The sequence below is a fragment of the Amblyraja radiata genome, chromosome 9 (assembly GCF_010909765.2).
Source record: "Amblyraja radiata isolate CabotCenter1 chromosome 9, sAmbRad1.1.pri, whole genome shotgun sequence".
In the NCBI taxonomy this organism is placed as follows: domain Eukaryota; kingdom Metazoa; phylum Chordata; class Chondrichthyes; order Rajiformes; family Rajidae; genus Amblyraja; species Amblyraja radiata.
This window is the reverse complement of record NC_045964.1, coordinates 27,718,315-27,790,403: the sequence shown is the minus strand read 5'-3', so window position 1 is coordinate 27,790,403 and position 72,089 is coordinate 27,718,315. Positions and strand designations below refer to the sequence as shown.

The 72,089-nt window shown below is 41.3% G+C and overlaps 1 long non-coding RNA gene across 1 annotated transcript; it reads right to left on the bottom strand.

The window, feature by feature from the left end:
- Positions 1-39,321: 39,321 nt before the first annotated feature.
- LOC116976904 lies at positions 39,322-51,585 on the bottom strand. Its single transcript, XR_004413070.1, has 3 exons — positions 51,453-51,585; positions 50,163-50,167; positions 39,322-39,333 (listed from the first exon to the last, which is right to left on the bottom strand). It is a non-coding gene; the product is annotated as an uncharacterized LOC116976904 (long non-coding RNA).
- Positions 51,586-72,089: the final 20,504 nt, after the last annotated feature.

Sequence of the window (72,089 nt, the reverse complement as noted above, 5' to 3'; positions counted from 1 at the left end):
ATTCAGAGAGTAAGGCAGTAAATTCATAACAAAGTAAAATTAACAAGGGAACTATTAGATATGGAAACATATGCTTCTATGGGAATAATTAAATAATTGAACTGTATTCTCATCCTATTGCCTGTTCCTGACTCCAACTCATCACTCCTGATTCAATTATTTCATTTGTGACCCACTGCTTGAACTGAAAGTTCCCACTGAGAACTCCGACTTAGAGTTCCTTCCTTGGCTTCTTGCACAGCTCTAAAATATGCATGTGCTTATAATGTGTAACCACAATGAAACTTCAGGAATCGTTTTCCTTGTGTACACATCTCCTTCCTTGATGTATGTGTTAGAAAATTGCTCACCTCCCCCAGCGCACAAGAAACAGATGCAGATCCAATGCACATTTCAAAGGACATTTGTTTAAGCTGTGCAATTTTTTTTCCCATTCTTTTTCCACAAATATGTTTCATAAAGGTGCGCTACCCTTGAATTCCATCTTGATCTAATCTCTGTGCGATAAGGTGTGTTATTTTCAATAAACATGTTCAAATAAAGTACTTCATTTGTTGGCATAACACACAAAATTTGAACTGGCACATTGCCAAAAACATTTCACTGGCCTTATTGTTATTTCCAGTGGAAGAAAGTATTACTTTGTAACAAAGTGCCTAGCCATATTTCTAACATTATATTCCGGAGTTCTCTTATGGATGGCAACCTTCAAGATGTTTAGAGGATGAAAGAAGAAACTGAAAATGAGGTGAGAAAAAACTTCTTAGAATAAAGGGGAGGTCATTTAAGACTGAGGTGAGAAAAAACTTTTTCACCCAGAGAGTTGTGAATTTATGGAATTCCCTGCCACAGAGGGCAGTGGAGGCCAAGTCACTGGATGGATTTAAGAGAGAGTTAGATAGAGCTCTAGGGGCTAGTGGAGTCAAGGGATATGGGGAGAAGGCAGGCACGGGTTATTGATAGGGGACGATCAGCCATGATCACAATGAATGGCGGTGCTGGCTCGAAGGGCCGAATGACCTCCTCCTGCACCTATTTTCTATGTTTCTATGTTTCTATGAATAATGAGCAAGAAAGAAATGTTGAGTGGATGCAAAGCATTATTATGTACATTTAGGAAACTCCGAATAGCAAAGAGGCTCATTCCCAAGTGGAGAATTATAAATTAAAAAAATAAATGCATGGTAAATGATAACTAAGATTTCTGGGAGAGACTTATATTTGGCACAGGTACAAACTAGACTTTGCACTGGCAAAATGTAGATTTTATAAGCGGGCAATATGGGATCTGGGGAACATTAAGGTTGGTGGTTGTGGAGGGCAGATTGCCAAAGGTGATGAGATCAGCAACAGTCTGGGAGATGATGGCCTGGTGTTCGTCTGTGGACTCATGGTCGTGGAGTAGGTATGAGGAGGTGTCCGAGAGCTGGTGCCTGGCCTTAGCATGGTAGAAGTCAGTCCTTTATACTGGTTTACTCCAATTGATGAATAAAAGGTATTGACTGCAATAAATGTCCCTGCACTTGGTACTCATCCCTAGATCTGAAACTCCTAAAGCATTATTCAACACAAGTAACCAGGCCAATAGGCATTCCTGCAATTACATCTGTAGGAACCATTCATGCTTAGGCTAGTTACTGTTAGCATCTTATATTATTTTGTCTAGATATTTCTAGTAGTATTATTTTGAACGCTTGGGGGTGGGCTTTTGATATGTAGATGAACGTTACATATATCGTACCAGGGGAGGGAGTGGCATATATCATATATCATCAGACCAGCCATGGGATTTGGAGAGAATACAGTTCTTACCAGATAGTAAGAATGGAAAGCTACAATTTGTATAAGAATAAAGAGGATCTGGTACCTTCACCTTTTTGTCTGTGCAACTACTTCAATAAATAACTAATGACTGGAAATAATGACTGGGAGATCCGTTTTTGCTTGTCTGCGTACGATCACTCCTACCTACCCGTGGAGTAATGGCAACGGAAAGTTGGACATTGGAAAAGTTTGAAATTGCCATTACAACATCTTTCAGGCTTGCTCAAGTTAATCGGATTTTAATAAAATATTTTGTGAACATACTGCTGCTGCCTCAAGCTGGAATGCATTATTTGGTGCTGATAATCCAGCCAGAAACTTGAAGCAGGTGTCCAACATCACTGCCGGCATCATGGTTATTATTATGGAATTGTGGATACTCTGAAGGCACAAATAGTAAAAATGTTAAAATTGCTCCACCACAGTATTTGGAGTAGCCTCCTGCATGACCCCTGACAGTTCCAGTCAAAGCTTCCATTGAACAAAACATCAGTAGCACTTTTACTCTCAGAAGCAGATTGATCTGTCATGCATTTTCAGCACATTCTATTTTTATTTTAGATTTTTATCACTGTGGATGCTCTGATTCCTGCATTGATGCTTGGATTTCCAGAAATCAATCAAGTGGGAGGCTCTGTTTTATCCAAAGACATTGTGTTGAAAAATGCTCTGCCTCCATTACTGGAAGAAATGGCTATTGTGGCTGTGTGAGCCTGAGTGATCAACATTCTCCACTGTCAGGTCTCTACCCAGTCGTCCAAGGAAAGATTGCAAACTTCTGGTTTGTGATCACATTTTAAATGAAGTAGTTGGATAATTCATTTATTTCCAAATCTTTCCTCTTTTTCTTACGGAGTCATGAAAACACACATTACAGGAAAAGTGAACACACAGCACCTGCTTTGCAGTGCTATTTGAAAAAAATAACACCTATTTCTGGAGTACTCAATTGTAGCATATTTTCTGGTCCAATTCCACATCTCCAGTAAATTGGGTAGACGCTTCCAATTGCAATGTGTATCTTTACTGATGACAGATTTTTTTGCATGAAAGGGCATTCAGTGATATCAATTCTTACTACAGCATTTCTGGCAGCTGTTATGTGGCAATGGTACATTACATGACTGCCATCAGAAACTTCCACTGAGTTTCATTGCCTTTTCAGCAATCTACACTACTTTGTTACATCTTGCACATTGGAGGGCTCGGTCCTTGCTTGAGCGATTACACCTGGGAGCAGTGGGAAAGCAGATGGTTGTAAAGCAGGGGAAGAAAACAAGCCTCGGGGATGAGATTCATGTGGTGTGCCAGGTCAGTAAGGCTCTCCCTGGATAGGCAATCAGAGACACCTTAAATGCTTGGAAATGCTCCTCTTTCTAAGATTCAACCACAAGCCAAGATGCATACACCAGTCTGAAACTAATTGGATACCATGACATTGCAGCTATTTCCTCGAAATGGACAAGAAACCCTGGTAAAATGTCAACATTCTATTTAATTCCTGAGGACTGCACATGCTGAGAAAAAAAGTATCCCTTTAGCATTAATGCTGATAATGCTGATGTCCATCCATTAGACTAACGCCACTCATGAGCTTGGCATGAACATAGGACAACATAGCATAGGAACAGGCCCTTAGGCCCACACTGATTTGCCGAACATGATGCCAAGTTAACCTGATCGCCACTGTCTGCATGTAATCTATATCCCTCCATTCCCTGCATATGCCTCTATTGAAACTGTTAACAAGTAAATATGCCTCAGAAGCACTCGATGCTGCAGGTGCATTGGCTGAAGGACTGAGGGCATGGCTTGAAAATAATGATCATATTATCATTGACATGCACCTACTAGGAAAGAATTGAGCATTTTCATGCAGGGATAAGTTGTTGCCCATCAAGACAATTTGAATATTCCAAACACAATCAACTCTGGAGGCCATCATTCTTGATTGATGTTTGTGCATTAGTAGTGGCCATAGAGCTTCTTGCTAATATGGAGAATCATGATATTTGCTTTGAGTAATGGTTTAGGTTTAGGTTTATTATTTTCACATGTACTGAGGTACAGAGAAATGCTTTGTTTTACAGGCTATACAAACAGATCAGATATACCAAACGTAAATACAATCAGTTAAGCTCAAGTACAGTAGATAGAGCAAAGGGGAAGATACAAAATGCTGAATATATTTTCAGTATTGTAGCACATCAGTTCCATGGGCAAAGTCCAAATGTCCACAATGGGGTAGTGGTGAATCGGCAATACCCTAGCTTATGGAAGGACCGCTCAGAAGCCTGGTAACCGAGCATGGTGGTGCGAGCATTCAAACTTCTGTACATTCAGTATGGAATGTATGGATTCAATATGGAGATATGGAAAGAGCCTTGGTAAGTGGATGTCCAATGAACTTTGCCTTTCTCATTACTGGCACATTTTCTGAACAGCATTGAAACACATTAATCATCATTGCAATCAAACCAAGGACATGAAAGACCTTAGTATCCATCAAGCCTCTGTGATAATTTAAATTGTCCCTTCTTACTGCCCATTCCCTGTTGGATTGCAACCTTGTCGTGGTCGGGGAGCTTGTGTGTCTCAGTGACCCCTAGAGCTGTGCCAGCGGGAGATTTGTCTCCTGTTAGGGTCTCCCATGCTGGACAGGTCAAAGGGTAGAGGTGAGATGAAGAGCGATCCACTGGTCCTCCAGGTTGGAGGTTGAGCACGGGGCTAACAACCCTGTCTCGTAAGACAAATATGTTACCGAAACAGCAACTGAAGGAATCAACACTACTGGACATGACCTGGGGTAGTGTCCAGAAGCTGGCCTAGAATAGACAGGAGTGGATGACCTTCATTGTTGCCCTACATGCCAGGAGGCATAATAGGCAGAAGGGAAGGGGAAGGGACTTCTTATCGCCCAGTATGGAGATTGCTGATTATTTAGCTATCTCAGCGTTATTGCATTAGTAGCATGGTCATTGAGTTTGTGTTGGAGGAAACTTTCAGTGATCTCACTTTCAATTTCAGCTATCTGAATGTAACAAGTGGACAGAGAGAGAATCCATGTAACAAATGGAGTCCTGACATGCTTCTGGCACTTGGTCCCAGCAACTGTGCAGATGTTAAGCTGAAAAGTTTAGTAAAGTTTTTGTTTTAGAGATACAGCATGGAAATAGGCCCTTCAGCCAACAAAGCCCTCTCCAATCATCGATCACCCGTTCACACTAGTTCTATGTCATCATAGGACCCAAGTATTGGATCCTGTACGGTTTGTTTTACATGGAATCATTGCCATAAAACATGCACTTGCACTGTTGCTGAAGGATCATGTTCTACACCAGTGATCCTGGATGAATTGTCGTGAGTACATCAAGCAACATGCTTTAGTGCACCTAAAACAAAACTAATGCATTTCTAAGCAATTTTCAGATTCTAAAATGATATTACATGCACCAAACATACACTATATTTGCAAAGTCTGTTACATATTGTTTTCGTTTTGTATATGAATCATACTTTGTACTTTGATTTACATTAATTCTCACCAGACCTAATGGTATTTTCTTGTTGTTTGTATTAACAACTTAAAATGGTTCAATATGGCTTCCCTGCTACAAATGTAAAGAAACTCAATCATTGTTTCTAACATCAGTCAGGCAATTCCAAAAGTAATTTTGACGAAGAAGCCCTTAGGTAAAAATTGAGAGTAATTTTCAAATTTGATGTGATAATGATGATGAGACATTACATATTTACACATAGTATAACACAGTCAAACCTGAACACTTTTAACAAACACAAAATTAGAGATACGTCAAATTAGAATGTTAATTTGCTTGTGGGATGTTTTTGTAGAAATCCTTGTTTGTAATACTATGATTAAAGCAGTATCATTTAAGTGGACCTGGGATCTGAGAATATTCCACCTCTGGGTTTTCCTTTATCTAATATCTGGGGGGTTTGTCCACTAATTGATGGAGATACATTGCTATGATTAGCAGCAAATCCATTAATCTTGTAGCAAGCTTTCCACAAGATAGTATAAAGTTAACCAGTTGAACCTTGCTCTTTTTTTTCCAATCTACCAATTCATATATAAGTGAAAATGTCTTAGAGCATGATAATGTATTACAAATTACAACTTATAATTAATGAAATTTAAATCAGATTTAATGGAACTTTGTTTGAGCCACGATTCTTCCCCAGAGGAGGAAATAATTGAAATGTTACTTCAGGAAAGAGTAATTGAAAAAGCAGAGGGAGTAATTGAGGAAAAGCTCTTCTCTTGAGGGGAGAATGATTTAGGAAACGACTTCCCAAAGAAGAAAGTATTCGAGGTGAAACTTTTCCCCAGGCAGGCAAACAATATGACTAGACATTTTGCCGAAAGGGAAGGATAATGGCAAAGGTTCCATTCCTAGGTAAGGAGTAATCTAGATGAGGCTCTTCACCAGTGAGGAGACAATTCAGGGCATGGTTCTGTCCCACAAGAGGGAGTGATAAAACCAAAATTATTCCCACAGTGGTGTGTAATTGGATTAAGCTCTCCCCAGAAGAGGGTGGGGTCAAGACTGGGCTCTTTCCCTGAGGGGAAAGTAAATGACACAGGCTCTTCCAATGGAGTGAGTAATGGAAACAAGACGCTGCCTAACAGGTATTGTTATATAAGTCAAGACTCTCCCAAGACTGAAGGAAGTGATTACTTCAAGAGTCTTTTCCAAGATCGTAATCCAGGAATGCTCTTCCTCACAGAAAGATAGATTTTATTTATCAGGGGAGAAGGTACAACAGACAAAATACTTCCACAAAGAGGAAGGTAATTGAGAAGAACTCTCTACCAAAGTCAGGAGTTATCAAGATACGGTAATTGTGGCTCTTCCCCAGGAATGGGAGGCAGCTTCTTCCCCATTGGGAAAGGTAATACCCAAATACTCTTCCCCAGAGTAGGAAGTAACGGAGAAAAGCTTTTTCCCAGAAGCAAGAATAATTAAGATGAGGCTTTTCCTTAGAGGAAAGTTTAATGTGGACAAGGCTCTTCCCACGTGGTAGGACTAAGTGAGATGAGGCTCTTCCTCAAAGGATGGAACAATCACAGTTTCCCTCTCCACTGAGTGGGTAATCAAGATAAGGCTTTGAGCTTTATGGGAGCATAATCAAATCAAGACTTCCTCCACCCGTGGAAGCTGAAATTCAGTTTTAGAACATGAAGGCACCAACCATACACTGAAACTTGCTTGCCATGCTTCCAACTGTGGAGTTGGAACAGTGATTAGTCACTTTATGCTCCATGGCCATGAAAAGTCTATTGTTCGTGCATCATACACACTGAATAAAAGTGTAAAGAAATGTTATTCAGACAGAGAAGGAGGTGTTTCCAATTACCTTTAGATTTACAGGATTTCACTAATTCTTGCTGGGAAGATTATTCACACTGATTATTGACTATAAACTACTGTTAGCCATGTTTGCACATCCCACAATGGTAGCTTCAACAATGTAGAGGGAGCCCATCCTTTTGTTTGAATACATCTCTGTATATACAACATTTTAATGAAACTCTACGATAAATTGTTGTCATTACCATGGAAAGAAGCCACGAATAGTATACGCAAATAAATTTGTACTCTGTAGTCAGTGGAAGATGATAACATAGAAAGATTGTGTATACACATTAACGAGGTGGACAGACTGAAGATAGTTGGGGGTGGGACATTGCTCCAAGAAGTCCTGTAGTGGTATACCAAATTAGATGGTTGATCCCCAAACATGACCGTGTGCATCGGTGCAAGCTATGTCTCTAACCATTGGTGTGCTTGCTTCTTCATGCCCATGACTGCCGTTTTATTCTGACCCCTTGATCAAATGCTGACACAAATTCAAGTACAATCACTCTCATCTCACACACTGGACTTCAGCTCTGTGGCGCCTACTTGGACAAGAGTGAGAGCCGAGAGGTCCTGACAAAATCTAATCCCCTGGGCCATGGGGAGCAGATAATTAATGGGTAAATGATAGAAGATATAAATGGCCAGGTGATAGTCTTTCATTTCTAACATGACTATTTCCCATCAAGCAATAGGTGATGGAAGAATTTGTGGGCAATTGTGCATCTATAATGAGTTCATCTGTAATTCCCAATTCTCCCTTTTGCAACCTTTATAGCACATTGATTGAACGTGCTTATGATTTCTTCCCACATAGACTTGGCTGAAGCTATTTCAATACTTTTTTGAAGATACTCCTCTGTTCTCTCAATTTGTGATTTGTAGCTTCTGTTCACTTGGTGAATTGCCGCAAACTGGTAGTGGGGCTGTGCCCTTTATATGTTTCTTTTCCATAGAGATGGAATAGTGTTTTTTTTTGTGTTTATATTTTATGGCCTATGATTGTATTGCCAAACGTGCCTGTTATAAAAATGTCAAATTTCAGTGACAGCCTTAAATAAAACAAACAAACTGCAGATCTGAACCCTGCAGGCAACCATATCACATTATTTTTGGTAAGTCTGACTCAGTCTGGATGAAGGCTCACTCCTTCCTGCTATCAATAAATAATTTAATCATGCATCGACTTTTGCTTTAAAAACAAATGTATGTAGATTTACCCAGTGCGGACCAGGCTGGAAAACATTTTGATTAACTCTGTCAGATTAGTTCTAGATCAAACTTGAAACCAGTGCCTGGGGTGGTGAAGTGAAGTAGGGTGGCACAATAGTCTGTCAGATACTCCGCCACTCCTGTCATTGGCGCTAACCTATATTTAGAATTAAATATGTCGAACTCCAGACACCATTCTCATAGACCCCGGTCTGCACTTTTTAACATTTCTGAATTTGATTAAGAAAATGGCATTTTGGCTGGCATTGCATGTGAATCCAATATCACTGAGATGAAGAGGAGTTCTGGCTAAGTTTTGGAATAATTGCCAGTAATTAATTTTTAAAATCTTCAAACTTTGCTCTAGACTGTATATGAATAAAAGCACATTTCAGCTTCAGTTTGAATTGTCTGCATATTTGAAATGCAAAGCAAAACTAGATTATGTGAAATGTGAATAATTTCATGGTATGAACCTTCCTTTGCTGAATGAAGTGTCATCCTGTAATATTATCGAATGTTGTAAATACTGTCACCATTCCCGGTGGGTTCATAGTTGCTTGTCCGGTTTTAGTTTCATTTGCAGCAGGAGTGCGAAGAGCCATTAGGGATTGTTTGGATTAAATGTATTTCAGAAAGAGCTTCATGTCATTCCGAATTGTATCTATCACATGATGCAGCCAGCTGGCATGTCTGCAGTGTTTGCAATGTGTTTGGACTTACAGTAACTGATTTAATTATAACCGAAGGTATACCGAGTGGAACCATTTAGTGGGGAAATGTTTGTCCTGATCTGATTTCTCTAAATCAGGAGTTTCACTGCAGCTGGACCAGATTCATTGAGAAATGATAACAACTCAATGAACAGGAAAACCAAAGATTAATGCTTTGTTACACATATTACAATAATCTTGGTGCAGCCCCATCCTGAACAGTCTGTTCAGTACATGGTGGATATTATTGAGGCCTTGGAAAAAAGTTCAGAGCAGGACACAAGATTAAAAGCTACTTTAAAAATCACTGGTGAGAACAATAGGTCTGGAAATGAATTGTTTTCACATGCATTCAAATTGCAGATCCATTAATCTAGATTAGATGTGAGGAGGGTCCCAAAGGGTCAATTAATTTCACACTAGGTTGTTGCTTGGGTAGTGATTTTAGGGCCAACATTCAGAAGTTGGACAAGTTACTGGTGAAGAAATAATGTTAAAAATATGACTGCTAAATACCAGATGTTAAAGGCAGAAATAAGAGATTCTGAAAATCAATAGATCAGATCAAATCATGACAGACCATCTGAAACAATGCACTCTGCTAGAATTGTACTTGGTCTTCCACTGCAATGATGCATTCTCGCATGGACTGATATACTGTCAATGCAGTGTGTACCCATGGACAGCATACGTTGAAGCATCTCTGAAAGGTTTCTTAAACTGTGCCTCCCAAATCTGTGAGCTTAAGCACTTTGGATAAGGACTGGAGAACTCTACCATCTCCAAGTTGCACACAATCCTGACCTGTAAATACATCATCATTGCCGGGGGAAAGATGAAAGACACATGAATCCCTAATGAATAGTATTGACTACCTTAAGCAGATTGTTAGCAATGGTTCAAGAAGGCAATTCACCACCATCTTTTTATGTTCAACTTGGAAATGCACAGTAAATAATGGCCTCACCTGAAACAGATACATCCTTGAATGAATAAAAGTGTTCTGATAGAGATTCTAATAATTGGTCTCAGCTGGAACATTTTTAATCACCTGAAGTGTGGAGGTGATGGTACAGTGGGATGGTGAGGAGTAATATTCCTGAATTTTTCAACCCCCAGAAGGTTAGTCTAAATAAGGGGGATTATGAAGGTATGAGGACTGAGCTGATCAAAGTTGACTGGGATAGCAGACTCAAGAATAAGACGGTACATGAGCAGTGGTGTACGTTTAAGGATCTACTGTATAACCTTCAAGAAAAATTTATTCCTATGAAGAAAAAAAGGGGTAAGGGTAAGAACAGTCAGCCATGGCTCAGTAAAACTATAAAGGATAGTATTCGGCTGAAGGCAAGGGCATATAAGGTAGCCAGAGATAGTGGGAGGGTAGAGGATTGGGAAGCATTTAAAGGTCAGCAAAGAATAACTAAGAGATTAATTAAGACGGGGAAAATAGACTATGAAAGGAATTTAGCGAACAACATAAAAACTAATAGTAAGAGTTTTTATAGCTATATAAAAAGAAAAAGGGTGGCTAAGGTGAACGTTGGTCCATTGGAGGGTGGGACTGGAGAGTTGTTGGTGGGGAACATGGAAATGGCAAAGGCATTAAACGAGTATTTTGTATCAGTCTTCACCATAGAAGACACAAAAAATATTCCAACGCTGGATAAACAGGGGGCGGTAGGAATGGAGGAGCTAAATACTATTAAGATCACCAAGGAGGTGGTATTAGGGAAATTAATGAGACTGAAGGAGGATAAATCCCCTGGGCCTGATGGATTACATCCAAGGGTCTTGAGGGAGATAGCGGTGGGGATTGTGGATGCATTGGTGATAATTTTCCAAAACTCCCTGGAGGCAGGAACGGTCCCAGTGGATTGGAAAATGGCCAATGTAACACCTATATTTAAAAAAGGAAGTAGACAGAAGGCGGGTAACTATAGACCGGTTAGTCTAACATCGGTGGTGGGTAAAATGTTAGAGACAATTATTAAAGAAACACTAACGGGGCACTTGGATAAACATGACTTCATCGGACAGAACCAGCATGGTTTTGTGAAGGGGAAATCCTGTTTAACGAATCTGCTCGAATTCTTTGAGGAAGTAACAACCCGGATGTTCCCAATGATCGGGGAAACTAGAACTAGGGGACATAGTTGCAGAATAAGGGGGGGCTCTTTTAAAACTGAGATGAGGAAGAACTTCTTCACCAAGAGGGTGGTTAATTTATGGAATTCACTGCCCCAGGGAGCAGTGGAAGCAGAAACGTTAAATATATTTAAGTCTAAAATAGATGGTTTTTTAGCTGCCGAGGGGATAAGGGGCTACGGGGAGAGGGCAGGGATATGGACCTAGGTATGGTTAGTATAGTAAGACCTGAGTGATCTCCTGGACAAGTGTCGATCGCCTGGATTGGGGTCGGAGAGGAATTTCCCGGATTTTTTTTCCCGAATTGGACCTGGGTTTTTATCCGGTTTTTTGCCTCCCCCAGGAGATCACGCGGTTCTTGGGGTGGAGAGGGGTGATAGCGGTATAAAGATGAGGGTAGTGTCTTGTGTTCTGTGTCTTGTGTCTACTGTTTGTGGGTAAGTGTGTCTGTTTAGTGTTCAGCCATGAGCGAATGGCGGTGCGGGCTCGACGGACCTGGTGGTCTACTCTCGCACCTACTTTCTATGTTTCTATGTTTCTATGCTCATTTGGTGGAAAATATGAGGAGTGTGCTTGTTTGTTTGCAGGACAGCACAGGATAGAACCAATCGGGAGTATTCTGTTTAGCTTTGAGCTTTGCAGCCTTGGTAAGGCCTGCAACCTGAGCAAGGATGCTACACAGATTCACCAGAATGATAATGCATCACAAAGTGTTGTATTACAAGGACAGATTACATAAATATGACTTTATCGAGTTTAAACATTTGATCGTTGAGGTAATAGCAATGATACATTACAAAAGATATAGCGGTGGTAAAGAAGCTTCAGAGAAGATTTTCTGGAATGGTTCCATGGTTGAGGGACTTCTCAGCAGCCATGTTAGACTGGTGAAGCTGCCACAATTTCCTTGAAACAAGGAAAGTTGAAGACATTTGATAGAGATCATAGTCATATCACGTGGAGACAGGCCCTTTGTCCCAATGTGCCCACACTGACCAACATGTCCCTACACTAGTCCTGCCTACCTGCATTTGGGCCATATCCCTCTAATCCTGTTCTATCCATGTACCTGTCTAATTGTTTCACAATCAATCACAATCACAATCACAATAATACTTTATTAGCCATGTTTTGCAACATTCTAGGAATTTAATTTGCCAAGACAGTATAAAAAGCAACGGAACACATAAAATACATTTTAACATAAACATCCACCACAGTGACTCCTCCACATTCCTCACTGTAATGGAAGGTGAAAAAAAAGTTCAAATCTCTTCCCCTCTTTACTCTCCCGTGGTCGGGGCAATCAGCCCTCGATTGACAGGACGATCTTGACTCCCGTAGCCGGCGGCATTAGGGCCTTCTGCATCGGGGCAAAACTTTCCTGCATTGGGGGTTGTCAGCTCCCCTGCGCCGAGTGATCGAACCCCGTGTCGGGGCTGGTCGAGCATCTGCGTCATTGGAGCTCCGGACTAGCCTCTTAAACGTTGTGATAGTCCCTGCCCCAGCTACCTCCTCTGACAGCTTGTTCTATACACCCACCAATCTTTGTGTGAAAAAGTTACCCCTCAGATTCCTCTTAAATCTTTCCCCCTTCACCTTCAACTTATGTTCTCTGGTTCTCGATTCCCCCACTTTAGGCAAAGAGGTGCAAAGATCTCAATGCATAAAAAGGTATGAACACTTTATGATCTCCAGAGATGCCACTGAGTTAATCCAGCATTTTGTGTCTTTCTCTGAACATTTATGTTCATCAAATAAAAACATTTTCTATTCTTTTAAAATTAAATTGAAACATTCCATGAAACCTCTCTCCAGTAGAAATTAATCAAAAACAACATTCTGACTAAAATCAAATGAATAAAATTGTTTCATCTTCAACTGTAAACAAATGGTGATTGAAACACATGTTTTGGCTGAAACATTAATTATAACATAATTTGCAGCAGAGATTTGATTTCTTAGTTGTGACTCCGCCAACAGTGAGCTGCACTGCACAGTCCACCTGTATAAAACAGCTGGCTCACAGAGCTGCATTTGCATTGGAGTCTGTACTAGTCGGTGTTGTGCAGTTCAGGTGCATTTTATGTCAACCTTGACTTTGTGAGTAGACCTCCTACTTCTGAGTCAGAAGGTTCCAAATGTATGTTCCGCCCCAGGGAGATGAGTGCATAATCTTGCCAGATGTTCCAGTTTAGTATGGATGGAGAATTGTGCTGCTTTTTGGCACAGATGTTAAACAGAAGCCCCATCTACTCTATTAGCTGTGCAAAAATGACCATACAGGAAGGCTTGAGATTAATAAAAGATTCCATATAAATGTTGATCTTCTTTCAAGCCTTGTTCTGCAGAGCAGTATTGGGTGCAATCCCAATGTAATCATCATGATTGTGTCATGAAGATTTTTTGAGATGTTTTATGTTTCTAAAATGCTATTAAGATTTTCAAGCGATTATTTTGATTCACCAAATTTAGAGTTGCAATTTTCACCCACACTGCTCTTTGTTACCCCTGATATTTTTATTACCATTCTTGCTGTTGCAGCAAGGTAACATCAGGGTTTTTAATGAAGTTTGGCTGTCGTGGGATTTTAATTATGCACACAAGGATCTGCAGATGCTGGTTTACAAAATAAGACACAAAGTGCTGGAGTAACTCAGCGATTAGGTGAGTGCTGGAGTAACTCAGCAGGTACATGAATAGGTGATGTTTTCTTTTCCCCACCCCCCCCCCCTACAATCAGTCTGAAGAAGGGTCCTTCCCAAAACATCAGCTATGCATGTTCTCCAGAGATGCTGCCTGACCCGCCGAGTTACTCCAGCACTTTATGTGATTTTAATTATCTTATGTCAGGCCTTATAAAGCCCAGTCAGGCTTCTTTGACCAGCTGCATCACCTTTCCCGAAACATGCGCAGCCTGGACCTCAATCCTGGAAGTTAAGGGCCTGTCCCACTTACATGATTTTATCTCACTTACATGTTGCGGGGTGACGCCTGTAAGGTCGTGAGTAGTCACCCAAAGAGTCGTACCGGTTTCTAGTCGCTGCTGGAATTTCAACCTGTTGAAAATTTTCGGCGACCTGCTGCGACTATGATGGGTGCGGGCAGTTACCGAAAAAATCACGTAAGTGGGACAGGCCCTTTACACATCAGGAATCTGACAGGAATAGTTACATCATGTTTCATGAGAAATCAAAATGATATTATGGAGGAGATCACTTTGTGAAAGTCTCTGGATCTGAATGCCCAAAGACAGGAAGGAAAACAGTTGTTTTGTTTAGTTTATTATCACGGGTACTGCGGTACAGTGAAAAGCTATTTGTTGTGTGCTAACCAGTCAGCAAAAAGTCTATACATGATTAAACTCAAGCACAGCCACACGATAAAGGATATATTTAGTGCAAGATAAATTCCAGTAAAGTCCGATTAAAGATAGCACAAGAGTCTTCAATGAGGTAGATAGTAGCTCAGGACCGCTCTCTAGTTGTTGATAGGATGGTTCGGTTGCCTGATAGCAGCTGGGAAGAAACTGGGAAGAACTAGTGTCGATGACATCGGCTAGATTTTGTGAACCTTTCTCAATGCTTCATTCTCTTCAAGCAACTCCCTATCCCCCCACACCACAACCTCAACACCAGCCTTCACCTACTCCCCCCAATGCTGCAAGGGATGGTTGGTGGTGAGATTATACATGTTGGAAATGCTCAGCACACCAGGTAGCATCTCTGTCAGCAAAGCAAAATGTTCGTTCCAGGGCAATGACCACATAAAGCATGAAGTATTAAATGTTTCTCTCTTCACGGATGCTGGCTGACCCGCTGTGCATTTTTCATCTTGCCTTTTTTCTTCACAGATTCCCAGCATTGGGAGTAGTTTGCTGTTTTTCTCAGAATAATCATGTTGGATGTACCACTTGGAGCCCTTCTATTCATGGGTGTGGAGAGTTTGAGGTCTTCAAATGTGTCAAATTTCCTTCTTCCTTGGCTGTTGATCTTTCCCCATGAAGCATCAGCAGGACTGGAACCTTCCTGCTGTCCCTTTCAACTCAGCTTCTGAACCCCAGCTGCACCCTCCCCCATTTATCCAAATTGCATGTTAGGTCTCTGCAGAAATATTCCCACCTGAAGGATCGGAATTGTTGCAGGCTGGATATAAGTGATTTGTCACCTTCTCCAGGTATGAGTTGCTGGCAACTGAGGTGTTGGGTGATAGCATCTGTGAGAGCGGATGGTGGGGAAAGCATTGATGGGAAGGTGTGGGAAGAACAAAATAGGATTAGTGCAGATAGTTTCTTGATGGTCAGCATAAACGCAGTGGCCAAAGGGGCTAATTTTATGCTACATGGTTCAATGATATTGAGGTGGAATATATCCAGCCCTGGATTACTTTACTTCATCACCTCCACCTGTCTGTTGCTTAGGTTCTGTGTTAAATATGTTGAGGAACACATGGGCTGTGTATTGTTATCATGACTAAATATTTGGCAAAATCAAGGAAAGCATCAAAAAAATGCAATTAAAAAATTAATTTATACATTCACTGCAAATTAATGACCCTAAAGTTATTCCTCACATGGAATAAAAGACCTCCAACTCATTGCTTGAAACACCATTAGGGATCTATAAGTGATCTATACATTACCATTCGTCATTGGTAAAGACTTGGGAGTAATGTGTTACAATCCTTGGTTTAAGTTTCAATGAACCCAATTTGGAACATTCATACATCATTCATGACACGCACATCCTGACATCACCATCAAAAAGGAGTGATGATAATTAGTTTGGGTCTCTAAGTGGATAGAACTCACAACCAGTCATTCGTTGGACCAATGAACATCCCATTTTCCTGAATTTGTACAGTAGCACAGCCTATGAGTTTATGAGTGCAATCTAGCTGATGTTCCCAGTCAAATATTCAATGTCCGGAAAAATAGATTATATTTTAATCTTGGGTCCATTTATTTGCTGAGGCATTTACTTTCATAATCTAGTTAAGTGACTTTAAGGAGACAGGAGAACAAAATGTTGCCCATGAAATAATTACTAAAATATTACTGGAGACACAAGCATATCTTTCACTGGCTACTAAGAGCACAGCTGTAACAGTTTCAACCTTTATTTCAAAATTGCCTTGCGTTCGGTAGAAAGTTTGGTACTTGCCTGTAAACTCCGAATTGTCTCCTGTACTTCAGATTTGAAAGAGTTGCCAGAACCATTGCTGTTTCATACATGGGCTAAAAGCTTTCTCTGATTCCATGGTCTCAAATTTCTGGTCCTTTGGTGTAACACTTGTTAATAGTCAGCTCTGTCATTGCCCCATGGTGGTTATCTCTGTCAGAAACATTCATAACTTGGCCTTAATTAGAGTGACATAAACTGATACATCTTAATTATGCAGCATGTTGTTGTGAAGCAGGGAAAAGGATGCTATTCAGGCATTTGGGAAAATTTGGTCAGGCTGCATAACTAAGTGGAAAAAGATCAGTGACAAAAATGTTCGTGCTGCTTTAACTGCTGCTCAGTCAAAGTACCAATGGGAAAATGTAACCCATGATGTTGAACAGATTAATTATTTTATAGTCATAAATTAGTAGTCAAAGACTAAAACCTTGGTGGTTTACAGGATTAACATTTATTCATAGCTAAATTTAAGTGGGCTTTGGTCTTTTGAAAATCTTTACTGTGTTATTATTAAGATTATTTTCCCCTCCTGCCTTCTTCACAACCTTTGCATGACTTGTTCAAGGTTTACAGATCCACTTTTCTGCATTTTGTTTGAAACCACACTGGGAAAGCCTTCTTGCACTGACGGCTGTCTATGGATTTTGAAATGCACGGGTGAGGTTTGCAGCACCGACTTACTGCCTCTGACAGTGTCCTGCCTTCCTAGTTAGTGCAGGAAGCTGTGTGATGCCAACTCTCCCCAAGGAATACACTGATTTCAATAACCTTTTTTTTTAAAGACAGGCCTCTCAAATGTCTTCCAGGGCTTATTTTTAAGAATGAACTCTTCTTATTAAAAGTGCAATAAATTAATTTAATATAAAGCAATAGGTAAATGAACTGTAACTCCTGTTTCGATGTTATGGCAGATTTATCATTTAGACAATCATTTCAGATCACTGAGGACAAGTTAAGGTGGAGCGGCTGAGTAACTTTCTCTTTCTGTCATATTACCCAGTCTTCTTTTGAATGATTTTCTAATTCCTCAATCTCCCTTTGGTCACACCACTTGCTCCTCTATAGTCACCTCTGAGAAGATTAACCCTTTCATTAGGAAGCCTGACCAGGGTCAAACTGCTGCTTGGCTTCAGAACTCTTGCTCCCTTTGATCTATCAAGGACGGAGAAATTATTAGCAAATTCTAAGCCTTACCATGTGATCTGTTTTTTGTAAATTTGTAAAAATTATTCCTAATCCTATTATGTGGCCCAGGGCAAACCTGCACTAAATATATGAGACCTTTGTTATGCAGCAGCAAGATGATAAAGGAATTCTGAATCTGGTCGCATTCCGAGTTATGGGAAGCTGGACACTTCACTAATCCTTTGCCATAGCCAACACCTTTGATGAATGCTTTCATTTATGACCATTGATGCCACTCACTTAATTTTGCAAAGCTAAAAAAAAAACAACACTTGGCCTTTTTGGTTAGCATTGGATTTTAATGCACTTCTAGACAGAGTTAGGTAATTGTGAACGCTTCTGTGTGATATCTGCATGCTCATTATTCAGCCATATATCTTATTAATCAGAGGTAGGAAAATTAGAATTTTACATCTCCCATCTCCTCTTTTCAGTGCAGACACCTTGCAGACAAAAGTCACTATCTTAACCCAAATTCTAGCTGACAATGCGTATCAGCCCTTGCTATTTTCAGTCATTGTTGTGCCAATCTTGTATCTACCCACGGACATTTTTTGAAAGAAAGAGTGTATTTCCTAGAGACTCTACCCCACGCAACTTCCACAGCTTTTATTGTAGAAAAAGGAAAACCTGTATTTTTTTCTCTCCTGTTTTAGAACTGTCGCTCAGTGGGTCATTCTTGCTGATTAAACTGGTCTTACACAATTAAGACAGTGTGTTCACGTCTACTGCTCGTTTGCAAAAAAAATTGCAAAAGCTGAGGTGAGTTTATTTCTAAATTGTTCATACCTTTTTTTTATTAGTTTATTAACATTGTGATAGCATTGAAAAGTACAGGTTTAAATCAACTAAAATCCTAAAATATGTCATTGATTATATTGTTCTTTAAGCTGCTAGATGGCAGAATTCAATTGAATTGAATGGTAATGTTTGAGATATTTTCTTAATTATTGCAATCCTACAAAAATAGAAGTATATACTAAAATGTGCATAACTGAACTATGAATTCTTGCAAGAATTTTTGAAAACCTTGTTTTTACATTTATCTGTCCAGCAATTATTATTTAATAAAAGTCAAAAAGAGAAGTACTGCATATAAATGCCACCATCATTTTTATTTCTGATCTGCTGGGTTGTGAAAAGTGTTACTTATCATCGTTTTTGTCAAATAATTAGTGACTTTTATTTGCAAAAAAAGTGATTTCTTACAAAATTCAACCACAATTATACAAGAATTGTGTCAATGTGTGATTCCCATCTCTGTGTTTGTCATCACCTGGCTGTGAAAAAAAATCATTTTAACGTTGGCAATAAACACGTTTAAAATTACTGCTCAGAAAATCCTCAGTTTTGTTAACCCTGTTGGAAACTACAATTTGCCTGCTATACAGATACTTTCATTTATTTATCAAGTACTTTCTGCTGATCTTTAGCATTATAATTTCATGAGAGATTAAATTTTTCAGGCAGCATTACATTAGCTTTTTCCACACGAGTGACTCTCTGCCTGCTTGAAGTAAGTAATGTAAAAAAAAAAAATCTGAGCCTGAGGTAAGTGTATAACATTTAAAAAATATTATTCCCTAAAGCAAGTACATTTTTAAACAACAACAGGTCTGCAGAGGCATGGATCACAGAAAATGATTGAGGGGCTGAGGTTCCTGTGTCATAGGTAATGTTTCAAAACAAGGTGCAGTTGATTTCTCTTAAATGTATTCAGCAAAATAGTGAATAATAAACTTGTCTTGACAGTTCCTGTAGCAACTCGTGATCCTGGCTGAGGCATACTGCTGAAATCCTTGCAACGCCAGCATCCTTCCTTTTCCACCGATTCTGCTCCTTTTTAAACAATAAAAATTCAGCTGCCACCTATCAGACAATCCTACGTTAAATTTAAAAAAAAACCTTCTGCCCTCTGAAAATTACAAATTTCAACTCTCTTATTTGATAGATGATCATTTAGTGAAGCATTTCATTTCCCATTGAACTATATGGAGAATGAGGCTTTGCAAGTATTTACATCATATGAGTGTGCAGGCATGTCTTTATGCCATGTAGTCATGTGATGTCAACGATGCCAAAACTTGGGAGTATTCTTGGGAATAATCAATTGAGTTCATTCTGTTGTCCTCACCATTTTCAATTTTGATTCAAAATTTTTGATCTTTTGATAAACCCAATTTAAATTTAAGGGGAAGTTAGTTTAGTGGGAGTGTCAGGGTTTACTAGTTACAGCTTGTTAATGTTTTACTGACGGGGGAAAGCTTAGATAATAACTGAGATAATAACTCCAAGACATGTACTTATCCTGGGCTTTTGAACTCCTGGGGCTCTTTGCCCTGAGCTATGGGCAAGGGACAGCAGAGCTTTCGTGAACTAAATGCTAAGTGTAGACTTTACTTTTTGCCACCATGTTATGTGTGTTGGGTACAATTGTCCAGACGCCCAATTAAATGTTTGAATTTATCCACTGCTGTTGCCTGAGAATTTTTTTCTTGACTCCATTACAGCAGCTGTGGTGCAGAACAATGAAAGGTTGTGAGACTGCATTAAATGCAACAGCATTACAGTGCACCAACCTAATAAGAGCTCTTTATCCTTGCTCATAATCTAATTAATTACACACAACCAGGGATGAACACTTGGATTCGTTTTGGATTTCAGATTAAACTTTCCCTCTTCATCATAGCCCCACATTAGCTGCAGCCCAAGTCTAAATTCCACATCTTAAAACATGGAAAATAATATAGAAGGCTTTTGAAGAAAAAAAATAGCACATTGTGAATACAGAGCATTGGAAGTCTCAGACACTGAACTTGAGAGTACCAAGGAAATAAATGTACTAAGTGAGTGACGCCCCCACCCCCAGGCCATTAGGCAAATGGATAGCCACAGGAGCTGTAGTGAAAGTGAAAGTGAACCAGAGTCATACATATGCAGCTTCAAAGTAAATGAAGCTGGTTTTATCAAGAAAATGTAAAACCCCCAAACTGTCACTCCTTATAGATACTGATTTTGTAAACCAACATAGAACAATGCTGCTACTTATTCTACATCATAACAGGGAGGACGGATTTAAAGACTAATTGCATCATATGGGTGAACATTCACTGCTTTCAAAGGGACAGACCCTTCCAGACTTTGCAATGGAAATTAAATCGAATTTTATTAACAATTTGTTACTAAATTTGTCACTCCTGTTCTACATATAAACAAAAGAAAATAATTCTGAGAAACTAGTATTTTCTGTTGAGACTGTTCTCTTACCAGAAGATTGCAAAGCAAAGTTTGAAACACAACTAAAATTGTTGCGGAAAAGATCATTATAAAAATATTTCCATGAAAAGCTGGCTGATTTAAAGCATGTTTGAAATATACTAACAGAAAGAAAGAGGGTTATCATCCCATTGATAAAATCAGTAGTGTCAGTCTATCACACAGCAGAATGCAGTAAGCTTATTAACCCTTACCCTGTTGCACAAATGGGAAATCCTTGAGGTTAGCACAACAAATGCTGTGAGGGGCACTTAATGGCATTGTGACATTTGCTATCGCTCACACTTTGAGTTGCATTAAATTAAAAGAAAAAATGTTCTTCCCTGCCTGGCATCTAAATGACAGTAACAAATGGTTAACAGTGTGCTACAGAAATACGGGTGTTCATCTGCTGCATTTCATTTGGTTGTAGGGGCTACCGTACAGCTAAACCACGGAAATTAATGTGGCATCAAAGCCATCGATATGAAGAATTGCCATCAGGAGCATTTTGCAAATATTTCTGAGAAATGCAAGTTGATCCCATTCATTTTCAAGAGTAAAATATACCCAGGGTTCTGAGACATTCAAGAGAGGATTTTAACAGGCTAAAGATAGCAATGATTGCACAACGCAGGGAAATGTAACAAGACAGACGGGAATAATCTGCAGAAATAAATCTTACATGGACAGAAATAATCTAGGCTTGCTGGAGTGCATAACTTCCTCAATTATTCCTCAACAAAGCTTTCACTTATTCTGTTGCATTAAGTCAGCATATTTTTTTTACCCATCAAATAATGCGGCAATAATTGATAAATTTTACATTTCGAAACTGTAATGATTACCTAATAATAAAATCATAGGGATGCCATCACGATTTATAACACAGTGTATAAAGCTGTGAACATTTTAGTTGTGATGCACAAGTATAAGAGCTTCAGCAGTGGTTTGCTATGGGTCCTTTAAAGAACAACGTGCTCCATTTCTGCAACTACAAGCCCTCTTTTTCACTGAGATTGTGTGGAATCTCTTGGGATGAATCTATCTCACTAGCCAGGGAACATTGAAATTCTGCAGTGTATACAGAAATATTGAGGTTTGATCTTAATACCTCACAATAGCTCTTCACATTTATATTACACCTGCACATGGATGCCACATAAATGTTTTACAACTATTTAGTCACATAAATGAAAAGAGTTTTTATAACTAGACACTTACATGTTCTTATTAAGTAGACCTCTAATTACAACATTGTTTTCACTTGAATATTTTTTAAATATTGTGACATTTGCTATCGCTCATTGCTACTGCAATATTTCAGCTTTTTTTTTTACCCATCAAATAATGCAGGTTCTCCTTGATCATAACCAATTCATTCCACCAGAACCATAAGATTGATTGTCATTGAATGCCCACCTCCATGAATCGAACATTTCAGCACCCCATCTTGCTGCATTCACGAATTGGATTTAAATTTTTTGTAAGGGTAACCTCCATATGCATGATCCCAGCTCCTGTTATTTTTTTCAACTACCTGTGTAATAACTTAGTTGTAATATAAATGTGAAGAGCCATTGTGAGATATTAGGAGGCACTTTCCCTTGGTCCCTGGAGAATCTAAACCCTACTGTCATTTATGTGCTTTTGGCTTAAGGTGACATATATATGGGAGGCAAAACTCTTTATTACAGATAAAGTCTACACACTGCTCCCTGTAGTGAGACCAACACCTGCATAAACGATCAAAGAAGACATTTAAATCAGGGATTTAAACCACATTTCTCAAATAAACATATTCCAATAAGGAAAATAGAATCTCTTGGAAAAAATTGGCTTAACTGTAGAAGTAGAAGATATTTGAAAAGCTGAAGAGGTATTTGTTATGTGAATGTAAAGCAGCATAATTTTTGATCCATGTTTTCACTTAAATTGAGATGAATTGGGATGAAATTCAACATAGCTAGGGATACAGAATTGGCTGTGGTATATCTGTTGTACATCTGATGGCCAGCAAACGACTATCATTATACCCAATAGCCACTGACCACTAGTTATACACTCAAGGATCAATGACGATGGCTGAATGGCCTTGAGCTATTTTGAGTTGCCCCTGATTCTGAATTGTCTTGGTTTAACTGATATTGTAATTCTTTAATCCATATTCAGAAAATATAGATATCTGACACGATTATTGCAATATGTAAGAATTTTTTTAAATTATAAGGTACAACAAGCTCTTTCTAGTTATTATTATGCTGTCCTCTCATTCCAATTCTAGAAATGCAACATCCGCGAGGGGTCTTTCAGACACTGCATTTCCAATATCAAAGTTAATTAAAGAATAATATAAAAATAGCTTTTAACCTCAACTGTCTGCCTTTTTGTTGTATACCTCATGTTTTCTCTCCAGAAGTATATCTAATTACTACTTGAATGAATTTATGCTGACTGTTTCAGGAACATTTGCTATTGTCAGTATGCCAAGCTCGACACATTAGGGTGTAGTTTCCAATCGGTTATTCCCAATTAACAGGCACAAAGTGAGCATAATTGATTGGATAAATGGGTAGAGATCAGTTATGCCAGATTTCAGCCCAATTAGCGCGGATCCACTTTTACATTTGGGTTTCGCAATGATACCAGAGGTGCTTGGCAATCTGAAGTATAATTACAGTAAAATTAAGCTTTGATCATATGATTTAAATATCCACATACTGTTTTTACAGTTTACAAATACCCTCCTCCTGAAGTCATGCATGCAGCAATTCTATTATTTATCACGTGCAAAAACAGACCAATAGTAGGACTTGAGACTTAATTGTCAACCTTTTAACATTGCTTCTTTTCTCTTTGAACTAAGTTTATCAGGAGGTATTGAGTGTTTTACCGTGCACCAGCATTCCCAAAGGCCATTAGTGCTTTGTAGTTTTGGAGGAGTAAAGCCGTAGGTCAGGCTACACATGAGGCAAACCTACAGGTAGACTTCCACTTGTACCTCTAGGTAGAGGTACATCTGTCGGTTCATAATCAGACTCACTGTCTTTGACAGTAAACAACAAATGCACTATAATAAATGTCAAGTACACCTGCAGCTGAAATGTACCGTAGAACTAATAGGCTCATTGGCAGTACTGCCCTCTCAACTGCTCTCTCAGAGATGCTCCTCCATTTCGCAAGCCGTCACATGAGCTGAGGTTTGTGACTTTCCATGTCACGCCTCATTCAACGACATCTAGTTGCTTTGCTAGCAATCAAACTCCACAGCAGAGAATTAATGGCCCACCGTTCACCGGGATTTCACATTGTCTCCCACTATGATTTGGAGCCCTGCAACCTCTTGTAGAACCAAAAATCCAGACAGGCAATTCTAGTCCCAATAATGCTGCGGAGAAACAAATGGATCTTACAAGTTTCATCAAGCAGATGCTGAAAGTCCTCAGCTTTGATCTTCTGTTTTGGTTACAGGCACCTCCATTCCCCATCTGCACAGGCCATGGCAGGTATGCATAGTCCATGTCTCAATAGAAAATAAACTCTCCTGTGCTTGTAGTCTTCAGGAGCAGGTAATAAAACTCATAACAACACATTTCCTGACCAACAAAGATGAATGAGGTACCATCTGTCAGCCCAATGTGATCATAATGGAAAATGAAAGTTGTTCTATACAACTGCATCATGCACTTGAAAGACAAACAAGTGCCTTTAATGTTGCAGAAATGTCACAAAATCCTTACAGCAATGCAGCTGATGAAGAGGATGTTGGCCCAAAGAAAGATTTATTAAGGTACTCGATGAAAACCTTGGATAAAGAGGCATATTTAAAGAGGAATTAAAAGAAGTGAGGAGGAAGAGTTTGGTCAGAGAATTTCTCAATGCTGTGATGCACCCAACTATATTTCTTTATTTATGCCAATGTTCTTGTTTTTTTGTCCCCATGTATTTATGATTACTCAAACTCAAAAATGTAACAACCTCAACAATTATTGTAAAGGTTGTCTTAAAATATGACCTCATCCAAATCACTTACCAAATACCCACATCAAGTTATAGTTACCCACTACTCTTTCCATCGCCTTTTTCTCCCCCACCAGACTCCAAAGACTGTGCGCAATAAAGACTGGAAGTCATTCTCACAATATACCTAAAGCTGACCCATGAAATCAGACAGATTACACCAGCTGCCCTTATCCAATTTGAAGCCCAGTCAACCTTATCATATTCCTTATACATTGATCTATTAATCATTCAGCGTATAAACTACAGTATCATCAGTCTTTTCATCACAAATTCAAGTGTTGGTGTAGAGTGACAGAGCTGTATGTAGTGTGCGGAGTAATGGAATAGTATGTTGCGCTGTGAAGTGATGGAGATGGAGTGCCATCATGTGTTGCCACAGCAGATTTGATCTCCTCCTCTGTAGATTTATAAATCTTAGGTAATCAGCAATGGGTGAGATGCGATATTCGCCCTGTAAGTGCAGAGACATTTGCAAAGAGAATAAGCTTTGACCATTGTATGCCTCCATGAAGTTCGTTCGCAACGGCAATGCACTCAACCATAGCATGTAAGAATCCAGGGGGACAGGAGAGATAAATTTCAATGTCGGTTTCAACAGATGAAATTTACTAAAATTATTACATCAGTGTTTAAGTTTAAATATTCCTTGAGGCAAATTAACTGGTTACTATTGGTGCTAAATCTATCTGATGCATCACGCCACTGGAGGAAGCCACCAGATCATGCCAGGCCAAGTTTTGCCTCATGCTGTTTAAACCAGAAATACTTATTCTGGCAGAAGAAAAGAGAGCAGCAGACCCCATTGACTGCAGCAGTGCAGCCCAGGCTATAAGTAGAATAGAACAGAGAATGCCGGAAGACGCAGCAGATTATTTAGTATCCGTGGAGTGGCCAGACAAGGCAGTGTTTTTGAATGGATCTTTATTCTTTTTACTTTCAATGAGGAAAAGTTATTTCTTGAAGTCTCCTCTTAAACTTCTACACACCAGCTAAATCTAGATTTGTGGCATCGTCATGGTTCTCCCTCTCTTCGAACAGCAGCACAGAAAAGGAAGCAGGGCTTTTCTCAGTTACTTTTGACTCAAATTAGCTGAAGAGATCACAAGGCTATCGAGGATTTATTTCCAAGAGTCCATCCTTTCAGCTGTAGTCACACCATCACTGTTTCTCCATGCTGATGCCATAATTTCTCCCGATTCATAGAAACATAGAAACATAGAAAATAGGTGCAGGAGGAGGCCATTCGGCCCTTTGAGCCAGCACTGCCATTCATTGTGATCATGGCCGATCATCCACAATCAGTAACCCGTGCCTGCCTTCTCCCCATACCCCTTGATTCCGCTAGCCCCAAGAGCTCTATCTAACTCTCTTATAAATTCATCCAGTGAATTGGCCTCCACTGCCTTATGTCACAGAGAATTCCACAAATTCACAACTCTTCGGGTGAATTTTTTTTCTCTCATCACAGTTTTAAATGGCCTCCTCTTTATTCTTAGACTGTGGCCCCTGGTCCTGGACTCCACCAACATTGGGAACATTTTTCCTGCATCTAACTTGTCCAGTCCTTTTATAATTTTATGTTTCTATAAGATATCCTCTCATCCTAAATTCCAGTGAATACAAGCCCAATCTTTCCAATCTTTCCTCATATGACAGTCCAGCCATCCTGGGGATTAACCTTGTGAGCCTACTCTGCACTCCCTCAATAGCAAGGATGTCCTTCCTCAAATTAGGAGACCAAAACTGCACACAATACTCCAGACGTGGTCTAACCAGGGCCCTGAACAACTGCAGAAGGACCTCTTTACTCCTATACTCAAATCCTCTCGTTATGAAGGCCAACATGCCATTAGCTTTCTTCACTGCCTGCTGTACCTGCAAGTTTACTTTCAGTGACAGGTGTATAAGAACACCCAGGTCCCATTGCACTTCCCTTTTTCCTAACCTAACCCCATTGAGATAAGAATCTGCCTCCTTGTTCTTGCCGCCAAAGTGGATAACCTCACATTTATCTATATTTTACTGCATCTGACATGTATCTGCTCACTCATTCAACCTGTCCAAGTCACCCTGCAACCTCCTAGCATCCTCTTCGCAGTTCACACTGCCACCCAGCTTTGTATCATCTGTAACTTTGCTAGTGTTACTTTTAATTCCATCATCTAAATCAATAATATATTTTGTAAATAGTTGCAGTCCCAGCAATAAGCCTTGCGGCACTCCACTCGCCACTGTCTGCCATTCTGACAGGGACCCGTTTATTCCTACTCTTTGTTTCCTGTCTTCCAACTAATTATCTATCCATGTTAACACCCTATCCCCCTATACCATGTGCTCTAATTTTGCCCACTAATCTCCTGTGCGGGACCTTATTATAGGGTTTCTGAAAGTACAGATACACTACATCCACTGGCTATCCTTCATCCATTTTACTTGTCACATCCCAATAAAATTACAGAAAATTAGTCAAGCAGGATTTCCCCTTCATAAATCCATGCTGACTTCGACCAATCCTTTTACTGCTATCCAAATGCACCGTTATTACTTCTTTAATAATTGACTCCAGCATCTTCCCCTCCACCGATGTCAGGCTGACTGGTCTATAATTCCACATTTTCTCTCTCGCTCCTTTCTAGAAAAGTGGGATAACATTAGCTACCCTCCAATCCACAGGAACTTATCCTGAATCTAAAGAACATTGGAAAATGATCACCAATGCGTCCACGATTTCTAGAGCCACCTCCTTGAGCACCCTCTCAAATACAGATGACTAAGTACTGGTAAGATTGCAGCCATTACCAACTCCATTCATTAGCCATGGGCTCCATCTTTCTCCAGCACACCAGTCTGAAATATGAACCTAAATGTTTGCAACATTGGTGTTGTGCTTGATGCCAAGATGTCCATTTCCATCTCCATAATACCCCTTTACTCTACCACTGGCTCACGTTATAGTGCTCGAATGCTCATCCACATGTTTGTTCCTACCCCAACTCAGTCTTAACCAGCTGCCATTGTACTGCTCTTTCAGGTCTTTTAAAATCGATGCCCATCTCTAAACTCGCCCCATTTATCTTGTTCCCCTGCATTCCTTTATATCTTGACCACCATTGCTCCCTGACTGATTAACACCTCCCTTTTAAAATTCTCATCCAAACATCCAAATTCCTCACAGATTGTCATATCCTCATCCCTCCCACTCAGCATTCCTTTATGTCCAGCTCAACAATCTCCTGTCCATATCTCTCCATTCCCTGCATATGCACGTGCCTATCAAAAAGTATCTTAAATATCACTGTCTTATCAGCCTCCACCACCATCTCTTGAAGCATCTTCCACCCACCCACTCCTTTCTGGGTAAAAAAAAACTTGCCTCACACATCTCCTATAATCTTTGCTCCTCTCACCTTAAAATATACCCTCTAGATATTTCCACCCTGGGGAAATGTTTCTGACCGTCTTCTCTATCTACACCTCCTAGAATTGTGTATACTTCTCTCAACCTCCCCCCCCCCCCCGCCCCCGCCTCAGCTTCTAACACTCCAGGCAGCATTCTGGTAAACCTCTTCCACATCCTCTCCAAAGCCTCCATATCCACAGGATTATCACAGGTTTAAAGAAACATCGCCTACTTGAATTGCCAATGCAGAGTAAACTATGTTCCAAGTGCTGGTAAATGGGGTTAGTATAGATAGGTACTTGATGATCGTTGAACTGAAAGGCCTGGTTCAGTTCTGTATGATTGCATTACTCTACAAGAACAGGTGGTCCATCTCACAGCCGCCACAACCACCTACTCTGGAATTCCCTCCTTCAAACTGCTTGCTTCTCCACTTCTCTTTTCTCCTTTGAGAATAGACCTTGATACCAGCTATCTCGTTGTATGCCTTACTGTCTCCTCAATGGCTTGGCATAGTTTGTTTTTTTTGGTCCGACTAACGTGATGCACCTCAGAATATTATGATTATGCTGAATGCAACAAAAAATTTACACAGTGCTAGCAGCAAAATCAATGTGCCTGGCTGTTCAACAGGCAAGCATCAGTCCCAAATAGACCAGAAATGTCCCCCACCCCACCTCCAGATCTGGAAATTAAATGCAGAATCCTTTAGGACTATATCTGATTGAATGTTCACAGGCAGTTAATGAAGTTCTATAATCTCTTTTGTAAAGATTTGTAGATTTTAGAATCCTCCATCATTTCTCTGCCACATCTCCATTCTCCCATGAGTCTGCATTGCCCTCGCATTGTGGAGTACAAGGACATCCTGATTGGAATAGGGCTGTATTCAATCTCTTTCACTGTCCACCTTGAACAAAATTTGTATTTACTCATACAGGAAGCAAGCAAGCAAATGTCCACAAAATGTCCACAAAATTGATACGGTTCAAAGGTTTAAAATATTTTTATATTTCTTAATAAAAAAACTCCTTTGCAGGTTTACCATAGCGTGCCATGCCGTATTTGTTTCTCATGTTCTTTTAGATTCAACAGCTTTACAGGAAAGAATGCAGTGGCATATTGAGGTCAATGCTTTAGGGGAGTGAGATTGTGCCAGACACAACCTGATAGAACTGAAGTACTTGCTTCCTCGTATATGCTGAGTTCCCAGATAAATTTGGCCATGATACAGATTTCAGCACAATTTCACTGATAAAGCAACACCCACCCTGTGGAATCCCACATTGCACTTACACATGAGAAATGCCTTGGAGCATTTACAGCTGCACAATGCATGATGTAAGATCTCTTTCAGGGCTGATTGGTACCAATTCATTTCCTAATGCCTCTGCAAAATGCCTGGGGATGTTTTCATTCTGTCTAAAAGGCCAGATCTAAATGCAAGTTGTTGTTGTTGATGTTGGATCCATATTGATTTTGAAAGAACAACATTTAAAAAATATAATCATCCAATTTGCATGCCTATTGTTACTATAAGAGGGCCAAAGCTGGGCTGTGGAAAGTCAGCTGTCAAATACAGAACAAAAATGTAACCACTAAATTTATGAACTGTAGTAAATGGCAGTTATATTGTGTTGTGTACTGCTTACCTCAGTCAATGGCACACCAGGCTTTGAGCTGTACAGTGGCACCAATTAAATCTGGAATACAGTCTGACATCGAAGACCTTGTTTTACTTTCAGGCTGTCGGCTAGATGTTTGTTGGACCAGGTGGGCCATTCAAATGAATAGAGGGTCTTTAGCCAGAGCATATCCTGCACAGCACACCTGGCCTGTGTTTGGAAAAGAAAGTCTTGTTTTGTTAGGGTGGAAGCCATGAAAGGCTAAGGCAGCTTAATTTATCCCAAAAGAATGCTGAGTTCAATAGGAAGCATCATCACAGGTGACTCACAAGAAATTCAGTCTGAAGATTTTAAAGGTGATGTACCAAGGTAAAAAAATTAATCTTTACAACTCCTGGATTTAAAAAAAAAACATTACTTCACAAATATCATCCTGTGGAAAAAAGTGATTTTTAATGTAAGCAACAGGAGATGAAATCAGAAGGTTGGATCTTATTCCCAGCAGATATATATTGTACAAGCATTAAAATTCCTTGAATTGAGAAAATTGTTTTGTGGCTATGTTTAACAATATAATGTATGTGCAGTTTATAACATCTAAAAACAGTCCACTTGGGGGAAAAAAATACTCAATGAACAACATTTATCCCAATCTTTGTAGGAATTTAGAGAAACGAGATCTTGTCTGTCATTTGATGCTATCTTGCAACAAGGTATTCTCTGTGGAACAGTTTGATCACAGGATTCTCATTCACAAACAGACAGGTTAAACACTTAAATGCTAGCAAATCCTGCACAGCCCTGTGGGAAATTTCAGTTTAATCCCAAACTTATAGGAGGACAATCAAAGCCCAAAGCCGGGGTAACAAATCTGATCCTCTGTTACAATCTGTGCTCTCCTGGGACGCCAGAGTCACTCCCCATACAAGATCGAGATGGATAAATACCTAAATGATGAGATACGCTGGGACTGCTGGAGAAGCATCTAGCTTTGGCTATTCACTTTCAATTTCACATTACAGCGTGAGAGGCAATACTTTCCCAGAATATAGCAGACAGTCCTGATTATTATAAGTTGAAGTGTGGCTTAAGGAATGATTAATGATGGTGTCAGAAGAAAACAAAGCTGAATGAGAGTTATCTCCAATCCACCTGCTCGCAGATGGGAATGAAAATGGCCCCAGCATGCCCTGATATTAAAACACCAAAAGGGAAGGTGTTAATGCTGTAGATATGTATGAAAAAGATAACATGTCATGCATCTAAAGTCCTCTTACCTCAAATAAATCATTATCCCATAAATAGGGCTCAGTATGTGATTAGTATTATAAGCACAGAAGACTTCACATACTCGTTTTTTTTTAAATAATCAGACCAAAGCAAGTCCCTCTTGTATTGATGCTAACATAAATAGACAGGAATTTGGAAAGAAAGTCTCTGACAAAAGGGATCGTTGCAGAGGCTTGGTGGAAGAGACTGTTCAGCAGCAGGGCAATGATGCCACCGTGTGTAGCCTCGTGGTATTACATAGAAGTGTGTGTGTGCAGAAATCAACCAAGCTCCCTGTTTCACTGCCCCAAACCTTAATTTATTATCTAAAAAATCAAACGGTACTAAGCACCGAACCTTGTGGCATTATACGATTGGAATTGAACAGTGTAACCAGCAACTTCTTTGATTATTTGTATTCATTTCTATTTCCTAACATTCATCATGGCAATTACTACAGTAATATGGATTTGGGTAATAGATAAACAAAGACATTTTAAGTAGATATCAGTCATTTCACTGCAGCCTTTTGTGAAGCAGAAAGGAATGGATAAATAGTAGGAAAAAAGGGTCAAATCTAATGGGAACAAAGAGGGATGAGAAGACTAATTATTAACATCCGTCTGAACGATGCCTGAAGGATGGGATTATAAGGATTAATCTGTGTCTGTCTGTCAAAAAAAGTATCAGTCATGACTAATTGTATTGTCACAAAACTTCTTCTAATAATCAAATGCCATTAGTTAAACCCTGGAAAATGTGTTACCTCTGGCAATTTTAATGAAAACCATGCAGAAGAGCCACTTCCACTCAAAGATCTTAAAATGTGTCATACCACCATATCCATTGATTTGAGGCACCAAAAGGGAACGTAATCTTCAAATGTTTATTTTTAGATTGAAAAATAAGAATTAATTTCCTTTTTGTAAATGCATATGTTCATGGAGATGGTGATTATAGAGTGAAATTCATTGATTGATCCAGAACGTTCACTTTATTCATGTATTTTGACAGTATATCATTTGGAGGAAAAGAGACATAATGCCCTTAAGATCGACAGATATCATGCACAAACTAGTGAAATGGAACACACCCTGCACCATGACCCTTCAGGGAAACACCTGACTCATCAAATGTTGGATTAAATCAGGTTTCAGTTCTTTTGAGCATTTATGTTGAGCAGAAAGACAACATACAACAATAGAATTCACATTTATCCCCCAGACATAGACTATCAAAACCTTCAGCAGCTATTACATTTTGAAGCTTAATCATTTAACATGTAGGCTTTAATATTATATCATACTTAAATGGCAACAAAACCATTTTGCGGGTCACACCAACTACTCCATGCAATCGTGGCGTTAGCAGCAAGATCTTCAGTTGTGTGGTTTGCAGAAAAGCACTGTTAGGTTTCCCTGTGCAATGCTGCAGTTTCAGGGCAGTGTCCCTCATGAACTATAACAAATTCTTAATCACGTGCAATTGCTGGAACTCATTTTGATACGAACATACCACAAAATCAGCAGTGAATGATTGTATCCTCCAATGTTTGGAGGATGAGTACTCCCGGGGCTCAGTAGGACGTGGACAATTTGGAACAATACAGAAAGCATGTTTTTTTTCTGCTTAGGAGTCACAATAAATCGTCCAGGAAGGAAGTCATCAGGTCTTTGAAAATATGAGTGCAATGTCTGAATGAAAAGCCTGCCATGCTAAAAAATGCCCATTCACTCTCCTGCGGACTAAAGGAAAAATAGATGGTAATCGCTTCTAAAATAAGGAGTTGGATATCTTCCCTACTGCAACAAGGTGATGTTGCAGAGATCATTAGTCGAGGAAGTTGAAGATTACCCACGGGCAAAGCTATCCAGTCACATATGTCAAACTGTATTTGTAGGAGCGAACAGAGCTTAATAAGGACAATGTGTTGGCCCTTTAAATTGGATGGGATTAGCAAAACCTAGTTGTTCTGAGAGAAAGTAGGCATTGTCGTTGTTCAGAGCTAGTGATGTTGAAAATCTCACTGCAGTCGAATATTGTGTGTTGCCCTGCTGTTCATGTTATTTGGAGGAGTCGTACATTGGAAAAATGTCACTAGAACAAATTAAAATTCAGTCTAAAAGTCTGGAGTCAAATTGCTCAGTTGCTAAGACTCCATGAAAATGTATTCAAAGTAGATTGAATCAGGTGAAACACTTTTCATTGACCAAGCACCCTCTTTGGAGTTGTATGAAAGAAATGCTAAGCATTTCTATCCAGAATCCAAAATTTGGAAACAACGACTTCTTGGAAAAACGACGTCTGATGTCAATGCATCCTTTCACTAGAAGCATCTGATCCCAGTTGTTGGTCGTTCTTTTTTTTAACGTTTGATAGCATTTGACAAGGAAATACACGAGAGAAAATGGAAGGAAAATGGATCTTGTTGGGACCACTTTCTGTTGGAAAACAATTTATAGTCAGAGGAGTTGAGAATTATCCTTCACCTGAATAATGTCAGAAGCTCATCCAACATCATACTGATTTCAGTGTCAAATAAGTAAGGATACTTTTTGAGGTAAAGATGCATCAAGGATCATACAGATACAAACGGAAGGCATGCACTTTGATAGCACCATTCACATTCCTCTTGGTGCCTCCCAAAATACTCACTAACTAAATAAGACTTTTTGGAACACACAGTAATATCCTGTGGCATAAAGATGAATGTCTATCTTTGGCAGACCATGTATTCCAGACCTTAATAAATTCAGAAGCTAAATTCATATGAAGACAACTTCCTGTGGATGACAAATGTTCCTTCTGTAATGTAGGTGGCCCAGGTGGAGCAGAAGGTTTTTTCACAATGCCTCGAGTTTCCATTTGCACCATCCTCACTACATGGACATCTGCATCACCTAGGATTGGAGATAAGACCTTCCAGTATCATACCTCCTGAGTTTGAACTACCTTACCTTGGAGCTCCTTTTCTACTCCAACATCTTCCACTTCCATTTTACCTTCATCTCGCCAGCTTGCCTCCATCCATTTTCCATCGAACGCATCCAATAACAACCATGGAAAGGTACTGTGCAAAATATTCCTCTGAAAGTCTAGTTGGATAAAATAAATTGGTGTATTTGACACAGTACTTCAAGTCTTTTGGTTTTGTGCAGATTTTCAGATATCATGGTAAGCAATTCTGCATTCAGTAAACTTCCGCAGACAGCAGTGTGACACCCACATTCTTGCAGGCCCCGGCAGATCCACTCCCTGATGCGCGCCTGCATAATTGACACAGCGGCTCCGACGAACAACTTCCCCCGAGGCAGCACAACACCCTGATAATTGCCTTAGTAAAGTTGAGTGAGGGGCAATTACAGCTCAGGACAGCAGTGATAACTTTCCTGCTCTTCTGTGAAATAATGCAGCTGTATCCACCTGAGAGAGTACAGGGGAGTCCAGATCTCATTCAGAGGAAGCACTTCCAACCATATATTGCCCCCTCAGAACATCATTATACATTTGGTACTCAGGCTTCTGGAATGGGAATTGAAACTAGACATACAGAGGCAAAAATCGTAACAGCTCAGCCAAAGTTTATGCAATGCTGCACGCTTGCACCTACAGAGACACAACCACTTAGAAAGGAATGGCCAAAAGGGAATTATCTGCAGACTTGTGGTGATGTGAAATAGATCATGAACAAAAATGTGATCAGGTAGCAGATGAAAAATATTCTGTGAAAGAATGAGATGTGTCCAACATATTGTTGCAGGAATGCACCAAGAATTGGAAAATTGGGAGGAATTTGCATTTTTGCCAACAGCATTGTTCGTCTTTATCAGGTTAGCACAGCATAATGAAGTGTCATCATGCACTACAATGTACTTTCAATTGTACAATGCAATACAATACAATACAATAATACTTTATTAGCCAAGTAGGTTTTGCAACATACGAGGAATTTCATTTGCCAAGTCAGTGATACAAATAAAAAGCAACAGAACACACAAAATACATTTTAACATAAACATCCACCACAGTGACTCCTCCACATTCCTCACTGTGATGGAAGGCAAAAAAAGTTCAATATCTTCCCTTCTTTGTTCTCCCGTGGTCGAGGGCCTCGTGCCTTCCGTTGATGGGACAATCTTACTCCCATAGCCGGCGTCGGGGCGATCAAGCTCCAAGCGGGGGGAATCTCAGCTCCCCGCCGCCGAGCGATCTGACCCCGGGTCAGGCTTGTCGAACCTTCTGCGTCGTTGGAGCTCCCAACATCCACGGTCTCTACCCGAGACTGCGAGCTCTCAATGGTATAGTCCATAGGCCGCGGTTGGAGCGATCCCAGGCAAGGGGTTGGCTCCGATTGTAAGTCCACGCCGCGCGGTGGAGCTCAAAGTCAGTCCCGAGCGAGGCCTCCAGCTCCACGATGTTAGGCCGCAGAGCGACCGGAGATACGACCTGGAAAACAATTGCATCTCCGGCAGGGTAAGAGATTGAAAAAAAGTTTCCCCTGATCCCACTCCCCTCCCCCCACATAAAACAAACCAGAGATTTACTTTTAAAACACACTAAAAATAACAAATAAAGATGAAAAAACAGACAGACTGTTGGCGAGGCTGCCAATCGTGCGGCGCCCCTGGTTGTACAGGCTGGATTACTGAGTTAAGTTTTAATGTTATATGTATGGAGCTGCATGGATTTAATTTAGGAATTGCCATGCCATCCCCATATATTATTTTTAAAACAATTTTAGGTATCAATGTAAATAAAACATTAATGCCACATGGAAAGTACTTGTATGAAACCCAACATAATAAAATCTTTGCCACTATATGGAATGAAAAATCATACACATTTTTAATGGAGAACAAGCATTAGCGAATAGCTAAAGTGAGCTTAGCCTATTAGACATTGTCAAGGAACAATATTTCACCCATCGAATCGAAACTTTGCACCTTCCAACCTCAACAATAAAGCCAGGATCACTTTTAGTCAGATATCAGCTGAGAAGAATTTTTTGTCCATTAGAGTAATCTTTTGTTAACATTTCTATCATTTGACACTCTTGCCTTGCATCTTCAACCTTCTTGTCATTTAATTAATCCATGTCCTCCATAGTTACCAAGACTTTTGTCCTTCCCTCCTCCTCTCTCGCAGGCACTACACTTGTGTGAAGACTTGATACATCTCTGAGTTCCTCCAACTCTGACGAAAGTCCACAAACCTGAAACATAAAGCTGGTAGTCAGAGATTGGGTCAGATATCAGGGTTTTAAAAACCTGAAACCTAACTATGACCCTACTCCAACATACCAAAGTCCAGGTTTAACACATCTGGATGACACAATGAGCAATTGTTAGCCCTGTGAGGCAAGTTGCCAATTTAAACATTTGTATGTCTATCTTTGGCAGACCATGTATTCCAGTCCTTAATAAATCCTGCAGCTAAATAGATATGAAGACAATTTCCTGTGGATGATAAGTGTTTATTCTGCAATGTAGGTGGCCCAGGTGGAGTAGAAGGTTTTCTCACAGTGCCTCAGGTTTCTATTTGCACCACCACCATTAGACAGAGATCTGCATCACTTAGGATTGGAGATAAGATATTCCAGTATCATATCTCCTGAGTTTGGACTACCTGATCTTGGAGGCCTTTGTCTTCTCCAACACCTTCCACCTCACTTTATTTGACATCCTTTCCATTTTACCTTCATCCTACCAACTTGCTTCCATCCATTTTCACAAAACCCTTGTCATAACGTCCAGTTCTCTCTGGAACATGTGAAAGGAAGGTCTTATGCAGAACCTTCCTCTGAAAGTCTAGTTGCACCAACAAAATTGGTGGATTTGACGCGGTATTTCTAGATAGTCATTTGGCTTTGTGCAATGTTTCAGATATCATCGTAGTTGACAACAAGTTCCATCACTGAAATGTCTAACAGAAATAGCTGGAAATACTCACCAGAGGCCCCAGCAGCCCCTCCAGGTGAAACAAGCTCACATGCATCTCTTCTAACCTCATATACTACATTCAGTACTCCTGATGTGTCCTCCTTTACATTGCTGAGACCAAACTTAGACTAGGCAATCATTTTAATTCTTTCAATCCCATACTAAGCTTTTTGTCCTGGGCCTCCAATGCCAGAGTGAGGCCACACACAAATTGGAGTAACAGCACCTCATAGAAACATAGAGAATAGGTGCAGGAGTAGGCCATTCAGCCCTTCGAGCCAACACCGCCATTCAATATGATCATGGCTGATCATCCAAAATCTGTACCCCGTTCCTGCTTTTTCTCCATTTCCCATGATTCCGTTAACCCTAAGAGCTAAATCTCCCGTGAAAACGTCCAATGAATTGGCCTCCTGCACCTATTTTCTATGTTTCTGTGAAGTGCTGTTACTCCAATTTGTGTGTGGCCTCACTCTGGCATTGGAGGCCCAGGACAGGAGGCCCCCATCCATTCTCCTGCCCACACCCATTCTCCCGCTCCTGCCCCCCCCCCCCCCCCCCCCCCCCCCCCCCCCCCCTCCTATCTCCTTACATTAATATTTTCTCCTTCGGGCTACACATTGTACTCCTCTTCACTCCTTATCAACACATTTTGTGTCTTTTAGTTCCCTTTCATCGCCCGTTTGTGTTTCTAAATAGTAATAACCTATATACTTTTGTTTAAGGTGATTTAATCCAGGGGAGTTGAGTACAAAAAAGTGAGTGAGTTGTGCATTTTGAGGGTTTAACTGTCTTAGATTGCTATAGTGTTGTCTTTATCAGCAGGGGGAGACAGCAGGAGGGAAATAATACATTACTACATGTAGATGAATGAATACATGACCCCTGCCTTCCTCTCCCTTATTATAATAAAGTGTAGCACAAGGAACAAGGGTCCAAAGTAACCTGTTTTCACAAGCATGCCATACCTACTGTGCACTGTACACTAACTAAAATTACTCAATACTGTATTCAAACAAGATAATTCTTTTGGATAGAAATCCATCAGGTTTACACCTTTTAATTTTTTTTCATACCAATATGAAGTGCCTGTTGAAATGAAGACCATTATTTTGAACTGATGGGATGAAGACTTGAATGTTTGGGGATTTGGTTACAATTTGGCAAGGAAGGATTCTTGTTTACAAAAGCAATTCACATGACCTCAGGATGCCTATCACCATGGCCCTCCACACCCTCAAGTCCACTGGTGAAGTGATTGTGTCAAGATCCCACCCCCAAAATACTCCTAATTAGTTTTTCCAGCAGTCAAAAAAAGGATGGGTCCTGTCAGCTGAGAAAAGCAACTCCATTGTCCTCTCACCAGCTCGAGTGTAGTCCTGACCTCCCATTTACCTCATTGGAGACCGATGAACTATCTTTAATCGAACTTTATCGGACTTTATCAAGCACTAAATGTTGTGCCCTTTATCCTTTAATGGCTTGATTGTAATCATGTACAGTTTTTGACTGGATATCAGGCAACAAAAGCTTTTTGTTGACCCTCGGTGTACATGATAGTAATATAATAAACTAAACTAAGACAAGCAGCATTTCAACTGTTTAGTGCTATCTTTGACAGTCAGATTTTTTTTTTAAATCATAGGAATTAAAGTAATTTAAAGAGATAAAAACTGGTATTTTGAGTAAACAAAGAAGCTAATTCAAACACATCAAAAATAATTGAAACATTAAACAATAGCATTTTTATTAAAAAGAACACCTTCTATTTCCCCAAATCTGCAGACCTATTGTGGTCTATTGGTTCTCAGTTTCCTCAGCAGGTTTGTCTCGGTACAGCATCTGAATTGCAATTTCCCCAGGGAATCTTGGAAGGACTTGATTCTGCGTGGAGTCCAGTGACACAGCATTGTGGTCAATGCCGCACAATCCATCATTCTTCCGCAGTCTTCTGCACTTGAAGGTTGGTGCATGTAAACCCATGACTTACAGCCATTCAGCTGGCTGGTAGCCAGTAGTTTCAGTCAGCATCTGCCCCAATTTTGTTTTAACCTGTAACAATGCATTACCTAGTTTAGTTTAGTTTAGAGGTATAGCGTGAAAACTGTCCCTTCGGCCAACCGAGTCTGCGCCGACCAGCGATCCACCTGTACCACACACAAGGGACAATTTACTATTTTTACCGAGTCAATTAAGCAACAAACCTGTACATCTTTGGAATGTGGGAGGAAACTGGAGATCCCGGAGAAAACCCACACAGTCACGGGGAGAACGTACAAATTCCGTACATTAGTACCCATAGTCAGGATCAATCCCAGGTCTCTGGCACTGTAAGGCAGCAACTCTACGGTTGCGCCACCGTACCGCCCTAAACTTCTGATGGAATGAAAGTCGGGCCCGTGTATTACTAATTTTCTTCTGGCTAATGAAGTGATTTGACAATAAGTGATTTGACAATTATCAGTTCACTTACAATTGAATTTACCTGCTTTGAAATGTTCTTGTGTGATGGTGGGTAGTTTGTAATTTACTGGTGAATAGTAAGTCATTTACCATTCCAATATGCTTGGTAATATATCAATGATTCTCAGTACTGCTGCAGTGGAAGGATACCGCACATTCAATGACATCTTGCAGGATCCCACATTTAACAATGCATTTGCTCAGAAATATTTCTGTGATTTACTCCATAATAACTGTAAATGCAAATAACATCATGATTATTTTTATTGCCACAGGATTAAAGCCAGTGTAGGAAACCTGCTATTGTGCGATGTTTGGAACATTGTTCAAATATGCAGTAGTGAAAAGCAAAACAAGAAATTCACTTTGACATTTTATAATCTGGATTACCTGGATTAGAGAACTATTTGATTTTAGTTTTTAAATCAATTCATGCTTCATCTTAGGTTGTTTGGAATGTAAATCTACTTTTTTTGAAAACAGGTGACATCCAGTGGCACAGTACCTGAGACCAGTTTGATACTGACTATGGGTGCTGTCTGTGCAGAATCTGTACGCTCTCTCTGTGACTGAGTGGGTTTATTCTGGGAGTTCCGTTTTCCTCACACATTCCAAAGACATGTGGGTATGTACAGTAGGTTAATTGGCTTCTGTAAATTGCCACTAGTATGTAGGATGCGAATTGGGATTACAAGGAACTAGTGTACAGGTGATTGAAGGTCGGTGTAGACCCCAAAGGGCCTGTTTCAGAGATTATCAATCCTACAGCTGCCTCCCTTCTTCCATTTGCAGGAGGTCCAGTGCACCCTATCGGTTAAGTCGAGTTATGATGCTGTCTTGACTCACGTGTCCACAACCTGAGTTTCTATGTTGTTCGTCGGAAATGTGCCATCCCATCTGACTACAACCTGTGACTTTACTAAACAAATCCTGACACAAAACAAAATTTTGTTTGACGACAAGCTGGACAGTCAAGTACACAATTACGATTAACCCTGAGGTACTTCCAGTTGTCCGTCCAGCACACAGGATTCCCCATGCTATGCGGGCCCGTGTTCAAAGTGAACTCGACAGAATGGTGTCTCTAGGTGTGATTGCCCCCGTCGCTGACCCCTCGGATTGGGTCTCGACCATGGTCATGGCAACAAAGAAGAACAAGGATGAAATACGGATTTGCATCAATCTCAAGGACTTAAACACAGCCATTAAACGACCACACTATCCCATGGGCACCGTGGACAAGATTGCAGCACAGCTGGCTGAAGCAACTGTATTCACAGCACTAGATGCCAAGAGTTAATTCTGGCACATTCCGCTGGATCGCAACTCCTCCAAGTTAGCTACCTTCAGCACACCATTCGGGCAATACAGATTCCTTCGCATGCCTTTTGGCATAAGCTCTGCTAGTAAAGTATTTCAACGGGTTATGGAACAATTGTTTGCAAGTTACTCATGCTCCATTGTGGTAGATGATATCCTCGTTGCTGGACGAACTATCCAAGAACACGATGCTAAAAGGCCAGAAGGCTGTAGTCCCTGCTTCGCTACACAGCAAGTATTTTAACACTGTCCATGCAGGGCACCCAGGCGCTGAAGCAACTGTCCAATGAGCAAAAGGTACATCTGAGTGCCAAACAATTAATGGAATGATCCCACAGAGTTAATTCCGATGTGTACCTGGACCTGCTCAGCCTACGCAACATCTTCGGTTCACCAGCTCAATGTTTATTGTCAAGGCAGACCCGAGCCACAGTGCCTATAGCATATCAGGCATTGATCCCGCAGGTGGTCCCACCATCGGAAGTCCAGTCCAGGCTGCAACAAAAGCATGACATTCAAAAACAGTGATATGACAAAACAAGCAGACCGCTGCCACCATTAACCGTGGGGCAGGTGGTTCGTTTGCAAATTGACAAAGGTCATGACCGTATCGGCGTGATTTCTGGAATTGCCTCTGAGCCACACTCATATTTGGTCAGTGCTGATGGCGACACCTACAGACGTAACAGGCAACATATCCTGCCTGTAATTGAGCCGGCTCCATCTCTGTATTATTCGGACCGTATAGGTGTACTTCCGTCCACGTCCAGCGGCATCTGTCCACCTGTACCAGCACAACAACCTGCTTCTGAAATGGCTACTCTGTCAATGGCGACGCCTCCTCCGCCTGTACCAAGGTCCCCTGTTTCATCACCGGGAATGCCTTTTCAATCTCCGCCACCAGTTATACCACTGACGCTGTTCCCGGTGGCGAAAACGGAAATGGTTTCAATCGCACACATGCTGGTCGTGTTTGCAAGCCCCCGTAAAGTACCCGGGCTACGTTTGACTTTCCTCCAGCTTATTATCAATTTCTATGCATGCCTCATTTAGTCAATGGTTTTGTACTGACATTTAATTCCTTAAGAGGGAGGATGTAGATCAGTGTCACTCATGCTATGAGTCATACTGTGGTTCTGCCCACTGGTTTAATAGAAAGCCCTTTTCCCTGTCTTTCCCAGTCTTGAGTTGTGTGTTAAGATGAAGTTACCTATGCTGTATTGCTAATAAAAGTCTTTGGATCTTAATCACTGTGTGTGTGTTAAGTCAATCCAACAGTTTCCACATTATATCTAAACTAAACAACAAACCTAAAAGTAAGGAGCATTTGAAAGAACAATACTCGAGAATCAAGGTAATTAATGGCATAGATATGTAGCAGAGACGCACCCATATTAAAATACGATCACTTTCTTCAGAAGGACAGCAAATGAATGACTATGGAAGAAATGTAAAATATCTGTCATACTCTATCATCTTTCTGAACATTATTCAGTACAAAATCATACTCGTGCAAAAAGTGTATGGTTGGAATAAAGCTGATTTCAATGTATGGGTCCTACAAAACAGGCCAAAATGTTACACTTCTTTAGATTTAGAAGAACATTTACAACCAACATCAAAAACTGAACAACATGCAATGTTTTGGAATAATGTAACATATTTGGCTACCCAAATTCATTACATTAGATCCTGATAGAGACCATGAATGCTTCATGCTTCATCCTCCAATACTTGCACATATAGGTGGATGAAAATTTAAAAAAAAGGTACATCTAGGCTTTAATCGAATTGGTTGTATCTCCCAAGAATCATTTTATTTCAAAGTTGAATTACTGCCTTGCACAAATGTAGTATTTATAATGCACAGTACACTTAAAAAGAGGTGGCAGAGGATTACATTTTCTGACCTTTATAAGCCCACTGAAAAATATTAAAATTGAAAAATCAATAATTTATCAGGGCTTAATCTTACTTTAACCCTCTTGCTACTCATACTAATGCACAACAAAAGGATCTTATTTGGTGAACTTCTCTTTCATTAACAATTTCCTAGCAAACATTTTTGTTCCAATATGAATGAACTGCGGACCTGTCGCTATTAAAAACAGGATACATTTACAAATTGGAATGCTTTTTTTCCCATTATAGTTGAGACTTCACAACTGCATGTTAAATCTTTGGAATGTGATAAGGGCCATGACAATCTAGCGTATCCAGTGTAAAGGATAATGAACAAGCCACATTATAAATCAGCTCATGGGTAGATATTAGACTCACATCCATAGTCTGATTTGCAACACCTCAAAGCTACAGTATCATACACTGCCAAGGGTGAAATAAACCATTATAGATAGATTATCATGATTTGATTTCTCATAAGATTAAAACTATAATCATTTTATGAAGCAGCAGTATCACTGAACTTCAACCAGTTGTTTACAAGTTACAATGTTCATGAAATTTTCAAGTTTATTGGAATGATATGGCACATCAAATTGTCAGCCATATATATATATGATGATGGTGAGGAGGCTTGGTTAATCAGAACACAGTCCATTGTTGTCACTACTTATTCAGTATGCAAAGGGGGGGGGGGTAACAGTAGCATAGGAGACAGCATAAGAGAGAACGGTTGCAAGGACAGGCAACATTTTGGTGGATAGCTTAATATGGAACTCTGTTTCCTAAACCACAAATCTAATGGATAACAATTAGGGCTCTGGTGAAAACTATCAAAATTCTTCTAGTTCTGAATTCTGGGAACATTTAGCATTACAGCCATCTTCATTGAATGGTCGACTCTGCTGAGTAATTATTTTAAGCTTCATCTTAATTATTCTTTAAAACTGACTGTTGTTTCTTGCCATAGCTATATTGAAAGAAATGGTTCTAAAATAGATGAGATTCGCAATGCATAATACATTCAACTGAAGTTTCATTAATCTGAAGCATAATTGATCAGATGTTGGCAAATTTGTCGTATGGCACGAAGTTGCCAGAAGATTATTTATTTTCGTAAAATCTTCATTGCAAAAATCAACAGCGCATGGTCTAGTAGCCATCAGTAACACAGTGGTGAGTCTTTACTCAGAGGTTCCTGTGGGATAAATTCTAAAGTTTTAACTCATTGTGCCGTGTTTCATCGTTGGAGCATCTTTGCTTTCCAGAATCTATTTAGTTTAGTTTAGTTTAGAGATACAGTGCAGAAACAAGCCCTTCGGCCCATCGAGTCTGTGCCGACTAATCTTTTCCAAAGTGCCAAGGAAGAAACAAGGAGGAAAGCCTTATCTCAGGTCACGATTAATTGATGTGGATCTTATTACTCTGCAAGAATGTTTTCTGTCAAAAAATTCACTGACAAATGAAAATCATGCTAGTGTTGAAAAGAGCCAGCTGTAAATACCCCTGAAACAAAATGTATTCAGTAATGCTTGGTCCTCCAAGACGAGGATGAGCAAGTTAAGCCACTAAAACGATATTGGAGGCTTATGCATACTACTGAGCATGGTACTGATGCTGCAATCACAGCAGCATCCTGGTGAGAGCAATTAACAAAGGCTGAGTGGATGTCCACTGCAAGTTCCCAGAGCAGGCAAATCATAACATCATTCAAGGTGCAGCATCGGATATCAGTGCAGCCACTTTGGTCCTCTGATCACAATGCCTCAGCTAACACCATCTCTCTGACCTCAGTATTGAACTTTAATTAAATAATAAGAAAGACATCCCAACAAGACGTAAGAATGACTGAGAGAATGAGCTGAGATCATGGAAAGGAAGTGAATCCTCAGAAAAGGGAAGGAAGAAATGGAGAAGACATGTGGTCAGGGAACAATTATGCTATCAGAGCCTCAATAAGAACATTTTCGATAAGATGTTATGAGCCACTAGATTGGCATCTACAAATGGAACTATAAGTTCAGAGCAGAGCCAGGAATACAGGAACAATGGCTGGCAGGTTCACTGCAGCCAAGAAATGTTTAGTCCTGCAGCTTCTTCCCGGCTGGAGATGGAAATATTTCCAATATGTCAATATTTGCTGTCCATAGATAAATTAATTGAATCACTGAAAAAGTTCATAACCCAACGTGACTTAAGTAACTAGAGAAAACCAATTGGTTGGAACTGGGCCCCAAGATCCATCCACTGGTAACGGCTAATGATTCTGATGTGCCGCACGTACACACGTGTGAGCATTCATTCATTGCCAGGTAACATGGTAGAGTTAATCACTGGCCAGTTGAAGCAATACCTTTTACTGGTTAGGTTTAGGTTTATTATTGTCACGTGTACCAAGCTACAGTGAAAAGCTTTGCTTTGCATGCTGTCCAATCAGATCAGATAATACTGTACATAAATACAGGATGAGGTGTTCCATATCAGGGCATCGGAGATGTCCTCATTCTTTAGGAAACGGGGGTTCCCCTCTGTAATGAGTAGTGTCGAACACATATCAAGATATAACACATGTTTATTAAATCTACTTACAGCAAGGATCTGCAGGACACTACATTTCCTAGCAGCTACTCATACTAACTAGCGTAGGCAATCTCTTGATAATTTAAAGCACATACTAGGCGGAGTCACTACTAACAAGCACTATAATTGGCTGGTGTGAAATAGCCAATCTATATCTTTCCTTGTAGAAACAAAAGAAGCATCAGTGGCTAAGCAATATAGGTGGAATGTTAATAACACATTTGGGAAAGTTTGCAAAATTACACAAAATCACTGTATCTAATGGGTGGCCTGCAAACCCATCCGGCCCGTGTATGATACGAATCCGCCTCACCTCCTTTCACCTGAGAAAATACCGGGGAGGGAATTGGGGAAACGACCGGCGACCCAACAGGCAGGGAGGGTGATGAGATAGGCGAGCTGGTCGCCAAACGCCGTGGGGAGGCCACAGTGCAAACATTAGTTGGCAGCGGGTTCATGGGACCGACTGTGGGAGGGTATACGAAACGTGAGACATCTAGATGCGGAGTCGCAGGACACGGTTCCTTCGCCGGAAGGATATGTTGACGGTTGCGTCTGTAGATGACTCCGTCCGCTTCAACCAGATAAGAGTGCGGTTCTGTGGCAGGGCCATAGATGTGACCCAGACGTGCATGGCCCTTGTTGGTCTGGAGATGGACCACTTGTCCACGTGCGAGAGGTTTAAGTGGCTTGCTGGATTTGCCAAAGAAGCGTTTCTGTGTGTCATGTTTGAATTTTAGTTGTTTCTGGACTGCAGGCGGGGAACAAACTTGCGGCTGCAAAGGCTGCTGGGACATAGGCAGGAGAGCACGGATTTGGCAAGACAACAGTCGTTGGGCTAGGGAACTCAGTATGGGATCCCGTGCAATGTTCCTCAGGTTGAGCAAGTCCAGGTATACGTTCGATTTTGCAAGGTAGGACCGCTCCATTAGTTGTTTTGTGCTTCGGACAGTGCGTTCGGCGAGTCCGTTGGACTGCGGGAACTCAGGGCTGCTGGTAATATGTCGAAATTCCCATTGTTTCGCAAAGTTTTTGAAAGCTTGGCTGGTGAATTGCCTGCCGTTGTCTGACAGAATACGTGCAGGGGAGCCCTGCAAGGAGAGGTGATGCTGCAAATTCTCAATGACCACTTCAGAAGTATTGGTTTGAAGTAAGTCAATTTCACACCAGCCCAAGTAAGAGTCAACAAGAACCAGATGGTGTTTCCCATGCCATTCGAATATGTCGGTGGCTAACGTGGACCACGGGAGAGGAGGGACCAGGTGCAGCAGTAAGGGCTGCTTCTGCTGATGTGGTGTCAGGCTTTTGCAGACGGCACAAACTTCGTTTTTTTCGCGTATGTATTTGGTCATACCAGGCCAGTAAAACATGCTTTGTGCCTTTTGGAGAGTTGCCTCCATGCCGGGGTGGCCCCTGTGGACGGCGTTGAAGTATTTGTCCCAGAGGACGGCTGGGACCACTGTCTTGTGGCCCTTAACTATAATCCCGTCCTGTAATACCAATTCGTCCGAACCAGGAAGTATGGGCGGATCGCGAGCGGAGTGTTGTGTTGTTTATCTGGCCAGCCACGCCGGATGACTGCAGATAGCAATTGTAAAGTCTCATCAGCAGCCGTGTGTTCTGCTGGGCTGCTCAAGCAATCAGTCGGAACATACAATATCTTCATTACTGAGAATTGGTTCTGTTCAGAGAGTTGTTGTTCGTTGGTTTTGCGTGGGTCTCTTGATAGCGTATCTGCTATGTGCATGCCTTTGCCTTCCTTATAGACAATGTTGAAATCAAATTACTGCAGTTGCATCATCATTCGTTGTAGTCGTGCTGGGGCAGCGTGGATGGGTTTGTTCAAAATAGTGACTAGCGGCCGGTGGTCAGTTTCTATAGTCACAGACTTCCCAAAGATAAAGTCTTTGAATTTCGTATAGGCGAAAACCACTGTGAGCAATTCTTTTTTAGTCTCAGCGTAACATTGTTCAGTGTCAGTTAGTGTACGAGAGGCATATGAAACAGGCTTGAAATCGCCGTCGGTAGTGGTCTGCAGGCATACAGTGCCTAGCCCGTAATGGGACGCATTGCAGGTGAGTGTTACTGGTAACTCCAAATCAAAATAGGCGAGAGTAGGTGCGCTAACCAGCTGCAATTTGAGAGTCTCATAAGCTCTTTGGTGCTGCGGATACCAGGACCATGCAGCGTCCTTGTGTGTCAGTTCTCGCAGTGGGGCAGATATGTCGCTGAGGTTGGGATTAAATTTCCCCAGGTAGTTGACCATTCCAAGAAACCTTTGTAGGCTCACGACATCAGCAGGAACCGGTAGTTCGTTGATAGCTGCAGCTTTTGATGGGTCTGGTCTGAGACCGTCACTTGTGAAAACATGTCTGACGTAAGTAACTTCTGGAACTCAAAACTTGCACTTCAGGGGATTGAGTTTGAGCTGAATGTTTTTGGCATGGTCAAGTACTTTCTTCAGATTAGCGTCATGTTCAGCCAAATCGCTTCCGTAAATGAGAATGTCATCAACAATGATGGCGCATGGGTACTCAGCAAACAATTGTTCCATCGTGCGCTGGAGAACTTCTCTGGCGGAGTTGATGCCAAAGGGCATTCTCAGAAATTTGTATCGGCCAAAGGGGGTGCCGAACGTAGTGAGGTTGAACGAGTCTGGGTCCAGTGGAATCTGCCAAAACGTGCTTTTGGCATCAAGAATGGAGAATACTGATGCGTTGCCTATCTGAGCAGCAACTTCCTCTATTGTTCGCATTGGGTAATGTGGGCGCTTGATGGCAGTGTTGAGATCTCTGGGGTTTATGCAGATACGGATCTCCTTGTTTTTCTTTGTTGCAGCCACCATTGCGGAAACCCAGTCAGCTGGACCAGTAACTTCAGCAATAACACCCATGGAGATCATCCGCTTGAGTTCATTGTGTACTCTGTCACACCTGGCTTGCGGAACACGATGTGGTGCTCGGACCACAGGAGAGACTTTGGGGTCGACAACAATGTGGTATTTGATAGGCAACTTGCCAAGCTCATCCTTAAACAGTTCTTTGTATTGAGAGAGTACCTGTTGAGTGGGCCTGTCAGCGAGAAAGAGTTGATGGACAGCGCAGCCAAAGTATACCAGGCCTAGATCATGGCATGCATTGATATCGAGCAAAGTCTCAGAATCCCCCTTAACAATATAAAACTTTAAGGTACGGGTCTGCGTGTCTATGGTGCACTTTAAATCAGCTTGTCCAAGTGGGTGTAGAACATCTCCCCCATAAGCCTGAAGCGTGGCGGATGCCTTTTCGATATGTTCAGCATTACGAATTTTTTAAAACTCTGTTAATGAGATGACGTTGCATTTTGCGCCAGTATCAACCTTCGCGATCAAAGGCCTGTTATTCACCAACATGGTTACCTCAGGGTCAAGTTGCTCATTAGATGAACAGAGTAGAGAGTGGATGGCGGAACTGTTATCTGCACTTTCTGGGAGCGGAGTGGGGGATGGCAAGTCAGGCTCTTGGAAGTCATTATCAGCAAGCACATGTTGTAGCAGGTGCAGGCTCGTCCTTGAAGCTGCTTGATTCACACGGCAGCATCGTGCAAAGTGGTTTAACTTCTTGCAGAAATTACAGGCTTTCCCATAAGCCACACAGAACGGACGACCCGTAGCATGGAAATAGTTGCAATTTTGACACCGAACAGTAAACCCCGTACGGGTGTTACGAGGGGAGTAGTCTGTAAGATTAACACTATGCTGCTAACGATGACCGAAGGGCACAGACTCAGTGTGGTAAGAGGTTTTCTCAGCAATCCGACAGGCATGCTCTGCTTGATTAGTTAGGTCAGTATTATGAAGAAGTTCACCACATAACTTGCTATCAAGCATCACTCCGTCAAGTTTGTCGCGGTGAGCTCATCGCGTGAATCACGAAATTGGCACTAATAAAATGTTCAATCGGTTCATCGACCTGCTGTAAACGAGCATAAAACGTTGTCCTTTCAATAATGTAGTTTGAGAGCAGGTCACACAGCTCTCTGAACTTTCTAAGCAAAACGGCAGGGTCGTCAATCATTTCAGCAGGCACTAGGACCTGACCATCATCATCCAGAACAACAGGCGCAAATGTGAAGTTGTCCGCACGATTCATTGCCTCAGGTCCCGCAATACAGAGGCACACATATCAGGGGGTCATTGCGATGAACGATGCGAGCATAATGAGTGTAGTCACGCTCAAAAAGACACCAGCATTCAGTAATGACAGTCAAAGATCAGAGGACTAGGACGGCGACACGAATTTGCTATGATAGAGATAGTAGGCACACAAACTAATCAAAAAAAACAAAACCCAATAAACATGATCGAAGTGGGCAAGACTCACTCTCTGACACCATGTAATGATTTGAGTCGAACAAGTATATCTACTTACAGCAAGGATCTGCAGGACACTACATTTCCTAGCAGTTACTCATACTAACTAGCGTAGGCAAGCTCTTGATAATATAAAGCACTTGCTAAGCGGTGTCACTACTAACAAGTACTATAATTGGCTGGTATGAAATAGCCAATCTACACCCTCTTCCATTATAGATGAGGCTCTCACTAGGGTCTCCTCGATTTCCCGCAGCTCCGCTCTTGCTCCCCCTCCCCCCCATTCATAACAAGGACAGAGTCCCCCTTGTCCTCACCTTCCACCCCATCAGCCGTCGCAGACAGCAAATAATCCTCCAACATTTTCACCACCTCCAACGGGATACCACTACTGGCCACATCTTCCCATCTCCACCCCTTTCTGCTTTCCGCAGAGACCATTCCCTCCGAAATTCTCTGGCCAACTCGTCCCTTTCCACTCAAACCACCCCCTCCCCAGGTACTTTCCCCTGCAACTGCAGGAGATGCAACACCTGTCTCTTTACCTCCCCCCTCAACTCCATTCAAGGACCCAAACAGTCTTTCCAGGTGAGGCAGAGATTCACTTGCACCTCCAACCTCATCTACTGTATCTGCGTTCCAGGTGTCAACATTTCTAAATCGGCGAGACCAAGCGCAAGCTCGGCGATCATTTCGCTGAACACCTCCGCTCATTCCGCCTTAACCTACCTGATCTCCCGGTGGTCCAGCATTTCAATTCCCCCTCCCAGTCCCAATCTGACCTTTCTGTCCAGGGCCTCCTCCATTGTCAGAGTGAGGCCCAGTGCAAATTGGAGGAACAGCACATCATATTTCGCTTGGGTAGTTTACACCCCAGCGGTATGAACATTGACTTCTCTAACTTCAGATAGCCTTTGCTTTCTCTCTCCATCTCCTCCCCCTTCCCAGTTCTCCCACTAGTCTTACTGTCTCCAGCTACATTCGATCTTTGTCCCGCCACCTCCCCTGACATCAGTCTGAAGAAGGGTCTCGACCCGAAATGTCACCCATTTCTTCTCTCCAGAGATGCTGCCTCACCTGCTGAGTTACTCTATCATTTTGTGTCTTAACAGTTCAGGTATTTTTTTTTGCTATATTATTACAGGAGCAAATAGAATTCAAAAATGTTGTGGATCTGGAGAAAGGTCTAAAAAATAAATGAACTTGCAAATTAAAGAAAAACACCCTCCTATAAGAAGCAAAACAGATCAAGGGTGTAGGTTCCGAGGATCTTTTGATAAAGGGGTAATTGAAGGAAGCAATTAATCTTCGATGATTTTGATCTCATCACTGTTGTGAAATCAATTGTCCAACTCCCACACAATCACCATTGACATTGAACAGCAGCTTGAACAGTAACTTCAGGACAATAAGGCCTGATTTTTATCAAATACAGTTCAGCGTTCAATATTTACAGATTATTAATTGATTGTGATATTGATTAATATTGACATATATTAACAGTTAGTGGGCTGACAAAGCTGCAACAATAAGAATTTCATTGTTCCATTCCCTGTGCATATGACAATTGAACACTCTTGATAGACTTTAGAGATAAAGTACGGAAACCAGCCTATCGGCCCATCGAGTCCGTACACTCACACTATCCTACACACCAGGGACAATATTTTATAAACTTACCAAAGCCAATTAACCTACAAACCTGTACGTCTTTAGAGTGTGGGAAGTAATTGGAACATCCAGGGAAAATACATGCGGGAGAGCATACAAACTCAGTATAGACAGCACCTATAGTCAGGATCGAACCCGGGTCTCTGGTGCAGTGAGGCAGCAATTCTACTGCTGTGCCACTGTGCTGCTCTTGATCTGACTTGTCTATTGATTCCTAGGAAGTTGGAACAGGTGGGTAATAGCCAAAGTCACAAATCCACTTACAGAGGGCTGGAAGAGAAGCCTAGTGGGTAGCTAAGGGTAAACTGGATCCATGTCAGGTGATGATGAGAGATCACTGCATTCCAAATTCCAAAATCATTTTACCATAGGCAGTGAAACAGAATTAGTTTTCAGGCAAGAGCAGATGAGATTTGCAGAGGATGCAATAATACAATGGAAGACATTAGATCTATGATCATGACTGTCAGTGGGAATTGGAAAGGCTGGGCTCACACTAACGCTGGCAAATGTATCACGAGGAAGAGCATCTTTCCATAGTTCTTTCAAGTTTCCCATTGTTCTGACGCTGAGAGTGAAATAATTCTTTTGTTGGATTTAGCCTTGGAAGATACGCTGTTTTCCCCAAGGAGTTGGAGCATTGGGACAAGCCTGTCAAACTGCAACAGGAAAAAACTGTTGCCTTACAGGCAGATGTCTTAAAAGCCCCAATGAGCAGCCCCAGCACAAGATGGTAAATTAATAGCATTTGATTCTTAAGCACCTACATCAGCAGAAATAAGATCCATTGACATAGAAATCAAGGCACTGTCCGTCGATGTGATAAACTCCACATGCATCTCTATGGAAGAAAATTCATAAGGGAACATGATTTCTGACCCATGAAGTAAAAAAAAACTGTAAACCCTTAGTGGAATGTCAGCAAGACTGTAACAATTACTCTTGGGCCTCAGAGTTATGATCTTAACCTGTGATACAGATTGGGAAAAAGGATGTTGCACAGGCTGTCTTGTGGGCAAAGGAGAATCATTGGGGGGAGATCTGGGTGAGAAGACAGATTACCTGATTATTATGGCACCACCAAAGATCTGAAACAAGATTAACAGAAAGACCTCTCAGAGAGTGAATTGCAACTGGTCCAAGCAGAGAAGATAACCCTGAACAAATACAGTGAGACTAAGGACGACCGAACCTCATTCATCTGGTTTGCAACTCATAAGATTGTCAAGATATAGTCGACAAGGTACTGTATGGCAGGAAGTATAAGACAACGTTATCAACAAAATATACCCTCCTCAAGATACAGAAGTAAGACAACAATGGACTGCTGTATAAGTAAAAGGAAGCCACCACTAATAATAATAATAATAATAATAATAATAATAATAATAATAATAATAATAATAATAATAATAATAATAATAATAATAATAATAATAATAATAATAATAATAATAATAATGACAATTGGAATAATAATGACAATTGGAATATAATAATAATAATATATTTTATTGTCATTGCACATAAGTGCAACGAGATTTGGGTATGCAGCTTCCATCCGACATCATAACTTAAGTAACTACTAAAATTGAGATTTAGATACACCCCGAGAACATGGTTTGTAAAAAGAACATTACAACAGTAAAATAGTCAAAACAGACTAAAGTGCAGATGTGTCTGTGCGACGTGACCATCCAAGGGAGACAGTTCGTGGGGGTGGGGGGCACTCAGCAGGGCCGGTTCAGAGCAGCTCTAGCTCTGGGAAAGAAGCTGTTCCTGAGTCTGGAGGTGCGGGCGTAGAAGGCCTTGTAACGTCTGCAGGAAGGATAGCAGTGCAGGCAATTCTGCATTTTGAATGCCTTGTTGTACTTAACAAATGGGCTTAGAAATTTAGTCATGCCCATTTTTGACAACAGCTTTCAATTGATGAAGAAGAGGGTAGTAACAGCCCATTGAAGACAACTAATGGGATTGGATGGAGTGGTCAATTATATTGCACGTTACGGAAATGCAAAATTGTAGTTTACTCTCTACAGATGCACGTTATTATTGAGGATTGATTCCTGAACTGATAAGGGTTGAAGCTGAGTTTTGTTTATTGTCACGTGTACCGAGGTACAGCAAAAAGCTTTTGTTGCATGCTAACCAGTCAGCGGAAAGACAATACATGATTACAGTCGAGCCATCCCCAGTGTACACATACATGTTAAAGGGAATGATGTGAATAATGTTTAGTGCAAGATGAAGTCCAGTAAGGTCCGATCAAAAATAGTTGAGGGTCTCCAAAGAGGTAGAGAGTAGTTCAGGACTACTCTCTCGTTGTTGGTAGGATGGTTGAGTTGCCTGATAATAGCTGGGAAGAAACTGTCCCTGGATCTGGAGGAGTGCGTTTTCTAACCTCTGTACCTTTTACCCGATGGAAGAGGGAAGTAGAGGGAGCGGCTGAGGTGCGACTTGTCCACATTAACGGGACGGAGGTGGAACGTGTTTCTAGCTTCAGGTTCCTGGGAGTCAACATCTCCAATGACCTCTCTTGGACACACAATACCTCAACTCTGATCAAGAAGGCTCACCAGCGTCTCTTCTTCCTGAGTAGACTGAAGAAGGTCCATCTGTCTCCTCAGATCCTGGTGAACTTCTACCGCTGCACCATCGAGAGCATCCTTACCAACTGCATCACAGTATGGTATGGCAACTGCTCTGTCTCCGACCGGAAGGCATTGCAGAGGGTGGTGAAAATTGCCCAACGCATCACCGGTTCCTCGCTCCCCTCCATTGAGTCTGTCCAAAGCAAGCGTTGTCTGCGGAGGGCGCTCAGCATCGCCAAGGACTGCTCTCACCCCAACCATGGACTGTTTACCCTCCTACCATCCGGGAGGCGCTACAGGTCTCTCCGTTGCCGAACCAGCAGGTCCAGGAACAGCTTCTTCCCGGCGGCTGTCACTCTACTCAACAACGTACCTCGGTGACTGCCAATCACCCCCCCCGGACACTTATTATTATTTATTCAAATCATTTGCTATGTCGCTCTTCCAGGGGGATGCTAAATGCATTTCATTGTCTCTGTACTGTACACTGACAATGACAATTAAAATTGAATCTGAATCTGAATCTGAATCTGAATTATGCTGGTGGCCTTGCCAAGGCAGTGTGAGGTGTAAATGGAGTCAATGGAAGGGATGTTGGTTTGCGTGACGGTGTGGGCTGCGTCCACAATTCCCTGCAATATCTCATGGTCTTGGATAGAGCTGTTCCCATGCTATGCTGGGATGCATCCCGATAAAATGCTTTCTAAGGTGCACCTGTAGAATTTGGTGAGAGTTGTTGGAAACATGCCGAACTTCCTAAGCCTTTTAAGGCAGTAGAGGCGTTGGTGTGCTTTCTTGGTCATTGTTTCAATATGGGTGGTTCAGGACAAGCTCTTACTCATAGGAATTACTCCTAGGTCATCTGTGAGTGTCCTCCATAGTCTGTAACAAGAAAATAATATGTAACCTCATTGAAATGTATGAGATTTGCAGACACAAAAAACTGCAGATGCTGGAATCTTGATTTTAAAAAAAGTGATGGAACTCAGCGGGTCAGTAGCATCTGTGGAGGGAATGGACCACTGGCATTTCTGGTCAGAACACTTCTTCAGACTTTCAGAGGGCCTGTTGGGATAGATGTCAAGAGAAAGTTTCCCTTAGCTAAAGGTTCCGTAGTTGTCACAATTTAATTCTAAAAGTCACCCATTTAGGGCTGAATAGGGAAGAATATCCCTCTCACAAAGGATTGTGAATTTTTTCAAATCTGTGCCCCAGATGACTGAGCAATTGATGAGCAGAATCAAAACATAAATCAATGGGTTTTTTGAGCACTTGGACACCAGCTTCTCGTTTTCACCAACAAACAACTAACAATGGCCTGTTTCATGTATCATTGTTACTTTTTTGCATATCATCCATTCATTGGTCTTTATCTCTCTGCATCATCTTCTATATCTCTCGTTTCCCTTTCCCCTGACTAGTCAGAAGAAGGGTCTCCACCCGAAGCATCACCCATTCCTTCTCTCCAGAGATCCTGCCTGTCCCGCTGAGTTACTCCAGTTTTTTGTGTCTATACTAGTTCAGATAATGCATTGTACAAAGCTAATAATGATGATTAGGAGTTCAATAACAGCGCAACTTCTGCCTCCAGAGCCAAGTCAAGAAATAAAGGCAGACTCAGAAAATAACCAATGTTATGATATCTGAATTCCTCCACATTTAGCTTCTTTTATTTATTTTATCAGCGATCTTTTAACATTGTCTGCATTTTCTATGTGATATCATAATGTACCGATTGTGGAAATATTCAGCATGGTTGATCATGTTTATTTGTGAATTGAAGGAACCTCTGGATTAGTAATTAAAATAGGTAGCCGGACTTGTGTGGGTGGAGGGAGGTGGAAGCAGGGGAGTTGTGAAAGATAAGTAACTTGACCAAAGCTGGTTGGAGTAAAAACAATAAATTCAAACCCAAATCACTTTATGATAGGGAGGCTATACCAGAGAAACACTGTTTATGAAATAAATGGAATTGAACAATACAGTTTAAGGAGGTGGGAAAATTGTTGCAGAATCATTAATTGGAATCTTTAAACTTGAGTGAACCAGAATAAGATCCATGCCAAAAATTGTAAATTGGCTTTCAAATTGGTTAGATAATGGGAAATGGAGATTAGCTATGAATAGTAATTGTTGTAATTCGACAACTGTGACCATAAAGTCTCCCAGGGATCAGGCCTGAGATCCCTGCTGTTTGCAATATTCATTAATGATTTGATTAAGAGAAAGCAAAAAATTTTAACTGGTAGATAATATGAAACTCAAAAGTGGATATAAATGGCCATTATTCATTGGCATAGAGTGTTGGAGTGATTTAGCAATGAACTAATTAAGATTAAGATACAAGATTAAACATGAAGAGTATATTTAACAATTTGTCACCGAAACAATTTTTATATATGACATTTGACAAAAAAATACTAAAGCAGACTATATTTATAAATGTGTCAGATACAGCATCAATCTTATTTTACCTACAGGATAGATTTTAATTATTGGTATAGAAATAAATCCACAATAGCCTCCTCCTACTGTGCCAGCAATTCCTGCAATCCTATGAAATTGGGAAGCAATGATGAAATCATACCAGGTGCAATTCATTTTACACAGCAATGAGTTTAAAGAATGATGTGAGGTTGTAATATGCTGCAAAATGACACTGAACATTTTGTGGATACCAGCAAGATTTGCATGTCAAACTGAGTGAAATCACCCACATGCTGCATCTGGCAAAATCCTATTAGACATCCTGCAGAATAACGTGGATATGGTCCTAACACATATCCTCAAGATTATTAACAATCAATTCACCAAGACAAACAAGATTCTGCACGTATTGTCTAATCGCTCAGACTGATGCTAAATATTGTTTTAGTTTCCATGTAGCCCAATGTGTGGTTGTCATTGTACACCACAATGGATATGCAAGTCCAATGCTCCAAGACGTTCTGGTGTAAATACTTCTGAGACCAATGATGGAAACAATCATTATCTAAAATCAACTATTAATTTAAAGGTCCCTAATTCTGTCATAAATAATAAATATCTCCTCAACTGAATAGTAACAGAAAGATATGAAGAAAGGAAATCTGAGCAGGAGAATAGGTCACCTGGACCCTTACATCTGCTCCTCCGTTCAATACCATGACCCACCTAAAGTTCGTCTCAGTTCCATTTCCTTGCTCATTCTCCAGAACCCGCCAGACCAAATCTAAGATATATTCAATGATTTGGTATCTCCAACATGGGGAATTAATAAGATTTACGACCCTTTGTGATAAGTAATACCTCCTCCACTCCATTTTAAATGGGCAACATCTTGTAGAGAGGCAAACAGCACAGAAACATGCCCTTCAGTCTAACCTGTCCACGCCAACCAATTTTCCCCATCTGCGTTAATCCCATTTTCCCCCATTTGGCACATATCCTTCTAAACCTTTCCTATCCAGATGTCTTCTAAATGTCATTGTTTTACCAGCTTCAACAACTTCCTCTGGCAGCTTGTTCCATGAACAGTACCCAATCTATGAAAAAGATGCCCCTCAGTTTCCAATTAAATCTTCCCCCACCACCTTACACCTATGCCCTCTAGTTCATGATCCCTCTATCCTGGGTAAAGACTTTGTGCACTTACACCTATCTATTCCACTCATGATTTTATACACCTTTATAAGATCATTTTGCAATCAGCCAAACACAAGCAGTTACAAAAACATTCTTCCACCTCCCCTGATCAGCTCTGTATAATCTTCTTTGTGGGAGCTGCGCTCTTCAGCCGCTGCCTAGAGACAGGAAGAAGGATATAAATGGTTTGGAGAGACATAGGCAGGTGCAAGTGGGACTAACTCAGTTGGGCAATTTGGCCGGCATAGATAAATTAGGCCAAAGTTCCTTGTTTCCCTGCTGTATTTCTCTACGAATGTAAGAGCTTCTTGGTTTTATACTCAATGTTTTCGCATTTCCATTGCCTTCCTTATTTCATTGTACATGTGTGCTACATCTTTGTGTTGCAGAGACATCTGGGTCCCTCAGCACAGCAGTAATTTACATTCTCCATTTAAATAACATTCCACGGTTCCATTTTCCTATTAATGTGCAAACTCCTGTTTCCTCACATCATCTGACAAGTATTTACACACTTGCTTAACCTTTCAATATCCCATTGCAAACTCTTTGCATCTCCCCAACCTCCCCCCCTCCCCTCCCCCCCACCACCCAACCATCGACTTAACTTTCTCATCTACCTTTGCATCATGAGCAAATTTGGTAACAATGTACATTGTACCTTCATCTGATTCATAAATATAGATTATAAATAATTGAGGCCCCATCATTACCCCTGTGGCACGCACTAGTTATATATTACCAATCTGAAATTGACCCATTTATCCTGACTCTCTACCTTCTGTTGGTTAGCCAATTCTCTGCCCAGGATAATTTATCACCCCAATACTATGAGCTTTTACTTTCTGCTGTGACCTTTAATGTGGCACTTTAATGAAGGCTTTCTGGAAATCCAAATACATTACATCAACTACTTTCCATTTATTCGCTCTGCTCATTAAAACCTCAAAGAACTCAAATAAATTTGCCAAGTACAATTTTTCTTTCATTAAACCATGTTGACTGGTTTATTATCATTTTCTAAATGTTCTGTTACTGCTTTAACAATAGTTTTCAAGAAACAGAAGTGGGAGTAGGTCATTCATGTGATCTTTTACTTCAGCACTACTTTCTTCCGCCAATCCCATATTCCTTGATTCCCTTAATATCGGAAAGTCTATCAATCTCAGTCATAAATGTACTGAATAACTGAGTCTCCACAGCCTTCCAGGGTAGAGATTTACAAAGGATCACTGCCCTCTGGTGGGAAAACAAAATGATGAATAAAAACAAAACTGTTTTATTAAACCCATTACCCTGACTCAACACTAAGCAGTGTGAAGTTAATGTCAGTAGACAAATATAGGAAAGTTACTGATAAATCCATGATGAAATTATCGTCAAGGTTATACAGCATGAACCCAGGCCCTTCAGCTCACCATCACTCAGCCACCCATCACATACCCATTTATAATACAGTGCATTCAGAAAGTATTCGGACCCCTTCACTTTTTCCACATATTTATTCCGTCACAGCCTTGTTTTAAAATGGATTAAATTCGTTTTTTTAATCATCAACCTACACACAATACCCCAGAATGAAGAAGGTGAAAACAGGTGTTTAGAATTTTTTGCAAAGTAATTAAAAAGAAATAACTGAAGTATCACATTTACATAAGTATTCAGACCCTTTGCTATGACACTCAAAATTGAGCTTAGGTTCATAGTGTTTCCATTGATTATCCTTGAGATGTTTCTACAATTTCATTGGAGTCCACCAGTGGTAAGTTAAATTGATTGGACATGATTTGGAAAGGCACACACCTGTCTATATAAGGTCCCACAGTTGACAGTGCATGTCAGAACAAAAACCATGAAGACGAAGGAATTGTCCATAGACCTCCGAGAAAGGATTGTGTCGAGACACAGATATGGGTAAGGGTATAAAACAATTTCTGCAGCATTGCAGGTCCCAAAGAGCACAGTGACCTCCGTCATTTTTAAATGTAAGAACTTTGGAACCACCAGGACTCTTCATAGAGCTGGCCACCCAGCCAAACTGAGCAATTGGGAGAGAAGAGCCTTGGTCAGGGAGGTGACCAAGAACCCGATGGTCATTCTGACAGAGCTCCAGAGTTCCTCTGTGGAGATGGGAGAACCTTCCAGAAGGAGAACTATATCTGCAGCACTCCACCAATCAGGCCTCTATGGTAGAGTGGCCAGACAGAAGCCACTACTCAGTAAAAGGCACATGACAGCCCACTTGGAGTTTGCCAAAAGGCACTTTGGCCTGAATGCCTAGCGCCAGGTCTGGAGGAAATCAGGCACCACTCATCACCTGGCTAATACCATACCTACGGTGAAGCATGGTGGTGGCAGCATCATGCTGTGGGGATGTTTTTCAGCGGCAGGAACTGGAAGACTAGTCAGGATCGAGGGAAAGATGAACGGGGCAACGTACAGAGAGATCCTTGATGAAAACCTGCTGCAGAGCATTCTGGACCTCAGACTTGGGCAGAGGTTCACCTTCCAACAGGACAACGACCTTAAACACACAGCCAAGACAATGCAGGAGTGGCTTCATGACAAGTCTGTGAATGTCCTTGAGTGGCCCAGCCAGAGCCCGGACTTGAAACCGATCGAACATCTCTGGAGGGATCTGAAAATCGCTCCCCATCCAACCGGACAGAGCTTGAGAGGATTTGCAGAGAAGAATGAGAGAAATTACCCAAATACAGGTGTGCCAAGCTTGTAGCGTCATACCCAAGAAGACTTGAGGCTGTAATCGCTGCCAAAGGTGCCTCAAAAAAGTACTGAGTAAAGGGTCTGAATACTTTTGTAAATGTTAAAAAAAAGAATTTAATCCATTTTAGAATTTAGTGTAACAAAATGTGGTAAAATTGAAGGGGTCTGAATTCTTTCTGAATGCATTGTAATCCCATTTTCACGGACTTGACCGGCAGCTTACTATGCCAATGTATTATATAACTGTTATGGTTGTATAAGACTTTGGTAAGGCCACAATTAGAGTACAGTGTTCAGTTTTGGTCAACATATTATAGAAAAGATGTTGTCAAGCTGGAAAGGGTGCAGAGAAGATTTACAGCGGTGTTGCCAGGACACAAGAGCCTGAGCTACATGGTGAGGTTGAGCAGGCTAGGGCTTTATTCTTGGAACGCAGGGAGATAAGGGGTGATCTAATAGAGATGTACAAAATTATGAGAGGAATAGATCGGGTAAATGCAAAGTATCTTGCCCAGAGTAAAGAAATCGAGAACCAGTGGACATAGGTTTAAGGTGATGGGGGGAAAGATTTAATAGGAACATGAGGGGTAACTTTTTTACACAAAGGGTGGTGGGTATATGGAAATCATTGCCATAGGAGGTAGTTGAGGCAGATACTACCATAACCTTTAAGAGCCAATTAGACAGGTGCACAGATAGGACAGGTTTAGAGGGTTTTGCACGGAGGCAGAGAGGAGAGCTCTTCAGCGCGTCGTCCACAGAGCGCAGAGGATCATTGGGACAGAGCTACCAGCCTTGGAGGGCATCGACCACACACGGTGCCTCAGGAAGGCCGTCAGCATCCATAAAGACTCATCACACCCCTGTAACGGACTGTTCGAACTACTTCCCTCCGGCAGACGTTACAAGGCCTTCTACGCCCGAACCTCCAGACTCAGAAACAGCTTTATTCCAAGAGCTATAGCGGCTCTGAACAGGCCCTGCTGAGTGCCCCCCACCCCCCCTGGACTGTCTCCCTCGGATGGTCACGACACACAGCTTATTTATTTATTTTACTTTTCTTTTTCATCGGTTGGAGCTGCATACTAAATCTCGTTGCACTGACGTGCAATGACAATAAAAGATATTATTATTATTATTTTGGACCAATTGCGGGATGATGAGACATGTTGGGGCATGTTGGTCTGCATGGGCCTGTTTCCACACCATGACTCTATCATAGTGATTTCAAGTGTTAATTGAATTTTTAGTGTAAATTCTTCAGGCATCCCCTTCGAGCAACCACCCTTAACCACCTGCTTTAGGTGGGATCATGCTTTAACCACCCTCTGGGTGAAAAGATTCTTCCTCGTGGCATCTCTAAACCTCCTATAGCATACCCTATCCCCGTGCCCTATAGTTAAGGATGCCTCGGCTAAGGAGAAGGGATTCTCGCTGTTTACCTTGTTGGACTCTCCAATTAGCTTTTTCCTCTGCAAGGAAAGCAAGCCCACTCTATCCAGTCTTTTCTTATAGCTGAAAGACTTCAATCTTTGAAGCATCCTAGTGAAATTCCTCTGTACCTTCTCTCATGCCCTCCTATATTGTGTCAACTGGAATTACATGTAGTACTCCAGCTAACCAGGATTTATATAATTATACCATTCTATTAATTATTCTATTAATGCATTCTATGCCCTGACTAATTAACTCTTCTTCTTTCGTGTCCATCTTCCATGTTTCAAATGTTGACATCGCTGTCATTGTCCATCCTGAAAAGGACGCAAGCTTCCGGTGACAATCAGTGGGAGCCATCACTCATTGCAATAGATGATGGTGGTAGCAGAATTAACTCAGGATACTTCCAGTTTCCAGCCCCGTGACATGGACGCTTCTGCTATGGGGCCGACTAATTAACAAATAACTCTGGAGTGAGATAGACTCGAGGGCTTTCCTGATTACTTACTTGTCTCCCCTCCTCTGCTTGGTGGTCTCCCCCTCCCCCGCTGAAAGCCTTCCCTTAAGCAATGGGATGACCGCATAAAAATGTGATATCCACTGGATATAGTGCAGATGCACTGTAGTGAGCAGGTGAAGTCTTGGGAAATGGGATTATTATTGATGGGTATGTGATGGCTGGTAGAGTGATGGTGAGCTGAAGGGCCTGGGTTCATGCTGTAAGACTCCACGGCCCTTGCAGATGCACCGTAATGCCTCCAACTGTTGGTCAAGGTCTGAAACCTGGCATTCGGGTTGGTCAGACCCATAGCACTTTCTGCAGGAGTGTCATCCAGACTGTATAGGGACTTTGCAATTCCCACATGCAGCAGGCCATTCATCATGCGGCACTGAGTTCCCTTGCCATGCCTTTACCTCAATTGCCCTTAAATTAGAAAGTAATCCAAGGAGGAAAGAATCACCTATCAATTAAGCTCCTGATTATGCTATTAACTAAACGATACTTATCATGCTGTCTTTATATTACTCAAACTGTAATGAACTGTAAAAGTAGTGGGGCAACATACGGGAGATGTATTTAAACTTGAGATGTTTCAGTAAAAATGGGCTGTTATCCCAATGGGATGGTTGATATCTTTGCTGTCCTCTACTTGATCCAATAAGTATTTGCAGAAATTTTCGATTATTTAGATTTTCTAAAAATCTGATATAATGTTGAAATCTTATTGGTTGACATTGGTATGTTAAGAAATTGTAACATTCTCCTTTGTGGAATAAAGTCAACAATTAATGATGAATAGTTCTATTTGCCTGTACGTCATACAAGATATATTTTGCAAGAGCAAAATATGTATATGAAATAATAAGGTAGAACAGTGCATTGGGTCATGACTTATCAGTAGAGGTTGCCAAGCATGAAGCTGTCAAACTATGTTTATACCTTCAGTTCCTAAAACAAAGAAGAAACCTGGAAGTGAAACAAAAATTATGTTCAGCCTCAGATGTAACTTCTAATTGCTTTGTGTAGTTTGGAATCCTGCTTTTTAAGTACTTTCGTGTACATTTTCTCAGCGACATTTGTCATGCTATTGTCACTTTCAGTCACAATTTCATTTGAACATTTCTCTTTAAAACGTGGACTTTGATTACAAAAGCCCCATGTGAATTTCTTTCTGTCGCTGCATACAAAAGCAATGGCCAATAGGTGGTGGCCAATATGTTCTTCAACAAGACACTCAAAAGGTTACGTGAAATGTATCTATTTTTATAAATGTAATTACTGATCTTAAAAATACAGTTTGGATAATATATTTTTTTTAATTACACATTTCACTATGACTTAACTATTCTTGAAAACATTTTAGTATGCAAAATAACAAAATATTACAGGTTTTAGAAATCTGATATACAACTGCAAATCCTCAGTGAGTTGTCAATTCAGAAGTCATCTGCCCAAAATGATAACTCTGCTTTTCCAATGAAAAGTCTTCAATCTGAAACATGAACTCTTTTTCTTTTCACAGATATTGGCTTATCTGCTGACTATATCCTTCCGTTTCTATATTTATATTAAACATTTTTGCATGTTCATTAATTTTTTTAATTAAAACTTTTGCTCCTTCCTTAAGGTTAGTCTTGAGTGTTGCCAAGAGCTAAGATCATTGAAGATGAATTTTATTCTGGTGTTAGAGCAGTTATGGTACATATAATTCATGTTGTATGGGTGTCACAGTGGCGCAACAGTGGAGTTGTTGCCTTGCTGCGCCAGAGACTCGGGTTTGATCCTGACTACAAGTGCTGCCTGTGCAGAGTTTGTACGTTCTCCTTGTGACCATCTAGGTTTTCTCCAGGTGCACCGGTTTCCTCCCACACTCCAAAGACATCCAGGTTTGTAGGTTAATTGGATTCGGTGGAATTGTAAACTGTCCCTAGTGTATAGGACAGTGTTGATTGCTAGTCGACGGGGACTCAGTGGGCTGAAGGTCCAGATTCAGAGCTGTATCTCTAAAGTCTAAAGTAAAGTCTCAAGACTGTTCAACACAGGACAAAGACAACAGGGCATAACTCAGCGACAAATAATCCCACTAAATCTGACCTCAATTGGCTATACCTATATTAAAACCTTTTACAATTGTTGTTTGGCGGTAGTCTAGCACGCTGATCTCTACAAGGCTGAGGCCACGAGCCAACTCTCAGACAACTCCTCATACTTATCCTTGGACCATGACCCCACAGACGAGCACTAGGCCACTATCTCTAACACTATCACTGACTTCATCACTTCTGGCTCCCTGCCCTCCCAAGCCTCCAACCTCATCATTCCCCGGCCCCGCACGGCTCGAATTTTACCTTCTCCCCAAAATCCACAAACCTGACTGTCCTGGCAGACCCATTGTTTCTGCCTGTTCGTGTCCCACCGAACTTATTTCCACATACCTCGACTCCATCCTATCCCCCCTGGTTAAATCCCTCCCTACCTATGTTCAAGACACCTCACACGCTCTTCGTCTATTCAATGACTTCCGTTTTCCATGCCCCCATTCCTTCATCTTCACCATGGATGTCCAGTCACACTACACCTCCATCCATTGTAGCAATGTTACAAAATTTTGAGATTTAAAAAATCAAGTCTGCAATTTATCCCATCAGATAAAGCATAAAAATAAGTTTAATTTGACACCTAATTCACTTTCATATCTCAAGTATTTAAAAAGTTATGGCCATTTTCATACTCGGAAATTAGCATCTTGTTCCCTATTCATTTTCTATGGACATAACAAAAAAGCTGTGATCGTGGACAGTCAAAAGCCCATAACTTTCTTAAAAATTAAGAGAACTGAATGAAATTTTCAGTTATCATAGATTGAAGCATTCTGAAACAAATATAAAATAATCTTACTTGGATGACCTGAAATTAAAGCATATAATTAGTTAGTTACCTAATTGTAGCTAATTTCAAACTTCAATTACTAGATCTAAACATCTATCCATTTCTTAATAAATGATTAACATTTTTAAATAGCCTAAGTGTCCAAATAATATTCACAAATAATTCACAGTAAAACATGATTTTTAAATCTCATTTACATTAATTTATAGGCCAAATGGAAGGAATTTAGTGTTTAATTGCTGTAAATTAAAGTCCATTTAAATCAGCTTTCTAGTGGGATCCTGTGAACGCGCTGGTTTAGAACGTTCACATTGCGGTAGATTTGTACCCTCAAATGCCCAGAAAAATACTGCGGGATATAATGGGCCCAAAATTAGCTACTTGCAACATTAAACTTTGTATAAAGGGATCTTAAGAAGCCCTTTTTAACGTAAAAATAAACAGCCTACCTTCTGTTGTCCCCTGTATGAGATCTGGCCCGTTGTCGGCGGTCGGGGGTTTAGAGGTTAATTTTTAACCTACTATAACAATTTAATAAAGCCCTTAAAACTAATAATAGCTCAAGCGAGGGAATCTTCCAGCGATTTTTCGTTAATAATTAACTAGGCTGAAAAACCTCGATTTGAACAGCCTAGGGAAAATCGCGTTTTAAACCCGCCCCCCTCTAAACGGCGCCAAAATCGCGCACGCGGGCTGGGACAGATTTTCAGCGACGCTTCAGGTACGTTTTGCAACATACCTACCAAGAGGGTCTTCAAGCCCTCCGTTTCTTCCTCGACCGCAAAACCAACAAATCCCCGTCTACTGATACTCTCCTCTGCCTAGCGGAGTTGGTCCTTAGCCTTAACAACTTTTCGTTTGACTCCTCCCATTTCCTCCAAATACAAGGCGTAGCTATGGGCACGCGCATAGGCCCAAGCTATGCCTTCCTCTTTGTAGGGTACGTCGAACAATCTTTGTTCGAGGCGTACCATGGCCCCATCCCCAACTCTACCTCCGCTACATAGACAACTGCATTGGTGTTACCTCCTGCACCCATGCAGATCTCACTGACTTCATCCATTTCACCACTAACTTCCATCCAGCCCTCAAATACACCTGGACCATTTCCGACATCTCCCTACCATTTCTAGACCTCACTATCTCCACCGCAGGGGATAGACTACTGACCGACATCCAATATAAACCCACTGACCCGCAGAGTCCCCTTTGTCCTCACCTTCCACCCTACCAGCCGTCACATACAACAAATAATCATCCAACATTTTCGCCACCTCCAACGGGTTCCCACCACTGGCCACATCTTACCATCTCCTCCCCTGTCTGCTTTCCGCAGAGAATGCTCCCTCTGTAACTCCCTGGTCAATTCGTCCCTTCCCACCCAAACTACCCCCTCTCCTGGCACTTTCCCTTGCAACTGCAGGAAATGCTACACTTGTCGCTTTACCTCCCCCCTTGACCCCATTCAAGGACCCAAGCAGTCTTTCCAGGTGTGGCAGAGGTTCACCTGCACCTCCTCCAATCTCATCTATTGCATCCACTGTTCTAGGTGTCAGCTGCTCTACATCGGTGAGACCAAGCGTAGGCTTGGCGATCGCTTCGCCCAACACCTCCGCTCGGTCGACAATAACCAACCTGATCTCCTTGTGGCTCAGCACTTCAACTCCCCCTCCCATTCCAAATCCGACCTTTCTGTCCTGGGCCTCCTCCATGGCCAGAGTGAGGCACACCGCAAATTATAGGAGCAGCACCTCATATTTTGCTTGGGCAGTTTACACCCCAGCGGTATGAACATTGACCTCTAATTTCAGGTAGTCCCTGATTTCTCCTCCCCTTCCCAGCTCTCCCTCAGCCCACTGTCTCCGCCTCTTCCTATCTTCTTCCTGCACCCACCCACCCCCCCCCCCTCACATTAGTTTGAAGAAGGGTCTCGACCCGAAATGTTGCCTATTTCCTTCGCTCCATAGATGCTGCCTCACCCGCTGAGTTTCTCCATCATTTTTTGTCTACCTTCGATTTTCCAGCATCTGCGGTTCCTTCTTAAACAATTGTTGTTCAGTTACTTTTCAAAATTATTAGATGAAGAATTAAATTTCAATTTCCAAAAAGTTCTTTCAGGTTAGTATATACTTAGTGTTTCCAAATAAAACCATTACAAATTATCTATCACACACCTGCCTGATATCTGCTTTGTAATCCAAAGATTACAAAATAGCTACTAAAATGAGAACGGATATCCTCATGCATATTCAGGTTGATTAAAAAGAAAAATTGTATTTTGAAATCAGCAATTTTGTTCTGATTATCTAAAGTGCATTTAATTAATCTTTGAAAATATTTATGTCCTAACTACTAACACGTGGATGTTACAGATTGTAGTTGCTAAAACGTATGTGAAAAAATGACATCTATTACCTCATTCCCATTTGACCTTTTTTAAAGATCAGTTAGTAAAATTTTGGTTCTCTTTGCAAGTAAAAGAATTTAAGGATATTAGGAGGGAAAATGGGGCCCTGGCTTCTTAAGGAGGGAAGATACAAGGAAATGTACTTGGAAGATGAGATACATGGCAGCATAATGTCAGAACAATGCTCAAATGTGGTTTTAAAACAGACAAAGTGATGATGGGACCTAAAGCATTTGTCTTGGGTTTTCTGGCCCTTTAAGGACATGATACAAAGCATCCCCTCTGATGTAAGGGCCACAAACACTGGAAACTATTCACCTCTATGCTCTGTTAATCTTTAGTGTGTGTCGGGTCAGATTTGCTTCCAGCAAGACTGCCAGCACTACTCCAGCAGCATGACATGTCCCTTTTACATGCCACTGGCTGCTGTAAGCATTGCACTCTCATTGTAACTGGAGCTGACAATTCAAGTCACTGGTATTTCAATAATGCAGGTTAACACTGACTGGATGATGAACTCAATGAAATAAGTAGGCGGCAAAAAGTTTGTAGGTAACCTTTCGAGGTTTTACTTCTAGCTTAGCATTTACAGCTTTATGAGACATCTACTATTCAACATGCACATCCTTATTTTCGGTTCATTTCAGCTTGAGATTGCATTTTTTTCCCATTTTATTTACATGATATTTAAATAGTCTGTGGGTTGAGTATGCAGTGAAACGTGAAAATGTTTGTACTGCTGATGTAGAATGGTGGCCATGGCAATGCAGTTGCCATGGTTACACCTAGTGGCTACTGATGGTGAGTTAATACTTCTTGTGTTCTAAATATTTTTAATTGGTGAACTGCTGTGCGGAAAATAATTCTGGCCCGGTTATCATTTTGGCTGTGTTAAGATATTTAATTTAATTTAAAAAATAGAGTACTGTATTAGATACATTTAAAAATCTTAATAAAACAAACATAAAATAAAAGTAATCCTGTTGACAATTAGATTTAGTTTGCATGGACCATGTTTATTCTCCAGTGCATTGAAGATCATCCATTTTTGATGTTTAATACTTGCTGGGATTCCAATTATGATGTTTGTTCTCTTGCAAACCAACCAATGAACACATTATTATCTACATTCTAAAATCAAGAGAACCTACTGAACGTAGGGGGCGGCACAGTGGCGCAGTGGTGGAATTGCTGCCTTACAGCACCAGAGACCCGGGTTTGATCCTGACGACGGGCATTATCTGTTCAGTTTGTACGTTCTCCTTGTGTCCATGTGGGTATTCTCCAGCTGCTCCGCATTCCTCCCGCACTCAAAAGATGTATAGGTTTGTAGGTTAATTGGCTTCTATAAATTGTCGTAAGTAAGTAAGTAAGTAAGTAAGTAAGTAAGTAAGTAAGTAAGTAAGTAAGTAAGTAAGTAAGTAAGTAAGTAAGTAAGTAAGTAAGTAAGTAAGTAAGTAAGTAAGTAAGTAAGTAAGTAAGTAAGTTTATTGGCCAAGTATTCGCATACAATGAATTTGCCTTGGTGCTCCAGCCACAAGTAACAACATGACATACAGTGACAGTTACGAATGACTCAGAAAACACTAAACATTAATAATAATAAAACATTAATGATAAAACACCATTGATCCAGCATGTGAACCAACAAAATACCAGATCAAAGGGAGGCTACAGATATTTGGCTGTTGAGTAGAGCAACCACTCGTGGATAAAAATTGTTTTTATGTCTGGCTGTGGCAGCTTTGACAGTCCGGGGTTTCCTTCCAGAGGGAAGTGATTCAAAGAGTTTGTGGCCAGGGTGAGAGGGGTCAGAGATGATCTTGCCCGCTCGCTTCCTGGCCCTTGCAGTGTACAGTTCATCAATGGAGGGAATGTTGCAGCCAATAACCTTCTCAGCTGATCGGATGATTCGCTGCAGCCTCCAGGTGTCGTGCTTGGTGGCTGAGCCAAACCAGACCATGATGGAGAAGGTGAGAACAGACTCTACGATGGCCGTGTAGAATTGGATCATCATTGTCTGTGGCAGATTGTGTTTCCTCAGCTGCCAGAGGAAGTACATCATCTGTTGTGCCTTTTGACTGTGGAGTCGATGGTAGCCCCCCACTTAAGATCCTTGGAGATGATGGTAACCAGGAACTTAAAAGGCTCCACAGATGTGACTGTGGTGTTGTTGATGGTGAGTGGGGTGAGGGGAGGGGGAGCTCTCCTAAAGTCTACAATTAATTCCACCGTCTTAAGAGCATTGAGCTCTAGCTTATTGCGATGGCACCAGGTTGCAGCTGTGACACTTCCTGTCTGTAGGCAGATTCCTCCCCATCCTGGATCAGTCCAATCAGGGTTGTGTCATCCCCAAACTTGAGAAGCTTGACAGAGGTGTCTGTGGATGCGCAGTCGTTGGTGTATAGAGAGTAGAGTAGAGGAGAGAGTACGCAGCCTTGCGGTGCTCCTATGCTGAGCGTTTGTGGGTCCGAGATGTGCTTTCCCAGCCTCACATGCTGCTTCCTGTCTGTCAGGAAGCTGGTGATCCACCAACTGAGGGGTTCAGGCACAGTCAACTCGGAAAGTTTGGAGTGTAGTAGCTCTGGCACAATGGTGTTTAATGCAGAGCTAAAATCAACAAACAGGATCCTCGCATAGGTCCCCTGGTGGTCTAGGTGCTGTAGGATAAAGTGTAGGCCCAGGTTGACTGCATCATCCACAGATCTATTGTTCCAATATGCAAACTGCATAGGGTCCAGCAGGGGGATCGTGATATTTTTCAGCTTGGCCAGCACAGGCCTTTCAAGTGTCTTCATGACTACAGAGGTCAGTGTGATAGGCCTGTAGTCATTAAGACAAGTAATCCTTGCCTTTTTGGGTACAGGGACAATAGTGGAGACTTTGAAGCAGGCAGGGACAGTACATGTTTGCAGGGACTGTATAAAAATGTCTGTATAGACCGGTGCCAGTTGTTTGGCACAGAGCTTGAGAGTAAAGGAGGAAACATTGTCAGGTCCTGGAGATTTCTGGCTTTTCTGTCTTCTGAAAAGCCTCTCCACCTCCTCAATTTCTATTGTTGATGAAGTGATGTTGTTCAGGAAGGAGGGTGTGGGTAATTGGGTGTGAAGTGGTGATTGGAGGGGAGTGGGTGTAGAAGGGCCCAATCTTTGCAAACTGAGGTCAGGCTGTGAGTGGGTGTGAAGTGTTGATTGGGGTGGGAAATGGTCCAGTCTTTTCATAATTCCCTTAAGTAGGTGTGAAGTGGCGAATGGGAAGGAGAGGGTGCAGGGTCCATTCTTTGCAGACAGGGGTCTGGCTGTGTTGGGGAGGGGGGAGAGGGGGTATCAGGGTTACGTTTCTGATTTTCAAACCTGCAGTAAAACTCATTCAGGTCATTGGTCAGCTGACGATTGTCTAACGAGCGGGGGGCTTTCCTCTTGTAGCTGGTAATTTCTTGAAAGCCCTTCCAAACTGAAGAAGAGTCACTAGCTGAGAACTTGCTCCTCAACTTCTCAGAGTACCTTTCCTTGGCAGCTCTGATTCCTCTTCTCAGCTTGTACTTGGCCTGCCTGTAGAGGTCTGCATCCCCGCTCCTGTAGGCCTCCTCTTTAGACTGTCGGAGCTGTCTGAGTTCTGCAGTGAACCAGGGCTTGTTGTTGTTGAACCATGTCTGGGTCTTAGTTGGAATGCAACTGTCCTCGCAAAAGCTGACATATGATGATACAGTGTCCGTATACTCATCGAGGCTTGTGTTTGCTTCCCTGAACACATTCCAATCTGTGCAGTCAAAGCAGGATTGTAGGTTCTCAATGCCCTCGCTTGTCCACCTTTTCGTTGTTCTGACCACAGGCTTAGCAGCTTTTAGTTTCTGCCTGTAGGTCGGAATAAGGTGAACTATGCAATGATCAGAGAGACCCAGACCCGCCCGGGGAACAGAGCGATATGCGTTCTTGATTGCTGTATATCAGTGATCGAGTGTTCTCTCCCCTCTGGTGGGGCAGGTAACATGAAGTCTGTATTTTGGAAGGTCACGGCTGAGGTTAGCTTTGTTAAAGTTCCCCAAAACAATGACCATGGAGTCCGGGAAGTCATTCTCTACCCTCATTACCTGGTCAGCGAGTTGCATTTGCGCCTCACGTACGCAGGCTTGGGCGGGGGGGAATGTAAACTCCAGCGAGAATAAAGGAGTTAAATTCCCTCGGAGAGTAGAAGGGTTTGCAATTTATAAAGAAGGATTCTTGGTTGGGAGAACAGAAATTTGACATTACCGTGATGTCGCTGCACCAGTCCTGGTTGGTATAGAAGCATATTCCACCGCTTCTTGATTTCCCCGCTGCCTCCACTTCGCGACCCGCTCTGTGAAGTTGGAAGCCAGCCAGTTGCAGCGCGCTGTCCGGGGTTGACTCACAAAGCCAGGTCTCGATTAAACACAGGGCAGCAGCTCGAGAGAAGTCCTTGTTTGTCCGATGCAGGAGTTGAAATTCGT